The sequence below is a fragment of the Grus americana genome, chromosome 13 (assembly GCF_028858705.1).
Source record: "Grus americana isolate bGruAme1 chromosome 13, bGruAme1.mat, whole genome shotgun sequence".
NCBI classification, from domain to species: domain Eukaryota; kingdom Metazoa; phylum Chordata; class Aves; order Gruiformes; family Gruidae; genus Grus; species Grus americana.
The window spans coordinates 18,641,139-18,713,227 of NC_072864.1; the positions used below are offsets into that span (position 1 = coordinate 18,641,139).

A 72,089-nucleotide genomic window follows, 5' to 3' on the forward strand; every position below is an offset into this window, starting at 1 on the left:
CCGGGTACTGTTAGTCTGCTACATATTTTCATGGTACAACTTGCAATTACATCATATCTTGACCCACAAAATCAGTATAAACTCAGATTAGATCTATCCAGTATTTCCCCAGGATGCTGCAGATGCCCAAAGTCTTCAGATACGTTCAGAAAAGCAACGCAAAAATTGCAGGACCAGCTCAACTCCTCAGAACTGGGCCCAGTTCAGCTCCTGCAACCCAACACAGATCCTGGAGAGTGAGGTCTCCCTGGCCTGTGACATACAATAGTAATGTTGTAGCTGTGACAGAGTAAGGTTATGAGTAAATAAAAGCTCGTAGGAAGAAGTATTGGCTTTTACTAATTAACTGATGTAGCAAGCTTTGAGTTGGCAAGCTCCTGGTCACAGAAGTCCTCCAGCTCTGGATCCGAAACATCAAGCTGAAGACAGTGAGGAACGACTACTCTGAAGGAAAAGCTTCATGAAGAATCAAGGACAAAGGGCTGGGTTGCTACCAAAAGGTTACCATCTTTCCTCACTCTCAAGTAAAACAAATAAAATTTCACAGCAGAGAAAGAGAAAGGGGTGGGGAGGGGGGAAGACACCTTATGCCAGTTAGTGAAAAGCTGTCTCTGCTGAACACCCCCCATGGCCTGATCAGCAGCAAATAGCTGCTTGAGTGGAGCCCTTGGCTTAGCTGTCTGCGCCCGGGCGGCCCCGGAGCACCGCGGTGCACGGCACCTCACCACAGCATCACTCACTCACAGGCAGTAACCAGTGCAAGCCAGAGAAAAAGTAGCGGTTTCCTCTCTAATTAGAGACAAACTACGTACATCAGGTTTAAAGGAGCGTGATGCCTGACAGACATTCTGCTTGCAGACGGTAACAACGGACATCTGCCCAAAAATCTCCCTTTGCACAGGGAGACAAAGGAAAATATTGATTAAAACCATGCTACATTTGGATCTTTTATCTTTAAAGAAATGTCTTGGCCTCACCACAGACAATCAGGCAAGAGCTACATCTTTACATCTGACTGGAACTTTAGAACAAGCCAGAAAAAGCACCACTGGGGAGACTTTAGCAGATAACGCGCTAATTTTTCAAATGCCAAAGCACTAGACCATCTTTTTTCTGCGTATGGACTCGATGTCACACCAAACAACCTGCGACAAACAGCTTCTTATTTTTAATCATCCTGGACAGAAGTATCTTCAGACAGACAGTGCCCTTTTCTTAAAGGCCTATTCAAACATACCAGACAACGCCTTCCTAATTGAAAGCTGTTAATTCCGTAGTGGTTTGCACACGAATTTCTACTGAAAAGCCTCATGAAACCCAGCATTAGGCACCTTAGATACATGGAGAAGTGGAAACTAAATTCCAAGCTTGTGTAAATGTACTATTTACACCGATTCCAATCATGTAATCTGTTTTGATGGGCGAGTTCACTGTTAAACACTAGCAAATCATATGCCCTTACATCTCTGTGAACGATCCCATTTGCTGTCAGTTGTGTAATACGGGCAACTTTCTCACTAGTCAAGCGGAAAAGACGGGGAGGGGGCGAAAAATCCCGCGCACCCAGTGTGACACGGCACCAGAGGAGTGAGCATTAAATTAGAGTGAGAGGTTATAAGTCTGACAGAAACCTGATCTGTATTCCCTAATTATGGAGGCTCACTTCCACAAAACTGACACAAATGTTAAGCCAAATTAAATGTTGTCTAATTAACTATCATATACAAGACTTCAAAGTGGGATGCCTACATGTTATTTAGCGAAGTAACTGGAACACGAGGACTTGCGAATTATCAGTCAAGGCAGACCTGCCATCCCAGCTAACTGTTACAAGGTTAAGCCATTTCCTTCCCGCGGATCCCTCCCGTTAGCGCACCGCTTGTAATATTTACAGAAAAAGGCATGGCAGTAAACAGCGCCTCGCAACGAGGCGGGGGGGGGTGGCAGGGCACAATTCAATGGCACCCATCTCCCCGACGAGCTGCCAGAAGCCGTTAGGAATGGCCCGGCTGACGGGCTGATGACTGATAAAGAGAAAAAAACACCGATGCTGGTAATTCATGAAAAAACTACACACTGCCACGACAACTACAAGTGCCGAGTGACAGCTGTCAAGGTAAATGGAGTTTGGGAATCCTTCTTTCTTAAAGGATCATCTATGCATGCGCGTTATCTCAGGGGGAGGGAAGAATTTAGCATGCAGATTTTCAGATCTATTCTCTCCCTTGGGACTGAGGGGAAAAAAATAATTTATAATGCTCTTAATTTCAATTTACTTGTTTTGTATTTTGAATGGAATCATACTGCCATCGTGTCAGATCACTGTTCTTGTGCAGTGCTATGACCTTCACGTGGCATCAACGCGAGGAAGAGTCTCGAGCATGGGTGAGGTTGTCTAACTGGGGAAAAGGTGCTGAGGGCTCTGGATGGAGGAGCCCTGGGCACGGGAAGGAAGGGAGAGAGGTGGAGGCAAACCATGGTACGACGCAGCGTGGGAGAGCGGCAAGAGATGCCCTTAACATGGGCTGCATCATCTCTAAGAGTGACATCCATCCAGATTAGTCTCAGTCCTAATGGATCCTTACCGTAGTCTAGAACCGGGAGGAGCTGAGCAACAGACAAAGCAACATCTCAGCGTGGGTCAGCAGGCCTTGGCACGACCGCTTTCCCACCGGAGGGGGGAAAAGCTCGGCTGCACCTCTGCGTGGGTAGCAGGGCTCAGCCAACATGGATCCGATTGATTTGAAGGGGTTTTGTTCGTATCACAGAAGGAAACAGCTGCAGCAGTCCGAGCAAATCAGCCACCATTTCCCATACAAATCACTTCTTATCCTGTCTTAGCTTCCCAAAAACATGATTTTGTTTGTTTAGGAGCAGTCACATTAAAATGCAATAGCCAAAGCACTGGAAAATTGATTTGTGAAAATTTTAGAAGATCTACATCCAGCCATGGTTTAATGGATAACACTGACCATACACAATACAAACACACAGAGCTCTACTGTTTACATGCTCTCGAGCATGGTAGGAAAGGCATGTCACACACAAAAAAAAAAAAAGGAAGATTGGGCAAGGAAAGTGTGAACAAAGCCTGCTATTAACATAATTCTCCCTAATTGTTTTACAACTGTTAAATTGACAGTATAAAAGGCTCTACTATTATTACCAGCTGGAGTCTATCTCTCTCTATCCACCCTAAGCTTCCGAACACTCTAGTTACTCGAAAACAAATTGAGCTAAACATTCAAGCTAAAGTCAAACAAAAAAGGGGGAATCTTGAAAGTTTAACACCCACCTACCCCCAAGAAAAAATACAACCTTGCAAGGACCTATCTTTTACTGTTATCTCCAGCAACAAATCCATCCAGGCTGATTAAAGTTTGCATTGAGCATTTTCTTCAACTGCAAGTCATAAAATTCCTGGGGCCTCATTCGTAACACACTGCAGCCCGGGACAGCCTTTCCACATCACCGTCTCCATGAAGCTGCATGTTAGCAGCTTGTTCTCTTTTCACTGGCCATCCTGTGGCCTGATGAAAGCCAACACTGCTACAGGACCCGACTTTCAAGCTAAGGACTTGGACTTGCCCACTGGCCACTGCACTGTGGTCAGGTTAAGCTCAACATCAATGATAAATGAAAAGTGGTTGAGCACAAACTATTAATAGGGAGGAGCCCACTGGCAAAGCTCATCGCCCCTTCCCATCAAGGTTCAGAATAGCTTCAAATGTTTAAGGAAACCTGTCTGAATGGGACGCTGCTGACAGTATGTGGGTGAGACTGTGGCCTGGGAAGCAGCTGAAGGGGGTTTTCATTCTCTTATGCCCCCCGAAATGGCTATTTCCCTGTTGTTGGTAATATGGGGATACAGAAGTGGTGCAGGTCTGGACATTTTATATGCACTGCTGCAGCTTTCCGTTTCTCAACATGTCATGCTTACCAAAAACAAATAAATTAAAACCACTTTTGCTCTTAAATAGATATTCTAAGAACCAGTGTCTGACTGTGCAGAGTGGAGTGAGATGGGAATAAGGAGAAGACACTTATTTGGGGAAGTGGAAAACAATAGAGAAACAGAGAGCATCAAAAGTGAAACCAGGTTCATTTTTTTTAGCCAGGCTGTAGTTTGCCTCCACTCTCACAGCCCTGAGACTTCCAAGATCAACACAAACGCGCGAGCTTTTTACACCTAAGTATCCGCATACATGACCCGACTTGTCAAACAAAAGAAACATTAAAAAAATAAAAGCATTTTCTCAAGGGAATCAAACACGCCCTGTTTCCCCTTTCACCACAGCCATGTGCTCAACTTCAGAGCCTTGCCACAGGGACCTCTCCTTCCCCTTCTCACACGTGCACCTCCTCCTGCCCACCTCCACCGCCCCGTGAGACCAGCAGTCCTCTGCCCATCCCAGCTGCGTACACCCTCACCCTCCTCCCCCCAACATAAAGGGATCTGAAAACCTTCCTGTGTTTGCCAACCATGCCGATCACTTACACCCTATAAGGCAGGGACAGCAGACTCGCTCACCTGTTGTTCTCATCCCGACGCTCCAGATCCTACATCTACGTTGTGTTGGAATTACTCAGGAGAATGACAATTAATGCACAACTAATAATCACACAATCCGATAGCCAAAGTGCTGATCTGCAAGTTACAGTTGGGAATGATGAGAATAATATTTTCTGAATGGAGGTCCCAGAAAAGGTCCCTTCTCCATTTGTACCTAATATCTTCTGAATGATATCCCAGTTTAAAGTAGCCTTTCTATTTGGATTAGAGATTCAATGCAAAATTAGTAACAAGGTATTTGGAAGATATTGCATAACAACTCAAGTTGTGGTACAAGAAACTGTGGAAAAGAAAAGCAGGTCTTCTAATCATTAAAGAGTTTTTAAACAAAAACCTTTAGAAATATATAACTGGGAGTTTCTTCTTACCAAAGAGTATTAAAGAGGGGAAGCTGAACAATTCCCATGCATTTGACTACTTCATAAAGACACAACAACATACTGAAATGCTGAAACAACTTTACCAACTCAGTTTGCATACACGATACCACATACACACGCTTGTGAAGATCTAACACATGTAGCATAGCCGGTACAACAGAAGTCTGTTAATATCTGTACTATTAAGAAAGAAAGAAAAAAAAAAAAAGAGATAAAAAAATCAATGTTTGAAAGCTTTCCTGCAGTGAAAAACTGCTAAGGTCACCAGCCACCGGTATTCACTCTCTAGGAGACAGAGGGAAAACACACTGCGGCCAACAACCAGCCGTCCTTCTTTTCTCTTGAAGCAAGAAGCAAATAAAGGGCATCCCTTTTATCTGGTGCTTCATAGCATCACTGTCTTAGATTTTATGTCAAGACAGCAACGCCACTGTGAGATTTCCACAGCTGTGGGATGACATTACAAAGGAAGCCCAAGGCCAAGTTTAAGGAAGGCTGTGCAGTGAGCTCCTCTAAAAACATCCTTCCCAGCTTCAGCAGTTCTGCCAGTAGAGAGACTTTCATACCCTGAGAATGTATTTTCCTAGTAGCCATGTGATTGCCCCTCTTTCAGCCCCCTCCCTCCACCTTCTCCCTTTCTCCCCTAATCTAAGCTTTCGCAGTATTGCTCTGTGTGATTTTTTCCTCCTCTGAATGCTGCAAACAGCAGCCTCGGATTATTTTTTTTTTTTTTAATTTTAGAGAAACATACCTCAATGTTTAGAAATTAGTATTTTCAATTTCTAGATAGCAATTTCAGTCCTCTTTGGCTTGAACTCAGAATTTCTACAGAGAATAACCTGCTAATCCATGCATTTTTCATTCTTGTGCAAATGATGTGCCTCTCCTTTTCTACCTCAGAAAAGGATTTAATAGCAATCTCAGCCACCCAAAGAAGTTTGTAACATTTCTATTACAAACTTATTTCAACCTACAATTAGCAAATAACTTAATTATCATAATTATATCTGAAGCTTTACTGTAAATTAAGATTAAACTGGGTTGCTGAAATAAATGCTAATATATTTAATTGTAGGATGAATTATCTTGGCTTCACTGCTATTCCTCAACAGCAAGTCTTCCAAATAAGCATGACTGAACAATGTCTTTACGTTCAGTTACCCAAACTCCTCATGCAACAAACAAAAGCCATGGAGTGTTTCAAGCAGAGGGCACATTTTCCCCCCCATGTACCTTGACTTCTAGTGATTTCCACGGGAAGCTAAAGGTTCTTCATTTTTACTTTCAAAGTTTAAAATTAACCTGATAATGGTTGAAACCTATTCCCTTCCAATGCCGTACTGGTGACCTGAGGAGATGCTCCGAGAAGTGTGGATTGAAGTAGAGAGATTGGAAGAGGACAGGTCTGGCATACTTTGTGTTGCTAGAGATGAGAAGTTACAGCCCTGACAAAGCAAAAGGCAATGAGAGACAGTTATCAAATGTGCTTCTACCTCTGTTCCACCTTGTCCAAATCTGCAGCAGGCTGCCTGTTCCAGTATTTATCTGTCTTGAGCTGAAACTGAATTCTAATCAAAGTTAATAAAGGATATTACAATGTACGTGGGAAGAAGTAACTATCAGACTGCTTGTCCCTCATACCCTGTCTCAACATTTGAGCCCAGATCTCTGCCACTGCAGTAACACTCTGTATTAGCCAGTGCCTGATCTATGCTGTTAGCTCGTTTAGTATATGTTAAAGGTAGGTATGGTAAATTTGATTTGCAACCCGTCTCGTCTCATTTATGTGATGAAGCCATTGCAATAAAGTACTTCTGACATATTACAGTGGCCTATGACGTGATGCCAATGGAAAACGACATGCCCCACCATGCCGAATGTGATAACATTTATCTGAATAACTAATATCTCCTAATAATTCTAAATTCAGCCAGAAAACATAGGAAGATAAAACGTGGATTGAAAAAAAAAATACCTCTTTTCTCAGCATCTTCCTCAACCCCCTTCAAAGTCAGCACAGGGCTCAGCAGGTGGGGTCAAGACACTTTCAAAAGGCATTGGGAAGTTTTTATATATCTTTTTAAAGTAAACAGACACACACAATTCATCATCAAATAGAAACATTTCAATATTTATTTTCAATATTCTTTGGGAATTACTTGTCCGCAAGTCCTGGAATAGCACAGAGTACATTTAGGTCCATGATAAAAATGAACTTGTCAGCCACTTCTCAGCTCTGGGGAGCCCAGACCTCAGAAGTTGTTCATGAATCAACATTAAGACTTCACGGACACGCAGCATTTTCCTCTTAAAGACCTGAGAATACTTTATAAGCGCTAATGAATTAAGTGTCCAGCACTTCTGTGAGATAGGGAAACACCATCCTTCTTTTACGGACTGTGGGCAGAAAGAGGTTAAGTGATTTGTACAGGGTCACAAAATAAATCTGTGTAAGGCAGAGCAAAACTCATGTATTCTGTCTCCAAGTCACAAGCTTTGGTGCGAGACCATTCCTCATCTCCACCTCAGTCATGCAAGGACTGGTGCTAGAGTCACCAGGTGTTTGAGACACAGAACCTCTCACACACACAACCCCCATCTCCTCCTAATTACTCATATTTTAGAAATATTCACGTTTTTACATATTTTCTTCCATGACAAAGTTTTACTAGCCTTAGAATTTGCAGAAAGGTCAAAGTAATTATGTGTAAGTGTGTCATACATGTTATAACACCCTACAGAGACCAGTCAGGACTCTCGAAGGCCAAACTGATGAGCACTCCATAGGAAACTGGAGAAAGCTCCATCAGAACCATTATAACCTGGTTGTCCCCTGCACACATTTCCCTTGGAGACGCACACGTTTGCAGACCGCTTAGCGGATCCTGAGAAAGTGGCAAACCCCGATTCTGAAAAATCTTTTGGTTTTCATGCCAGCTCCAGGAATGAGATTAAATTAAAGAAAATTTTAAATCGAATACCCAGGGCAAGAAACCAACTTCCTGGTACTCCACTGTATTAAGCAACGTAATCTCCCAGAGGAAGCGGCAGAGCCCAGATTGCTCAGAGCGCTTAAAACCAGACAGGACCAAACAATTAGTTCCCTTGTCCTAACCGAGACAGACAATTTCTCACCTGCAAGTGGGCATGTTTCCAGCAGACAAGCTCAGCCTTTAGCAAGATAGGATTTTTTTTTTTCCTTCCCCTTTGTGCACTTACAAACATGACGAGGCAGGCACAGCCAGTGGAAGGGAGTCTGGAGTGCCGACAGGGATCCATCCTATCAGCTTCCCCAGCACACCCGCTCCAGCACCTTCCACGGGCAGATAGGGTCACGCTGGGCAGTGGGACGTGCTTGTCAGTAACAAAACTCATTGCAGAAGCAAAGGAAATCCACAGAACCTTCAGTGAAAAAGCTCATCCATTAGGTGCCTCTGCGATTGTGTGCACACAGTGAAGTGAGATTCTTTGTAACAATTTTTATTTACTATCTTGTCATATTTAATTGAAAACGTTTTCATTCCTCTCCTTTCATTAAACCATCCATTACCTAGGAAAGGCCAGTTTAGACTTACATTTCAGTTTCAAAGCACAGAACTCATGATATGCTAGCACAAGCAAACCAAAAGAAAAAGTGACAAAAATCAGAAGGAAAAAGCCAAAACCAATGCTGTTTATTCTCGCCCCTGGCAAGCCCAATATATTTAAAACACATGCAGAAATTCAGAACTACTTACAAAGTGGACTTGAGCTGATGCTGGTGAATATCAAATGAACTATGAATGGTTTTGCAGTGTGTAAAAGACATACTGGGAGACTGCTCCGATCCGCCAGACAAAACCAGCCGTAGTAAACTGATCCCGAGAATCTCAGGGACCCAGCTGCAGCACTAAACCCCACCGAGCGGTGTGGGTCCTGTTACACCCGGCTAAAAGGTTGCAGCTTTAGATGTTTGGTCTTGCACAAGATTTTAGAAACCTGGAAGAATTTCTCAGATGCTTTTTCCAACAAATGTTTTAGCTGGGAAGGAAAAGAAGGGAAAGCAATTTACATGATGCTACTTTTTTGTTAGGTTGGTTTTGGGGGGTTTTTTTAACCTTAAAAATGGTCACTGTGCGTTATTTACTGTGACCTTGGCATCATAAAGTTTTGTCACACCAATTGTTCTAAAGCCACAAGGACGCTTGCACCGAAGCAAATCTTTGCTGGGGAAACATGCATTGCCCGCGCTCCCACATGCACACCCCGCAAAGGTAATTCTCGTTTGGTGACTGAATTCTTGTTTGGGGACTCTCCACATGAGAGGAAACAGTGCAATAAGACCAACTGTCAGACTTACAATAACGGGAATTTTCTACCATGCTGTTCTTGCTCATTCTGCTGGTCACATTCCACAGATTATCTATTCAATCATCATTTTACTTTTAAAAAAAGAATTCACTCCTAGATGGCAAAAAAAAGTTCAGAAACAAAATCTAAGAACTGCAGAGCATCTTGCGCTGTTGGCATCCAACCCAACTGGAAGGTCTGCTGCCAGAAAACATCACCTTTTCTTCTGTCTAAACAACCCTGACTGTGTGAGGCCAAATAAAATGTGGGGCCAAAACCCATGACTCCAAACAACATTAGCCAGTCAGGGGAAGGTAACTGATTTGGCAACATCGGTTGTCAATTGGTCCCTTGCACGCGGGCTGTCTAAAACGGCAGGTTGCGCCGGCATGCTCAGTGGCATTAGAGACACCCAAGTGCAGCAAATAAATGAAAACAGAGCAGGCAGCACTGTTGAGGGAGGTCACCTGATTTCACACGTAAAATTGAAGCTGTAAACTGAATTTGGCAAAAACCAAAATGGGAGACAAAACTAAAATCCTTTCACATCCTTTATACCCAAGCTATTGAACTAGGAAGTGGGAAGGGCGGCTTCTTTCTGTGCATTTCCAGAACTGCTGAAACGTCGACCGAGGGCACTGCGCACACATGTGTTTTTAAATACCCCCCATAAACAGACCCCAGCCGCATCCTCCCACCTCTCAGCTTCAGAGGGGCCTCAAACTGCAGCTGTACCGAAGTCAGGGTACTCGGCTAGAATAGTTGTGAACTGCTCAGAGCTGAACACTGAGCTGGATGATCAGCCCAACAGATGGTCTCATTGTCTGCTCTCCCCCATGGGCACCAAAACCACTGCCAAATCCAGCAGACAGGGCTCTGAAACTCCTCCACATACTTGTGCATCTCCTTTGCTGACAGGCTACATCCGAGGCGGTTGCACAAAGTCCAGGGTGAGGAGGTGCAGGTCCTCCTGTAGCACCGCCCCACCTCAGCCATTGCCCTTCTCCATGGTGGCACCTGCGGCATCCCCAGCACAGGGCAGATCCACACCTGAGGCGTGGGTTCCTGCAGCAGCAGGGTCGCAACCACAACGCAGCCCAGCTGGAGGTATCTCACCCCAACCTCCCACTTCAGCCTTTCCTCTTTCAGAGAGCTCAGCACATCTGTACCCAGCTGCAGCAGGAGTCACGCTCACTCTGCCACAGAGCTCACCGTAGGGTTTGTACTACAAACACCTATCCAACAAGCCCTGGGTTAACACACGCACCTCCTTCCTTCCCCCCAAACCAAACCAACATCAGAAAGCGATTCTGCACGGCTTCAGCAGGTAACCCTGGGGCAAAAGCCCTGCCAAGCCCTCCTTTCAGTTCGCTGAGACTTCACCCATTTTGCTTCCATAATTCAGGGTGGTTGTATGATTTCAGCTATTTCAAAGTTCAGCAACAAATGTGTAACGTTTCTGTCTTTCAAGCATACTAAGTTCCCTTGCTATAACGCGTCTGATGGGTCAAACCCCCACTAAATCATGCTCATCGTAAAGCGATACTACCATCACATAAATTTAAGCTTTTTAGCGCAGGCCTTTCATCAACTCATAATGCTGTCCATGCAGCACAACCTAGACACTTCAGAAAGCCTAATTGTAAGTTCAGGCTATGAAATGCTCATTTTTCTCTTAAAACCTCTTTTTATCACCATTTCTTGTTGCCCTATGGTGTATATTGATTTTATGTATTATACTGCAAGAGAGATAATTGCGTGCAAAGAGCTGTGTGTCACTTAAGAAAAAGGAAAATAAATAAGTCTATTTGGCAAAACCACGAGATGAGATGAGCGGCTGGATGTCACTCATACTACACAAATACACGGCAGTTGCAGGCTCTACTGTTATCCAAACTGTAACAATTACAAAAGTAATCATTAAATTACAAAAACACATCAAACTCACAGACCTCCCCGGACCCTGTGCATTTGGCTGAACAGTAATCTAGCATTCGTCCATCCTCTGCAGTAAAGCGAAAGGTGGGTGTCCCCTTTGTCAGTATATCATGAAAACTGGACCAGGTGGCTAATCCTCCTCAGGGAACTTGAACCTTGGCAAAGCATCTACCAGAGGCTGAACAGATGCTTGGGCACTCATTAACCATTTCGTCGTCGCTCACACGATGGGGGTGTAACATTAAGTGCCTCACAACCCTGCTTCCACCCCCACAACTTGAGGAGCCGAGTCCAAAAACCTGCCCCTCACTTGTCCAACCTGGGCCAGGCTGGTAACGAGAGTTTAACCTTTCCAACTGTCTGGCAGCACGCAGGTCAGCAACACAACACAGCAGGAACCCAATTTTAGAGTTTTCTAAGCAGTTGGATGCAAGTTTTTGAATGTATTGTTGTGGTCCAGCTTCCCTATTTATAATAAAGCAGGAGGAAAGCCCCCGCTCCACGGGCCCAATCCTGCAGCCCAGTCAGGGGGGCTGCCACCCTCGTTGTGCTGGCAGGCTGACGGCTGTGAGCCCGATACCCGGCAGCAGCCGCAGAATTGGGCCCTAAAGGCTCCAGATAGCTTGACAAGGACAACTTGAAACTTCACATTACTCTTCAATGGCAGGGTGGCTCTAAGAACACTAGCAACTACCTGAGGATGAGGTTATTTAAAAAAAAAAAAAAAAAGACAAAGGAAAACACACACTATAATCCTTAGGAGATATAAAATACTGCAGGGGTGCGGGGGTGTATGTAAAATATAATTTCAATCCTATAAATACAACAGGGGATACAGGCAAGTCACAAAGAGCAAAGCTGATTTTTTTCCTTGCATAGTTTTAGGAGTTGAAGCCATTAAGAAAATAAGAGGCCGTATCTAAATGGGAGAGAGGGAAAAGAAATTAACCCTACCTCAACAAGCAGTTGAAAACAGAAAACCTCTCTTGTCAAGCTGCTTCCCTTTCATACTGGACAGTAAGTGAAAGAAGAGAGTCAGTACCAGCAGAAACCACAATTTAAGGAGAAATAAGAAGGAAGGGACTCCTGTACACAGCCATACTTTGCTTTCTTCTAACATAGCATCAAAAGAGAACTGCTCCAGTACCCATGGAGCTGAGGGGAACTGCATCACTGGAACGCCGTTCAGTACAATACCTTGGTAAATCCAACATGCGATTGGAGAATCATTCAGTCAGGGCTGCAGGAAAACTTCCAGCAGTGCCCAGGTACTTTTGCAGTTTAAGATTCATTTTTCAGACTGGTTTAAACAACAGAAACATCCATCAGTACAATGCTGTGATGTTCAGTTTGGTCAGTTAGGAACCTCAGAAAATCTTAGCTGTGACTGATACTATGCATTCACCTCTGGGATGCACATCTACTTTAAAAAGGGGAAGCAGTGTTAGTCCGAGTTCATACTGAAAAACATACTTTGAATATTTTAATCTATTTTTATTTTCTAAAAAAAAAATTTATCTTAATTGGTGAAACATAGTAAAGAGTGCTAAAACTAAATCCTGCCTGAGATATCAGGGGCTGTTAGACTTGACAAGGCTGGACAGGCAGCAGGTCCCAGGGAAAACTTTTGTTTCAGCTCTGCCTGCCTACCTGCCTCCTACCAGCCAGGGAGCTCACAGCATGCTGCCATACCCACCAGGCTGCAGCCAAGGTTATGGAGAGCCTCAGAAGTAACTTTGAAAGTCCTTTGGCTAGGACTACCCTTCTCTAAAGTTTGTATTTTTCAGTCTATGTTTTAAGGTAGAAATTGGTGATGGATTAGCTCATTACATGCTTCCAAAGAGATGATGCCGGTGGATTTTGAAGCAGAAAAGGCATTTTATCCTCAACTTACAGGATGAGAAATCAGCAAGGGTCAGAGACTGCCTCTGTGTGTTAAACAGCATTGGGCACAGCACGTACAGAGATTGGAAGACGAGATGCCAAAGAACAAAAACAAAGCAGAAGGGAAAAATGCCTTTACAGCTGCCAATCTCCAGGCAACTAAAGCCTGCAGCCCCCCTCCTTCCCCCATCCTCGAAGAGAGACCGACTGCTGCAGGACTTACAGGAATTGATCCTGCCAATGACAGACAAGATCCAAGCCTCAAAAACCTTAGGAGAAAACAGCTTTGTAGAAACGGACTTAAAAATAAATAAATAAATAAATAACTTGTCCCAGGCCAAAATAGAGACTTCTTAGATCCCAGATCACCGACGCAATAGTCAGCAATGGCACTGCTATCATGTCAGCACAGCTGCTCGCTCATCCACACGTGAGGCTCCTCACAGGTTTCAGGCACCAGGACAAAAAGCCCAGCCCAGGTGCAGCTCGTCCTGCAAGACTCCGGCAGCATTCCCATGCTGTCTGGATGCATCAAAGGAAATGGGAGCAGGGGAAATGCCATGATTTTATTTAAGAAATTAATAGCTGATGAGAATTATTTACACCCAGCAGTAGTTCACAGTTACATCAAACCCTTGGGTCCCCAGTTCTGTGCGCCGCACATGAATTGCGGAGCATGAGAGGATTCTAACTGCAAGTCTCTGGTAAGCAGGGAAAAGCCCAGAGAGCTGAGGAGAGCTGGGCCCTGGGATGCGAGCACCGGGGGAACCCCAGAGACACCCCACGGGGCTTCAGTGTGCACAAGGGGTGCTCCTTCCCACACTTTGAGCCCAAATTCATAAACCTGTTAGAGAAAAGCTGATTTTCTCAGAAGCACTACCTGCTCAGGTTGTGCTCAAACACACCAAACTGAAGCTCCTGATCCCTTGGGACCATTGCCATGCCCCAGCAAGTCCTCAACAAGAGAGACACATTTATTTGTAACCCTGACCTCGTTCATAACCACTTTGCACTTACCTGAACAACTCCCAGAGGTTTTGGTGGTGGCTGCAGCCGGGTACCCACCAGGTCACCACAGCTCCATCAGCAGCTGCTCATCTCTTCACTGAAGTTCAGCAACTTCAACCAGACACTGAGGAGAATCTCCAGCTAACAAGTCAAAACTATTTCTGAAAGCCAGCCCAAAGAAAGAGCATTGCATTTTTAAAACAACCAAGGAAAGCCCTTCCCCTGCAGACTTCCCTCACAGCAGCAGCAGAGGAGCAGGAGCCCGGGCCGTGCTGGCAGGCGCCATTTTGTCCCCCAGGTGTGGGGCAGTAGCAATGAGTGCCAAGTGCCTGCAGCTGGGGGCTGGGCTGGGGGCGGCAGCTTCGCCCCTGCCCCACTCGGCCCAGGGGCCGGTTCTTCTGAAATTATTGTTTGAAACATCTCAGGACAAAGAGCCTTTTAAATTTCAGACCCAGAGATACTCCTACAGGCTTTGACACTGTTTGCCAAGCTTTGGTGCAAAGTCTGTCTCTTTTTCTTTTTTTTTTCAGAATTAAAATAAATTTTTCTCTGCAGAGTGACCTGCAGCAGAAACAAGTGTTTGCAAAGCAGGAGAGTGGCAACTGGGGCACCTCTGCCTGCACTGGATGTGGTGCTGCACAGGCACGATGCTGGTTCTTACATGCTTCTGTCAAGAAACAGGTTGTCCTGGTCCTTGCTACGTGTCCCGCTTGAACACAAACCCTATCCCGTGAGCAGGTGCCAACTGGAACAAAAGCATCTTCAGAAACAAGTATTCCACCTCTCCTGCCTGATTGCCCTACTTCTAGAAAACAAATCGGTGTTTTAAAAAGGCAAAGGCATGCCTCGCCCAAATGCAGCTTTTTTTTATTCAAAAGATACACAACTGGCTTCAAGCTCTTCTCTTCTTCTGCCATCCCAGAAAAAAAACATACAGAAGAGAAATGAAGTCAAATATGCTTTATTACTTATTAGCTGGTAATGTAATACCTTCTGACAAGCTGAACAGTTGTAGCGGGCGGCTGCGGCAGTGGCTACACAGCCTGTTTAGGAGGAAAACAGGAATGAGAGACAGCTCTGCAAGGGAGTTTTTGAGCACAGCTCAGCCATCCTACCGTGCCCAAACCAAGTACTTTTATCCAGTTAATTTAGTGAATGAATCCCTCAGGGTCTCCAGCCATCTACCACTACAGCTCATTAGAGCCCAATATCCGACTTTTCATGTTATATCACTGAAAGCACTTATGCTTAAAACGTAATTAAACTTAAACCAAACAAGATCTCTTTTCCTCCCTCCGCAGCCCCGGGACCTGCCCCCCCAGCCCCAGCCTGCGCTGCCAAAGGCACGCACCTCCGTGGCGTTATTTGGGAAAACACCGCACGCTTCCCCCACTGACAGCGTGACATTTGCCCGACCGTTCATCCTGTGAGCAATTAGAAATCTAAATACTGGGTGTAATGCCTGGCTATTGGGATTTAAACTCGCAGATCTCTTACAAACGAGTAATGTGGTAAGACTTGCTGTCCGACGAGGTGTCTTATTGAAATATCCCAGGCCGGTTCGCTTGTCACAGCTGTCGTTTCAGCCATTTGCACTTACACTGTATTGCTTTCATTACAAAAATAGAAATTTGTGTCCTAAGTGCTGTTACATTACTAATGCTAAATATTTAATTCCCTGGGGTTCTAATTATGGTTGAGCAGTGGCAACACTGATTCTAGTTTTTAATAACAACTGTAAAAGCAATTTGAGCATTTTTCAATTAATTAAATACACAGTGTACGAGTAACCTCTTGTCATTTTGCCCTCCAGGACCTGAGCTAATTTGTGTGGAATAAAATGTTTTGAAAATTAACTGATATACTAGTCTGATCATTGTTGTTCTATTGAATTACAGTCTGCCAAAGGAGCGTGTATAATGGTTACATACCATACTATTTCCTTATTTATGACGGCATGGTGGTTTTCTGAAAAAAACTTCTCCGGCGCGTTTCTAGAGAGCACATTGGAGAGGCCTAATTAGCAGGCAGGAGATGGTCCACGTACAGGAGCATCAGCAGACTCACAGTGGGGTGAGTCTTCAGCAATGAAAAACAAAGCCTCTCTCCATTCTTCAGCCCTCATTTTCACCCTCTTTCACAGCTGAAATTAAAAGTGTTAATTAAATGACTTTCTCCTGCATAAACTCCTATGGATTAGTTAGTAGTTTACACTTTCACACACGGGAATTGACTCGCAATATTAAAACGCACAAGTAGTTTAGAAACCAATTTTTCGTCTTCAACTTGCAGACCTCAATACGAAGAGATCTGCCCGTAAGATGAGTTTGTTGGAATACATGGACAGTTAAAAATACCTAGCCTGCTCATGCAGACATCCAGGCATAAAACTAACTTCTACTGCATACCTAACACGATGCTAAAATTAAAAAGTACATTTTCCCTTTATACAGTCCTAGAAGTTTAGAACACCGACACACAACAGCACCTTTTGTTCCCTGGTAAGAGAAACTAACCTCTTCTTTTCCACATCCCGCATTAAAAATAATGCAGAATTAACTGGGAAGAATTAGCAAAAACCCTAAAATTCTGAAAATATTTTTTCCACATTTTTATTCTTAGCCGATGAATAATGTTCTTTCAGCATGTATTTTAATAGTGTATTTTATTTTATAGCGTGCGATAATAGTAAGTCAAACATATTGCTTGAAAAGTGCTTAGGGTTTAAACATCCCAAAATATACAGGTGAAAGTTCGATGGTTTTAACCAAATAATTCAACAGTAAGGGCAACGTTCTACTCCAAAATCATACAAAATATGGATGATAAACAGCCAGAGTGCACTCCTAAGACTTTAACATTGACAAAGCATTTCAGGAAGCAAAAATATCTTACTAACGTACAGTGGTACCACAGGCTTTCCCGGTGAAAGTTGCCTGTGGCTTAATTATTGCTATTTAAAAAGATTTTAGAAAAGGCATCTGTACTGAGACGTTCTCTCTTAGCAGGGTAATGGGGATGGCAGCAGTGCCAACTGGAAGCACTCCCGAAAGAACCGGCAGAACCTCGCCTGGTTCCTGCACCTCGGTCATCCTCGGGCTGCCCCTCCGCACCGTCGCCGCTCCCCGCAGGGCCACGCGCTGGCTCAACCTCCCCGTGCTTGGCACCGCTCGGGTTGAAAGAGGCGAGCTGCTTCCGATAGCGCTGGTCAGGCTCTGGGGTCGCTCAAAAGAAGAATCTGTCCCTCTGATCTTTCCCAAGGCTGCCCCCTCTTTCAGGGAAGTTCTTTGTGCCTGTATCTACACGGAGCACGGGCACCGACAACGCAGCGTGCTAAGCAAAGCGGGGTGCAGCTCCGAGCGCTCAGTTCTCACTGAAACCCACGGGAGCGGAGCGTACTTGGCAGAGTTCTCCCCACCACGGGCTGTGTAAACTAAATACGTGCAAAGGGAGGATAAAAAATGTTGTGATCTTGAATCCCGCACATTCGTTAACTCTGCCTGAAACGCGTCATTATAACTTTGCAAAAGGAATAGCAAAGGTGCTTTAAAGACAGGAACTGTTAACAGGAAGGGCAGACTAACTGAACGTGCTCAAATGGACATAAAATTGTTCTAATACACTGGAAAAAGAAAGGAAAAGAAAAAGATCCTATCACTAAAAATTACAACATTGGCAATTTTATCTGTTCAATAGACTTTTTGAGGACATACATTTATAACGTGTTTGGTCACCACGTGTTGTATTTACAAGTCTATTTTCTCACAACTTGCAAACCATTATGCATGCAAAACGTTGCGCTCGTCATACTAGTTAAAATGAAACCAAGCCTCAGCTTACGTTAAGTCAGATTCCTTACTTGCTACACCAAGACACTCACACACTAAGAGCTACAACTCAAAGTAAGCAGGATTGCATTCTGGTTAAAAAAAAATAATTTAAAAAAAAGAAAAATCAATGAACTGCAGATTTCTTTTGGCACCAAGCAAATTAAGATTCTCAGTCAGCACTACAACACTATTTTTTTCCAAATAAATACTAAACAGAATACACAATCACTGTCAAATAAAAGTGCTTGGATCTTAAACATTTGTGTGTAAGGGTGTGTGTGCATGTTCATAAAACATACACGCGCACAGAATATGAAGAACACGAGCAATGTATCGCAATAATAGCTCTCTTCTTAAAGACAGATTTATGTAACAGTGTAAAACTTGAAGTTATCTTTACTACTATTAAAAGCTCCCCAGTATCTCTAGGTGTCTGACTTCAATAAATCCTGGCAACATTCTGCTCACGTCTTGATTTTTAAGGAGTGTGCAGCAAGTGTCAACTTCAATAAAAGCAGTACAGTTCTTTAATTACTCCATTCACCTAGCAGCTGCTTTAATGAAGTATTTTTCTGAACATGTAAAAATGTGAAATACCCCAAAAAATCAGTCATCTGTGTGCACTGACTACTCAGCATCTAACAGTAATGGATCTACTGAAGAACAAAAACGTGAGTCATGCCAAGCCCGTAATTCTCAGTGACTGACTGTAAAGCACTTCTAGTCAGCATTAAGCTTTTAAAACTCTAACCCTAATCAATCGTAAACAAAGAAATAAAGACCTCATGGTTATTTTTAAAATCTAAAAGACTAGCACACGACTTTCTTTCTTTCTGCCTTTTCTGATTTACGCAGCATTCTTCCCAGGTAAAATATGTACTTCTGCATGAAAACAGGCTAGTACATACAAGTTAAAAAATAACACCACCTACTTAAACACATGAGCTAACGATACCTGGCATTTTGGACTTCAGTGGTAACACACTGCTTGCCATAGAGCAGAAAATATCCCTGTTAGCCAAAACCAAAGGTGCACAAGATTCAGAAATCTAAGTGCAGACAGCCTCTCCTCTTCTCCAAACGTTTATGCCCCCAAGTCTTTTCACGGTACGGGAGAGCCAACATCATCTCCCCAGGCTGTAGAGAAGTTGGAAACGTGCGAGTTGCACGCATTTATTTCAACCTTGGTGACAGCACAGCAACAAAAAGCCCATTAAAAAGAAAAAAGGCAGATAACCGGATGCGATCAACTTGCGATCATTTTTTTATAATGTGCTAGTGAATGGGTGCCAGCTAACTAATCGTAGTAGAGAACAAACCTAATTTATACACAGCAGGATGCTGTCAGATTATTTTAAACCTAATAATTATTTCTAGCAGCAAGACAACACTACACTTTGTGGAAGTATACACTTTGTAGAAGACATTTGCTCTGGAAAAAAAAAATATTCATGTGCTGTTTGATGAATTTGGCGGTGGGGGGAGGATGGATGAGCGAAAGAAACCCACCTAAAGCCAAGGAAATGTAAAACCCTGCAGAACCAAGCAGGCAGGTGAAAGAGGATCTTTGAAAAAGGCTCGACGTTAGGAGACGGGAACCTTGCCAAAGTAGTTGTTAAGTGATGCCCCCACCCCCCAAATCTTTTTTTAAAGAGAAGCGTAAGTAACTTTGAGTAACTTTTCAGTGGAAGCTGCTGTGCTGTGAAGAGATTTGTTACACCGAGATGCCTCCCTCCCTGCCAAGCCAAAAGGACATCTAAGATGACCCACTCTGACCCCAGGTGTAGCGAGAGCCACGGAAGCCAGTGAGAAATTCCTCTACCCCACCCAGCCATTTGTTCAAGCACATACCTCTATAAAACATTTCATCTTCATGCAAAAGACAGAAAATCTACTATTCCCTTTCTAATAATTTCTAATGATTCACTGCCTTTATTAAAAGTTTGCACCTTAGAGTTTGTCATTAACTGATTCTTATCTCTGTATGTTGTCAACACATATTGCCTTGAAAATGTTTTGCTATGTCTGGAGTATGAAAACAGTCCTATAAAATCACTGTTACATTACAGATGTAAAGATTATTTTCAGCAATGAACATTTTATTCAACCAAGTTTGAACTGAAGTTAAAGGCATTAGAAAGTAACCGTATAGTACCAGTTAAGAAGGTAAACTATGTTTTGTCCAACATATTTGTGGAGAACATACATAGAAATCATGTGTTTATAATAATAAACACATGATTGTGCATAGGATCCTGACAGATTCATACTGAACGCAGCAATCACCAAAGAGCCAGGAACTCGAGTTGAAACCAACCTATTATTTAGAGTATTTATAAGAAAAAAAAAAAATCTGTTCGCTCTGAAATTGTATTTTGTTTTCTTTCTAGCGCTACATAAACAGTATGACAGTCTTTACAGTATTTGATCATTTTAAGTGCTTGGACATAAAATTTTACTCATCAGCATACAATATCCATGATGGTGCTCTACAGAAGACGTGTTATTTTGCAATACTGGTTTAACTATGTATTACCGCTTAAGCAGGCAAGAAGATTATTAGGCAATCACAAACATTTCATTAAATATTTTAACCTCAGTACTAAAATAGTCCGTATTAAGATAGGAGACTTAATGAATTATGGGCTGTCTCAAAGAGCTGCGGAGACTCGTTTCCCCTTCAGTTCATGCTCAGAGGAAACGTTTGCCAGTCCTTTGGAGGAGGTACATCACTTCTGACCTCGGCACAGATGCCGAGAGCTCAGCGAGGCCTGACCCCAGGCTGCCGGCACCGGGCACAGCTCTTGCACCTGGAGCCGCACCCGCCTCCACCGTAGAGCTGCAGAGATGGATCGGGGCAAGGTGAGGATTTCGGAAACTATGTGGCTGGCACTTTGCCTACTTGAGCTATGCACACGCCAAGCACCACGCTGCAAGCACAGGCTAACAAGGGTAAGAAAGAGTTTGACTGAAGAGTCCAACATTTTCTCAACGTATAGCAGCACATAGCCAAGTTAACTCAAAATTTGGCAGAAAAGCAATAGGTTTCACACTCTGTCATATTGTATCTACTTCTTTTTTACATTAATATTTTAAAATATTAAAATGTGACTTCTACATCTGTACACATTCCCAAATCTCTCTGTAAGCCTTAAACCCAAGACCCACCATGCCTCATGGCTCTCAGTTCAGGGAACAGCAGATGTGGGCTCGGTGTGACGGCACTGTGATACGGTAGTGCTGCTGAGGAGAAGCCAGCCAGGGGAGGCGGTTCTTTGCCTGCAAAGCAGCACCTTCCCCTTATACACCAGTCCCTTTCCAGACTTAGTACATTATTTTCTTCCCTTACATATGGCACATAAGAGATGCTCAGTGCATACTTCCTTGTTCTTTAGCGTAGGGCCAGTTCAAAGACACTGGATGCAACACCAGCTGAGCTGGAGGTTCGGTCCTTTCTGTGACTGAACCGAGCTCTTTTCATCCAGCAGTGCCCCAGGAGGGGATGCAAGCAGCGTTGTTGCTCTCAGGTTTCTGACTGATCAGAAAGCCTCTCGTTCTTTGCCTGCGCAAGCTCTCTGTGGGACAGCACCTACGCTCCACAGCCTTCTCACAAGAAGAGTCAGGGTTGAAGAGCTGTTTAGTGCACTGTTGTTACTCAGTATCCCTTCCAGTACTAGGGATCATCCGTACTGTTCTAATTTTGGCACGAGGAACACCAAGAGCTTGGATGCCTCACAAGACTCCAGCATCTACTGCTCCAACAGTGGGCAGAGAAGCAGCAGTGGACAGAGCAGCCTCTCCTGCTGGAGGTGTTCTCCCCTCTTTGTTAAAGGCAGCTCAGGCCACGATGTGTCAAAAACAGTTCTCCTGAGGCATGCATGGGTTGAGGCAGCCTCTCCAATGAGTGAAGCACAACGTTGTTTTCTCTAGATAATGGAAACATTCATACCTTAACCAGATACGTTTTCCTGAAACAGGTGTTCTCTCATCTACACACACACACGCACTATCTCTCTCCACTCACACTGGCATGCATAAGGAGAAAGTCAAAGAGCACAGGTTTATTTTATATTATCCAGCATGTCCCTCAAATGTGAATATTATACATGACAGAACTGCATGGCTTTCTAACATGTCCAATTTTTACCACATCTTAAAGATGTAACTGCACCTGCTGAAAAGACTACACCACCACCAGCTCCTCAACAACCCTCCCAAATGTGCCATCTGTGCAGCTGGTCTGTGCAGTTCCTGCCCTTTCATCAAAATGACCCAGGGTGCTAGTTCGCTACTATTTGATAACACGATTAACTTTGGCCAAAATAGGTCCAGGTGTGCTCAGGGAAACAGTTCAGTTTGCTTCTATAGCAGGGGCAATAACCTCCGGGAGAGAGCGAGCAAGGAAGCGTGCATGAAGCCTCCTCCTCTAACCAGCACAGCTGCTGACAAAGGAGGCTGTATCTCTCACCTTCTCTGAAGTTAATCCCAGCAGTTTAAAGCAGACATGTGAAAAAAAAGAAAAACCATGACTCTGAAGTTACTCTAAAAACGCTACTCCAAGGACACATTAGTTCCACTAGAGTCAAAGTATAAGCCAGACGCAATAGGTCGAGTTCTAGTTGAAGAGATTGCAGAGAAAGTAAGAGCTAATAATTCTTAATTTGGCATAACATGACATTCCAACAGCTTCTGTCTCTCCTTCCAGTAATTGCATCTTGGCAGTGTACATATTAAAAAAAAAAATCATTGCACAAAAGACAGTTTCTGTTGGGAAAAAAAGCAAAAATAAAAAAAGCACCTTTCTTTGTAATAGTGTCATTCTGAAAACTGAAGATGCTTTCACTGAAAGGAAAAATACGCCGAACAAAACATGAAGGGGACAAAACCTCATTCATTCCTTATTTGTTTAAGAATTACTAAAAAGAAACATTTTTGCAGGAGGCTAAGGCAACAGTAATTTATACAATAATAAATTGAGCATTGTAAGAATAATTATTCCGTTGAATAAAAGAACTCTGGCAAGAAACTTTTCACATGGCATTCAACAGACATTCAAATTAATGAATAAAGTATGCAACTTAAATTACTTCAAAAATAAAGACTTTCCAGCGGTTTACCATAATGACAACATTGTATAGAAAGATACAATCGCTCTTTGTAGCCTAAAAATTGTCAGTTTTATTTTACAAAGATGACTTCCAAAAGCATCTTGTCATGACAATCGAGTTTTGAGGAAAAAACAACCTGTCATTTGATAAATAGATGAAATTAACTGTCATTAAAACCACTTAAGCACTCCTCCTTCCTGTTATCCTTCTCATCTCGGCAGTAACTGCTAAGAAGATTTCAGGGAGGCTCAGTCATTGATGGCAGGACCTAGAAAAGAAACAATTTTGCATACAGTTATCATTCGCATTTACAGCTTCTAGTTACTGTATTTCACTAACCTGCACTTAATTGGCTTCCTTCTGCCACTGGCATGAGCACAATGGATCATCTACTTCATACAAATCACCGCTCACTGCTGCAATCACACCTTATACCATGAAAACATTGTAGTGGTTGCATCCTATCACATTAACAGTGACACAAAGGTAAGATTAACAAAGTCCTGTTATCCACCAACTACGAATTGCTAATACCAGCCAGTGCATTAGCCAGCAGGAATCACACATTACTCATTATCATGCAGTTCATTACTTATGGGACATGGTTGAACCTGAAACTGGTAGATTTCTCTGTAACTTCTGGAAAATAAACCACTTGTCCACAGAAACATACCACCAATATAAGTGAAGGACCAGATGCAACAGTTAGAATTAGTGAAGAAGAAAACTACAACTGCATGTTTTCCAAAAGAACATGATCCAAAATGTTGTTTGACTAAGCAGGCAGCTTCTTTAAGAGGAAAGGAGGGCATGGGTTGGCCAAAGAAAAAGACCTGAGCCTTGCATAACCAGACTAACTCCCGTGCATCCCCAGAAGGCTGTGTGCATGGCAACCCCACTTCCAACACACAAAGTAATTAATTACATTCCCACATTAAAGCTACCATGGCACACCTCCACCTTGGCAGATTTCTAACTGGCTTTGATCTTTTCCATCTTCCTCATGCCAGGTTCCTCACACCAACTGGCCCTCAGTGACAGCTGAGTTTTTAATACCATACAACACCTTGATGCACACGGGTTTTGCTGTTTTTTCCACCTTTTGCTAGACTACACTGCCATTTAGTCACTGCACTGACATAACAACTACACTTTCTTCCACTGCACTGCAGCTGTACACCTACAGACGTGGCAACGGGAAATGAGGGTCTTCATGCCTACAGGAATGTAGCTGCCTTTTTGGATAGCAACTTGCATCCTTTTTCATGCCGAGGACAGAGCATATGGTCCTTCGAAGGGACATCAAAATAAATATGACAGGTCAGTGCAATCATCACACCGAATGAATTCAAATGATGCCATATCTAAAATGAAATGTGTGCACATAATAAAGATTCAAATGACAAAAAAATCTCCTACCCTTTATCCCTCTCTGAATTATTTATGAATTCTGCAACTCCAGCTGTTGCCACCAGCCCAAGGACATTACTTCATTTTGGGAATGACACTTCATATTAAAAGCTAAGTTAACAAAACCGAACAAAAAAGGACACTGTGGACCCTCCTTAAAGGCCACAGAAAAGCATCTTTTCCCAGCATTTACAAAGGAAAATAATCAACAATCAATTCAGTTCATGTTTCTCAACTTGTTTCTGTAATTCCAGACATAGATTTCAACACTCATGCATTGTCAGCCATGCCTTTTTAACCATTGCAGTTAGGCAAGACTGTCAAAGCGTCGCGGATCCTCCTCCTATTTTTTTAGGGTTATCTCCCTCTAACAGTTCACCATAAACCATATGCCACCATATCAAAGACTCTGTGATACTACTGGCACTCAAGTTAGTGAAAGCTTTTAGTATGTAATATGGTTTTTCCAAGAAAATGTGAATATTCTGCATATATGGAATTGCTTTTGATAAAAAACAATTATTGTTTCCTTTTAATTTATGAACAACAATTTCAACATGTATAATTTAGGCACAAAGAATTGGTTTCAACTAGCCATGACATTTAGATTAGCAAATTCTACATAGTACTATCCACCCACTTATGGGCTGCTCTGATTCACGTTCCATCGCATATTAGTTCTTAGATTTGAAGCAAATAAATTGAGGACGGGGAAGGCTTAACCAGTAAGCACGATTTCCATCGCTTACATTTACATGCCCCCCCCCATCCCTTCCATCAATTAAAACAACTTCATAGTTTATCTGTAGAGCAGAGAACACAGAGGTAGAATAAATAGGAAAAAAATTTAAAAAATAAAAATTAAGAAGAATCAACCATTGGTTTTGGTTGCTACCTTATTCATAGTGGAACGTGATAATTAAATAGGTATAGAGATCTGAACTGTTACACAAGAACACCCACACCATTAACCATCTTCCTACTACAAGAACATACTGAGACACTGCCTTCATGTCAGGCCTGAAATGACTCAAAATTTGCAAGTCTCCAAGTGTCGAGGAATATACAACCCCAAATATTAGCCTTCATGGTTTACCAACAGCCACAAAGGAGATTACTCTGTTCTTACCTGTGATCTTCATTTCACAGTGTTTTCTGCTTTTACTTTTACCTAACTGAACAGCAGTTAGGTTTATGTTCTAGGAGATCCCAAAGGCCTAAGAACTTTTAACTGATTAATGATTTGGGGTTGTTGTTTGTTTGGGTTTTTTTTTTTTCTCCTCCATAGTCATCTGAAAGCAGACTAGCAATTGTAGCAGTTCTACACTAAAAGGAGATGTGTGAATGAACTTAAAAGCTTCCCAGATACCATGACCAGAAACCTCCAGTATCACCCACAAAGCTTGCAAGCCATTTGTCAGCCTCCTGCAGCTGAGAACACACCATTTGCCATCAGTGCCAAGCACACAGTTCAGGCCTGAACCAGAATGCCAGGCAGGCAGGTATTTCACAAGCAAACTCGTCTTTGGGAAAGGCAGCAAAGCACGAGATGTTACCTGTCTTTGCAAGTGAAATAAGCCAATGGCTTGCAAGCAGAGCCCGCTTTGGTTTAGCTGTCGGCAGCACCTCCAGCAGTGCCTGCTTTTGTTCAGTGTGGTACCACTGAGCTCATGCAGTGTTATTCAAGAAAAGGAGATGTAGTTCAAACAAACATGTATTTGACCTTCAGTCTGCATCAGAACTGGCACCCAGCCCTGAACAGTCTCCTTCCTCGCTACTGTGGGAAACCTACTGAAAGAGGACCTTCCCTTCCCATCTCCTGCTGCTGGCCAAAAACCCAAAAGGTACAGAAACAATGAGAACAGGCAGAGAACTTGGGATGTGCAAAATACCACTGAGCAGTTAAACGTTATCAGTTGAACCTTAATCTCCAAGAGCCCCAAATTCTCCTGTTGTCACTGCTATATATTTGAGGTTATTACTCCCTCACCATTAACAATTCTCCAATATTTTGCAAATACCAGGTGTTACATATGCACAAACCCTCTCAAAACTACAATTATTTACAGTTGTAACCCGCTCAAATGTACATCACATTTTTTCTGAAAACTAACAAATTAAAACCAGGAACATCTCTCGTATTCCAGGGCTGCCATTTAACTCTCAATGCCACAGGTTCTCAAGTGCCTCCTGAAATACTTTCTAGCTGTGCTAAAGGAATGACATTTGGAAAAATCACCTGTGTGCTGACCGGAAAACATCCTTCTGAACATTTTTCACAAGCTAGTTGGATGCAATTGAAGTCAGTCCTCAGAAAATAAGGAAAGTCGTCTTCCTGCCCAAACAAGCTCACTAAAATGCTTCCGGCTATGACATTATTTCATAATTGACACATTATACACAAACATCTTAAGAAAATATCTTTTTGCGTATGACTGGATTACACAGCTATTTATACCCAGTGCTTTCGCAGAGCCTTCCCAATGTTGCACAATGCTCTCAAATACAAATGACAAATTGACCCTTTCAGATTATTTTTTTTTAGCGTTCAATATTTTTAATGTTAAAAAAATTGTACCTCAACATGGTCTTTAATCTAATCCTTACCCTGAACAACTGAAGTACATCTGTATTAATCTATTAGATGCTTTTCCAAACCACACCTATGGCACTGCATAAATTACTGTAATTTAAATGAATTACCGTTTGAAAATTCTCATTTGGTAAGAAACATGCAGTGTTACAAGGCGCTGGAAAGAAAAATGTGCACTACGGTAACTAAGTTTTATAACACAGTATATCTAGGTTCTCATAAACCAGCTATTCTAAATTGTTAAAGGACAAGAATATTAGACCGATCACATAGAACACACATCAATATGTCCAAGAAGTCAATAATATGAAATTAAATCTACAGTTTATTTAGATACATTTCCATGCCCATATATGCAGAATCCACTTTAAAAATGCCATTAGGCTAGCTGAAGAATATTACTGCAAAAGACATTAACACCAATAGTAATTCTATCTCTGCCCTGAATAACTTGCATTTTTCTCTTTCAACATCTGATCTGCTGAAACGCATTGAAGAAAAAGAACTTGAGGAAAAAAAAAAGGAAAAAAACCAAACAGAAAAAAACCCCAAGTTCTTTTGTTACATTATTCTGCATATTCCTACTGTTTAAGGATGACTTGTTTAAGACTGCACATTTCAACTACCTAACAGTAAAGAATGAAAAGCTTCTTGCTACAAGCTAAAAAGAAAGTCTTTACCATGCTCCTTGAAGAGCTCATTTTCACATTACTCAGGCTTCATTATGCTGAATCAATATTCGTTTAGTCGCTGGGGTTATTGACATATTTTAAAATAAAAGTATACCCTTCAGCTACTGCACTCATTACGGGTAATTTGTCTTGTCAGAGAGCAGGGAATATTATCCCAGTCTTTCAGGGGCTGACAGCCCATGGAAATACCTCCCCTTGGTTACAACTGTAAATAATTTTAAGGTAAAATATTGAAAAATCAATGACTGTTTCCTGCAATCTGTCACAAACAAATCAATCATAATCTGCACAGCCAGAGAGTATGATTTGAAGGAGATGAGAGCAGATGTAATTCTTGGCTGGAATCTCTCATTTCAAAATCACTTCACATAATGGTGTCATCATTTAAACACTTAGCAGTCACTGCAACTGCCACTCATAACATCTAGTTGGACAAAACCGCAAGGAAGAGGAGGAGAAATGCCATTGCTGTTATGTAAACAAACACTTTATTTAAATGGTTGCAACATTTAGCAAATTTCACAGATATAACAGCTAGGCTCATCTCTCCATGAAAGTCCAAGATGCTTTTCTTTCTCAATGGAAGACTGTCTATAAATTAGCCCCTCAAAAGAGCGTTTTAAAACAAAACTGGGCTTCACAAACTGTGCGCAATAATATCTGGTACTAATGCTATTTCTAAAAATATTTCAATTTCATTCACTCCAAATTGCTCATAACAGAATTACGCATGAAATTCTCAAGAGATTAAGAAAGCAGAATTGTCTGAGGTACCTTTGTCTTTTTAAGAGCAATAAGGATTTCAATGCTTCTTTGTCCTCTACATATTACATTTCACATCTAATTTTCATTAAGCGCACACCGTCTCAACTTTAGTGCAGGTAACCACTGCAGAGTACAAGGGAAAGAAAGTCATAACCTACATAAATTAATTGATAATATATTTTCAACTTGCACTCAAAGAGATTAACTGTTGTATATGGAATTACATTTGTATAAAGGATCAATTTATACATAAAGAATTAACTACTGTGCAGTCAAAATGCTATAAACTGATCTTTGTAAATGTGAATCATTTGTGTAAAACTAATCTATTTTTATAGAGTAACACTAATGCTTGGACTGAAATTATTTCCTCATTTGCCCCCCCACCTCACCCCAGACTACATTTTCACCCTGACACCACAGTGTTTGAGAGACTTCTGTGCAGATCAGTCAAGACAAAAAAGCAGCAGACGGGCTGAAATCGTTGTGCAACTGCAACTGTGGGCCTAAGCCTGCATTCCTTGCACAAACAAAATTTGCAAATGCTCATGGGGTGTTTCATTCTGGAGTCTATAATTTGAGCTCTTAATCTTTAATGTGCAGAGCCTGTTATCACATAGTCATTTTAATCACATTAACCTTACCAACTCGTATTTCTGAATATTTATCTCACAATTGTGAGACTAAGAAAAAAATGCAATCAAAAAGATGAAATTATTTTCTCTTTTCTTGAAAAAAAAGAAAAAAACCAAAAAAACCCTTAATACTTTTTTTTTTAAAATGAAAGAATAGGGCATATTGTACATCTAAGTAAACCTCTCCAAGATTTTCCTTCTTTAAAGCAGACTTTAAGTCTCTTTATCTTCTACATGGAAAACACACATCTCTAACTCTTTATTGATACACATCAAAACTGCTATTGTTTGTAGCAGCTGGACAGATTCTCTTTCTTAGCAAAATAAACTATTAAAAAACCCAAAACCAAAGTCTTAGCCCAGAAGAAACAGTTACTGCCTTAGAGGCTAACTAAGTGTAGGAAAACTGCAAACACCAGCCGTGAAGTGAATCAGCTTATCCTGGGGAAAGGCCACTCTATTGTGAAAGGAAGCGGGAGGAGGCAGAGGGTTAGTAATCGCTAAAAACAAGGGTAGCTCCTAGAAATGAGTTGCAGCACCTCACTTTTTCCCTGGATGAGATCTATAATGAAGCTATCTGCTAGAGAGACAGCCTCAGGCTCATCAGCTCATGGCCAACCGACACTCACAGAGGGAAGACCCTGCTTACTACAGGAAGCCATTCTGGGAGGGAGAAGCAATGTGCCATACTGAACATGCCGGCATCTTTCCCCAGTGCCATTCCCCTGAGCCAGGTTGTTATTTCTCATGACAATCACCTAATTAGATGGGTCAAGAATCACAGAAGACAGAAGAGATCCATTCTTCCTACATGCCAGTTCTCTTATTTGTAAAAACGAAGGCAATGACTCTTCCCCTCCACTGCAAGGCACTTAATAAATGTTAATAATAATAAAGTCAGTCACATCTCCCAGACAACACTGTCGGATCTTTTCTTGCAATATTTGAGAACTATTGGGCTCAGGAGAGAGCTCCCACAAGATCCACACAGAAAAAGACTCACAAATTCTGTCCTCGGATGCAAGAGGTCACAGAGGGCTGTACCACAGCAGACACTTTGCAACCGCTCCCTGACAAGGGAAGTCTTAAGAAGAAAGAGCAACACGTGCTGTGGCACTACAGATGTTTATGGAGAGCTCATGGGTCAGCACTAGGAGTACTATTTTCTGCTGGACAAAGCATTAAGATGCTGTAACAGCTAAGAGGACTGTGAAGTCTTTCTGGTTAAAACATTGAACTAACTTCAATTTCTTGAATGAAAAGGTATTGTTCTTCATTCCACCTTTCTCAAGAAACAAAAGAACTACAGGCTATGGAAAGAACTGAAAAAAGGCAAGACACTGGATTAAAAAAGAAAAAAGAAAGAGTAGTATTTCCTCTAGTACCCATCTTCTTGATTTAAATGAACATTATGAGCAAGAGCAGCAAGTCACTAGTATATAATGCAGCTCCATGTGATCACTGAACAATAAAGCAGTGCAAATATTAGATCATGCACTATTACTGATATTACACTATTATCAATACTTTACCTAATGAAGTTTATAAAGTCTTTGTGTTTGGGTGTTACGGAAAGAAGAAGAATCCTGCTTTGAAAGAGTTCCTGCCTTCCAACTCTGTTCTTCCCTACTTCAGCACTGCTTAGGCCAGTCTCACTGAGCTCATCTGGAGAGGACAAGAAGAAAAGAAAAAAAGAGCGTACTTACTACAATATTCATCATCTGCACTACGTGATGTTCTTAACAGAAACAGGACTAAAGCTGATGTATCTGGAAACTAATTCTGCATTTTGTTAGAGACAGAACCCAGTACCACAAAGGAAAGTGCCACTACTGTAACGCCTTACTTAATGAATCATAACATACACAAAACAAATTACTTACTATTAACTCTGAATAGGACTTAATACGGTGAAAAAGAGCTGCAAGCCCAGATGCATTCTGTCTTTGTACAAGGTCTCTTCCTGTACTCAGGCAGGTACCAGCTATGACGGACTGCTGGATTCATTTTCCCCATCACGGACCTCGCTGTTTCTGCTCCCGGGTGTATTCTATAAAGGCAAAAAATGGACATTTGGAGAACAGGGAAATGCAACAAAAAGATAGTGTTTGTCACTAATTTAAGACAGCAGGTTTCTCTTACAAACAAGGATTACAGACTGAGCTATACAAGGGGTTCTTCACCCTTGCACATTTGTTAAATCCCACAGACACTGCGTTAGTACCACATCCCACTGGACAGCGTTCAATTCTGTGTTTTCTAAGAGGCGCACCATAAACAGGTGCATATGGAAATCAAAGATCTGTGGAACATGGAAATTTAATGGCATTTAGTTAACAATTCAGTAATAGTATTAATAAGTTGCTGTTGCTCTAAAGCTCAACAGTCTAATAAGTTATGTGAGTATGGACACCAATTTAAATCTGAACATTTCTGAGAAAAGCAGAGGGTTCCGCTTAGGTAAACAGAGGCACAGAGGTTACATGACCAAATCTGGGTCAAAGGATGTGCCAGAAACTGAACGAGAAAATAAGCCCAGGATTCCAGACTCCTAGTCCCTTCCCTACTACCAAGTCTTATACTGGCTGAGGTGGTGATGGGAAAAGTCTCTCGGCCATTCCACAGCCTCCTCTCAGACAACTATCTGGGTGACCTGGGTTTCAGTTTTACTTAGGGACACAGTAGCACAGTTTATACCACAGAGAATATCAGCTGAATTTTAACTGCAGCAAGAAATTAAATACTGAAACAAACTTAAGAAAAAGCAATGAGCAAAAAATGCCTTAAAAATAACTTTTGAAACCTAGGCTCTACAGAGCTGTCCCCTTCCCAAGGGACATTCATGGAACCTAATGCCTACAGAAGCTGGAAGAGGGTAAGGTCCTCCTCCCTAGACAACAGCCAGGAAGTCAGTACAAACAGAGTAATTCTTGCACCATCAATATCATAAAGAAGTTGTAGGCACCTTTTTATAATGACAGAGTATTCTTAATAAAAGCTTCAAGCAGGTTTTATAGCTGCATATTATCCAATGAGACCAGTAATAAACAGCACTGTAGCATTATTTAGTGCAACTCCAATACGCCAAGAGTCACAACCTCGGTTTTATTTATCACACAGGCTAAAATGTTAGCTCTTGGCTTTACAGTAGCAGCCAAGCCTGTAGCTATTTCATCCCAGCACACTGCCATCTGGATATTGATACTTTGCTACGGGATATGAAAGAAGAGCATAGTTACCTAATACAGCTTAATTGAAAACAGAGGACCTACATATCATACCATGCATTATTCTATACAAAATTAAATCTGAAGGGCATGAAAAGTTCCATAGATGTCAGCAGAGAATATTTCAGAGGTAAATGCTACGTTCTTGATCTGCAATAGAAATGCTAAGAAGTACTGTGAAAAAGATAGGCTTATGAAAAGAAAAAGCTAGTTTTCGCTCTGTTGAAAAAAAAAAAAGCTTAGGAAGATGCATCTCCTTCGGGAAGAATAGGAGAGCGATCAGTCAGAAGTTTATTAGTATAGTAAAGTCTCTGTTACAATGATCCACATTTACCTTGAAAGGTCCGACTGGCTTGTTTTTTTCCTCAAACAATGATTTATATTAAAAAAAAATTCTGGCTCTACAAATACATTCACTTCAAATCTGCAGAAAACAGTTTCAAGAATCATTCGCATCTGCATTATCCACTTTAAGGAACAGAAACTAAAAAGCTCTAATATTAAGAAAAATTAGAAATTATGAACCAGTAAAAACAATTCTTTGGGTGTAAGGCTAGAAAGGCTACCTGGCTTTACGTTTCTCCTGAGAGAGGTAATGCTGAGCTCTCATACCAGTCATAAGGTATGTAAGTAAAGCAGATAAAACACAAACCCTTTGGAACACGACACTGCTATTAGAAGTCACCCACCTCTAATACCCACACTGGAGGCCAGATTCCAGCTACGGGAGCTCCCACCACGCTGCAGTGCCTGGGAATTTGCCACCGTACGGAAAGCTACGGGTACATGCACGTCCCATAAAATGGCACAGCCGTCCTTCCCGCTGAGGTGCTTCTCTTTCACAATAAGGAGCCAACTAACAGTAGATGTGGCTGGCTAAGTGAAAAACTTGTTTAGACATGAAAGAGAGCATTTTTCATTTTTTCCACTAAAGTCAACCATTAGGAGAGTCTATTTTCTGTATATGCCCGTGGAACCGTAAGCAAAATAAACCCTAAAGACATTCTTAACTTAGTCCATATTATGCCAACAAATTCAAGCAAATTGTGCTAGTTAAGTTAATTACAGGAAACTTCAAGGAAACTGAAATACAGTTTCAGGTTCTCCCCTGATACTGTCAAGATCTTTGGAGTTACATGTTCAATACAATAAGTACGTGCTTAAAAGGCTTGCCAGCTGCACTTCTGTGTATGGTTTTATTCCACATACTAAACAGGTTTGCTGGTGCAATTTAAAAAAGGACTGAGACTGAAAATCAGGTTTCTTTTAGCAGACAAAAAGTGATTTTATATAGAAAGGCTTGCTGAGAAAAACAAAAGTCTCTCTAAGCTACCTAATACCTAATTGCTAGACACAGAAGAGTTATTCTAGGTGTTCATGAGTTTACAGCTCAGTCTCAGACCGCACACACGGAGAATGTTAACAAGTAGAGTCTCAGGCAAAGTACGTGCAGGCAGAAGAAAGAGCAGAGAAGTGAAGGTGTCTTGCAGAGCTCTCCTGCAACCATTCACCTAGGCTAAGAGCCACCAAACACCAGCACGTCCACTGCAAGTACTGACCCTGTAACTCCCAGCACTTCATCCTGGGGAAGCCAGCGGCAACACGCACACGAGTATCTGCAGGAAAGCGCCCCTAAGTTTTACTGCCGATGCTTCAGCCAATATTTTAGATGCGCTGTTTTAGCTCTTGCTCAGCTAATAATGTATTGATTTAACGTAGAAAAACACAAGCCCCTCCCTCCTCTTTGCACACTAATTAGGTTTACTTCCACAGTAGTGCAAAGGTGAGAAAAGGAATTTTTTTTTCTCTTCATGCTTAATTAACAAGATAAATATTCACTCATACTAATAACAGAGCAAAATAGATATGAATTGTTAATACTTTTAAATACACTATATGAAACATCTCTTAGCAGATGTTTCCAGCAGCAGTTTCCACTACCATCCAAATATTTTGTTTATAGGGACAGCTTTAAACAGAACAGAGTATCTGGGAGGGAGGATTATATTATTATTAATATTATTATTTTTTTTTTTTTTTTTTTTTTAAGGATTCCCTTTAACATCACATACAGATCTCTTGGTAATATATTCACAAATTGAAGTGGAGAAACAAATTATTCAGTAAGTGTCTAAGGTCAGGTATTCTGAGAAAGAAATATCAAAAAGGTTTTCTCAAAACAGCCTCCTTCTCATCTACCCCTGTAAAAAAAAAAAAAAGTTGAAATGATCTCCTAATGCATCTCCCTTCATAATTCATGCCGAAAGATGACATTTTTCTCAGGATCTTAATTAAGATAATGATGAACACCTGTGTCGGCATTCTTTGGCAAGACAGCATTATCCATCATAATCTTTTAAGTACTCTCAAAAAAACCCAACAAAATTGTGTGACGGAACCAATCTGCTGCCTCTCCTTGCACTAAGTTTTATATCTCAGACACACACAAGAACAATTAGATCTTTAAAGACTGCAATAAAAGCGGGATCGTTAGATTTTAAAGTTTCAACAGAAAGTAGCTATTAAAGTAATTAAATTAAGTTGTATCATATCCAAGATACCTAAGTTTAACTCCATCCCCTACAAGCCACCTGCAACGAAACCACTTACAGTTAGAGCCTACCAACGGCTGTACTTTTAAAATACAGTTTGCTGTTATTTTCAAGATCACCCTGCCTCTTCTTCCCCTCCTGGAAAGAAAATATTCACAGCTGATCCCTATTATATGTTCATGCACTAATTTATTAAGCTATTTTATGCTGTATCACATATGCTTGCACACCCTGAATGAAATTATGCAAATGAAGCCAGTGTAGAAAAACAAATATGCAAGTTCAAGTATTGCTACATTTCAGGTCTGCACATTTTGTGCAGTCATCTCAAATCCAAGTTCCCCTCATGTCAAAAACCCTACTGGAGTCCGACTACTAAAGTAAGCAAAGACCATTTTAAACAGCTTTGCAGGACCAGCCCATCAGACTGAAGGCTACATAAATAATGACTTTATTTATTTATACAAGCTGAATTGAAAGTCACAAGCCTTAATTTAAATAAAGCGAAGAGTGCACAGCCAGCCTGTAAATCCTACCCATCGTTAAGAACTGAATGGCAAATGTTTCTTTTATTGCATTAACAGTTCAGCTTCCAAGAAATTATGACAAAAATATATGACATACAGAATTTTAATATCAACTTGCACTTAGATCGTTTCACTGGCAGCTGTAAAGCAAACAAACACCTGGTACCAGGAACCTATCCGTACCTTCAAATGTACATACCTTCAGTAAAATTGAAGAGAAGCAGCAAATGTATCCTCAAGCCCCACATTTGTTAATGGAACTGGTAGAACTACAGAAACAGGAGTCTTGAAACAAACTTATTTCCCTTTAATCAAAGAGTTGAAAAGTCCTGCAAAGCAGATTAGTCTTAGGCTTTCACATTTTAATATGCTTCTATCGGAGGAAAAAGTTGCTGTGACCAGCCATTCAGTAGAGCTACCAATGAGCAAATAAAGCAGAAAATAGAGACATCCTTAAGAAATGAGTCTCAAATTTGATATAAAGTGAAGGTGACAACCACAGCAATAGAACTATAAACTAAACTAAATGTTTCAATATCTTGAAGAATTATCTACAGTTCTTTCAAATCTGCAAAGAATATAATAGTGGCATAATGTAGGGAGAATGTCGGTTTGATAGACACTTACAATCCTGGTGGCATAAGAGTCCTACCGCTACCGTTTATTAATCAGCTCTGGTATTATGTTGCAATGCATGAAAGTATGCATGAACTTGCCACGGTTTCCAAAATGTACGCCTACAGAAGCAAGATTAGTAGAACATCAGAAATAAAGAGGGTAATTTTACATGACATTAAGCTTACCTCCTCCTCAAAAAAGTCAGATGTCATGGGAAGATGGTTAAAACTTCTGCTTCTCTCTACAAAGAAATGGGCAAGGAAAAGCAGTTACTCATTCCACTCACATATAAAATGAACGTTAAACGTATCAAACTTTACCAGATGATATCTCACTCCTCGAACAAGGGGTATTGTCAGAGGGCTATGACAGAAGCGCTTTTGAGCTGAAAAAGAAATGCGGCGCTTTAGAGCAATAGCTAAAATTAACCCAGGGACAAGTATCAGTGACACCGTGCAGCTGAAAACTGATGAAAGTGCACACCTGTGTGGATTGAGCATGTAAGAGTGTGCGATCCGGTGGCAGACCCTTCCCGGTTACCGGAGACAGAACCCACATGGATTTTTAAAGAGAGGAAACACCGTACGCTTCCACGTAAAGATAAATAACATAAAATGAAAGGGGGAGAGAAAAGAACAGAGGAGAAAGGGGGGAAACGCCAGACAAAGCGCTGCTCGGCAGCGGCACCGAGGAGGGTGCCGAGACCCACCCCGCCTCGCCGGGCTTCTGTACGCCGCTCCCGCGATCGCCGCCTCGCCGCGGGGCCCGGCGCGAACGGCGCGCCAGCGCCCTCCGGTAGGGCGCGGGGGGACACCGGCGCCGGGACCGCGGCCGGCAGCGGCTCCGGCGCCGCCGCCTCCCTGGGAGCGCCCGCTTGCCCGCCCCTTGTCCGCCCCTTGTCCGCCAGGTACGGGGCCCGGCAGCCGGCACGGCCGCCCCCGCGCGCAGGGCAACGGCGATACCCGCCCGGCAGAGGGCGCCTCAGCGCGGCGGGGCAGCGCCGCCACAGGACCCTGAAGCCCCGCCGTCCGGCCGCGCGGCGGGAGACGCTGCCGCCCCGCTTCCTCACCTCGGCGGCCGGGGCGGGGCGGCCCGCAACCGCCACGGGCTGGGCTGAGCCCGACCGAGCTGGGCCGGGAAGCGGCCGCCTCGGCCGGCAGCGCCTCCGCGCGCCGTCCTGTCAGCGCCGCTTCCGGACTCCCCAGCAACGGCGCCGCGTGCCACCACCGCCCCTCCACACCCCCTCCTCCGCGTGCTGAGGGACAGTTCCGCAGGCCAATGGAAGAAGAGGAGGACCCACCGCCCGCAGGAGGGCAGCCAATCATGCGCCGGGAGGGGCGGGGGCGGGACTGGCAGGGCCACGGCCTGCTGGGTAGTGTAGTGCGAGCCGCGCCCGCCCCACCGCCCCCGGCCCTGCCGTGCTCTCCCCCGAAGACACCGAGGAGAGCGCTCTCTGCCCGCCCCGTCCCTCCCCACCGAGGCGCCGCCGCCCCCCCCTCCCTCCCTCGGACCCGCAGCGAGGCTGACCGGGCAGGCTCAGCCTGTGCCCCACCGTTTGGCTGGGGGGCTGTGGCCGCTGCCGCCGGGCAAAAACCCCAGAGGGACGGAGCGGGGCGGTGGCGGTGTCGCCTCCCCGGCGTCCCGGAGAGCTCCTGCCCCGCCCCGCCCGTTTTAAAGCACACACCACCTCCCCGTCTCCGCGTCCTGCCCGCTGGGGCCAGCGGCGAGAGGAATTAGGGCTGGGAGATGCAAAAGTTACAAGATTAAAAATATATATGTATATATATAAAAAAATCTAATTATATCGTCTCCCCCCGGAAATGGCCCGTCGGGTCCCGGGTGGCCGGGGCTGCGACGGCGGGAGCAGCGCCTTGCCTCAGCCGCGAGGGAAAAAAAGCGAGGAGGGTATAAATCGGGATATGTTCCTGTTGGGAAATGTATCTGGTGGAATCAAAGGAGATTACATCTCCTGATCGGGGCGGATTTACCCCGGTTCATGTGGTTTTAATCTGCTTTCGCCTCGACCCTGTTATGAATCGGGGAGGGGGAGGATACCCGGGGTACTGCTTCGATCCGCGGGCAGACCCGCATTCGGAACCATTTCTGCCGCCCCGTCTCCGCCCCCGCCGCTCCCCTCCGGCTCCCCCTTCTCCCGGTACCGGCGCCCCGCTCACGGCCCCCCGAGCCCTCCGCGAAGCCAAGCCCCCACTCCTCGCCGCGCCCCGGGGACCCGCCGCCGCAGCTCCTCTCGCACAGCCGCCGCAACAGGTCCTGCGGCGGGGCGGCCCCGGCGCGTCCCCCCGTCCCGACGGCGCGACCGGCCGCGCATCCCGGTGCTGCGGGACCGGACCGGACTGGGCGCGCCGCTTCCCCGCCGAAAATCACTTTTTTTTGTTTCGAAAAGAAAAACTAACGCCATCGCCCCCCCACCCCCGTATATTCCACCTCCAGTGATTTAGTGGAGGGAGGGGCAGGGGGCAGAGAGCAAGAGGAGGGGTGGCTGCGCAGAGGGGGAGCCGGGCGGCTAATAAATCTTATTAAATATCTATTTTTTTTTCATATACTGATTGGCTTGCATTCCGGCGCAGCGCTGCTCCGCACGGTATTTAGCACATGCAGAAAGTTGGAGCTGATCTTAAATGGCTCGGAGGTGACTGCAATCCAGGAGCCGGCGCACTCGAGCCTCTGAGCGCTGGGGAGGGCCGAGAGAAGCGCGGAGCCCTCCCGCTGGTTGGGCCCGGCCGCGGCAGCCCAGCGGGGTCCTGCCAGTCCTTCCACTGACAACACCCCGCGAAGGAGGAGCCTCGCCGGGCCGCGCAGAAGGCGTCAGGAGCTGCAATTTCCAACTTAGCATCTTGGCAGGACCCTTCGGAAAGCGAGAGCGAGGAGGAAGGGAAAAAAAAAAAGCCCCCCAGTGCAAGGGGGAGAGAGCGAGAGAGGGTAAAAAAAAAAAAAAAAGAGAGAGAGAGAGGGAAGCGAGGGGGGGAGAAAAAGGAGGAAGCGGTGCCAGGCTGCAGGCGAGCGCGGAGCAGCAGCCCCGGCACAGAGCAAGGTGCCGCCGCTGCCCAGCTGGCGAGGGCGGAGAGGCGCCCGCGAAGCCCCGGCCGCAGCGGCCCCAGCCCGGCAGCGCGGCGGCTCCCTCCCGGCGCCTTGGGCTCCCGGGTATATGTGTGCGCCTGGCCATGTCGTATCCTCAGGGTTACTTGTACCAGCCGTCAGCGTCCTTGGCTCTCTACTCCTGCCCGGCGTACAGCACCAGCGTGATCTCCGGACCCAGGACCGATGAACTTGGGAGATCTTCTTCGGGCTCCGCTTTTTCCCCTTATGCCGGATCTACAGCCTTTACCGCCCCTTCCCCGGGTTACAACTCCCACCTCCAGTACGGCACCGACCCGGCCGCCGCCGCCGCCGCCGCCTTCACTTCCTACGTGGTAAGAGCAGCCCCGGGCAGCCGGCACCGCGTCGGGCACGGCGGCATCCCGCGGCCGCCTGCCCCCCCTCCCGGGCCTGCTTTTTGTTCCGATTTTATTTTTGAGATATCGGGAACAAAAGGGAGCGCGGGTCCCCGCATCGCCGCCCAACTTTCCCGCATCGCCGCCCTGTGCTGCCGCACACTGTTGCTGGCGGCAGCGGCGGGCAGGGCCGGGCGCGGGGGGAGCCGCCGGCACGGCACGGCACGGGCGAGACAGGGCTGGGGCGGGCGGGGACCAATTCCATTCCCTCAAAAAAAAATTTTTTTTTAAATATAAAACAGCAATCGTAATTCCGCAACAATTAGCTTGTTGTGATTGAAAAGGGAACGAACCCAGCAGCGGCCGGCGACGGGGAGAAATCCGGGCGATAAACCCAGGGAACTTTCCCCTGCACGGCGATAATTAGGCTGCTTAAATATTGCAGAGCTCTAATCCCATGGCCCCGAGCCGCTCCGCGGGCGCTGCGCGGGGAAGGGAAGGGGAAGGCAGCGGACTGCGCCGCCGTGCGCGCCTGCGGAGCACCGCGGGGCCGGCCCGGGGAGCGGGGCATCCCCGCCGCAGAGCCGCGGCCGCCGCCAGGGCCCCGCAGTTCCCCCAAAAACCCGGGGAGTTTTGCTCAGCTTCTCCCCTCTGTTTAGGGACTAGGCAGAGTTTTCACAGTTTCTATTTTTCTTTTTTCTCTCTTTTCTTTTTTTCTTTTTTCTTTTCCTTTTATTTTTCTTTCTTTTCTCTTTTCCTTTTCTTTTCCTTGTCTTTTTTTTTTCTTTATTCTTTCTCTATTCTTCTCTTTTCTTTTCTTCCCTTTATTTTTTTCCTCCTCCCGCCCCTGGCGTGGCAAAGGAGCGGCCCGGCCCAGCCCGGGCGCCTGGGCCCGGCAGGTTGCCCGCCGCGATCGCAGCCCGGGGGGAAGGGAAGGGTGCCCCCGCCGTTGTCCGCCCCCTCGCCGCGCTGTGTACTTGCTTTTCCGAGCCTGCTTTTGGGGGAGAGGCGTTGGATTGCTGCAGGCGGCCGGTGGCCTCCTGGGGCCGGAGCCTCCCAGCCCCGGCGAGCCCCCAGGCCCTTCCGCCCGTTCTCCCGGGAAGGAGCCAACGGAGAAGCCGGGCAGGGCCCGGCGCCGGGGGAGAGGCGGCGGGGCGCGGGCAGGGGCCGCGGGCAGGCCCTTGCGCTGCCCTTGCCGTGTCATTGCCGCCCCGCGGCCGCCTGACCTCGCCCCGCCGGGCCCCTCTTCCCTCTTTCCCCAGGGCTCGCCATACGACCACACGCCGGGCATGGCCGGCTCCCTGGGGTACCACCCGTATGCGGCGCCGCTCGGCTCCTACCCCTACGGGGACCCCGCGTACCGCAAGAACGCGACGCGGGACGCCACGGCCACCCTCAAGGCCTGGCTCAACGAGCACCGGAAAAACCCCTACCCCACCAAGGGCGAGAAGATCATGCTGGCCATCATCACCAAAATGACCCTCACCCAGGTCTCCACCTGGTTCGCCAACGCGCGGCGGCGGCTCAAAAAGGAGAATAAAATGACCTGGACCCCGCGGAACCGCAGCGAGGACGAGGAGGAAGAGGAGAACATCGACCTGGAGAAAAACGACGAGGACGAGCCGCAGAAACTGGAGGAGAAGGGGGACCCCGGGACGCCGGACACAGGTAGGGCAGCGGGCTCGGCCGGGTCACCGCAGCCGCGCCCTCGGGGCTTCCCCGGGCCCGGTGCGGGGCGGCCTGTCCCCCCCGAGCGAGCAGCCGGGGCAGGGGGAGACGGAGGGCAGCACTGCGGGCCTGGCGACGGCGGGGCCGGGGGGGGGGGGGGGGGGGGCGGCGAAGTGGGTGGGCGGGTTTGGGGGCGCAGGGCGAGCCCGAGAGCTGCCCGCATCCTCTCCTTTCTCCCCCCAGGAGCGGCGGATCCCAAGGCAGCGCCGGGCTGCGAGCGCCTCCAGGAGTCCCCCGGCCCCCGGGAGGCCGAGGGCGGCCTCAGCGACTCGGATTGCAAAGAGCCGGCGGAGGAGCGGCTCGACGGGCCGCCCGCCCCCCCCAAGGCGCCCGGCTCTTCCCCGCTGGGGTCGTGCCCGGCGGGCCGCGGGCTGCCGCCGGTGGGCGGCGAGGAGCCCCCGCCGTACCGCCCGCCCTCGGCCGCCGCCGGGCCGCCGCACGCCGGCGACCTGCACCCGCTGCTGCCCGCCGCCACCGGCGCCTCCGTCATCCACTCGCCGCAGCAGGCGGCCCTCGCCAAGCCCAAGCTCTGGTCGCTGGCCGAGATCGCCACCTCGGCGGACAAGGCGAAGGAGGCCGGCGGCGAGGCGGCGCCCCCCGGCCCCGCCGTGCTGGGCGGCGGCGGCCCGTCGCGCTCGCCACCGCGGCCGCGCTCGCCGGCGGCACAGTGCCCCTTCCCCAACGGGGCGGTCCTGCCGCGGCCGCTCTACTACACGGCGCCCTTCTACCCCGGTTACACGAACTACGGCTCCTTCGGGGCCCTGCACGGGCACCCCGCCGGCGGCCCCGCCGCCGCCGCCCCCGGCGCCCACTTCAATGGATTAAACCAGACTGTCCTCAGCAGAGCCGAGAGCCTGGCTAAAGACACTAAAATGATCAGGAGCCAGTCCCAAGTAGACCTTTGCAAAGACTCACCTTACGAACTGAAGAAAGGTATGTCCAACATTTAATATCGGCTTCTCCTCCTTACCCCCTCCTGGGACTGTGGTTTTGTTCTTTTATTATTATTTTTTTTTAATTTATTGAGAGAAATAATAAATTGCTTTGGCAGTTATTTTTCCACTACCAAAAGAAATACAAAACAAACAGAAAAAGACCAGCTCCCCCCTCCCTCCCAGCACCCCCTTCAAAAGTTTATAGAGTCTATTGGAAATGGCTGGGTGGAAACCACCCAGAAATGTCTTAACCAAGTGAAAAGCAAACGAGTGACATGCTCTCTCACACACACACAAAGAAGAAAGATTTGTATGAAATCTTATTCTGTATATTTAATGTAGCTTTTTGTATTTAAATTGATAATACAGTATCTTTGAAGTAAATTATGAAATCAAGACACCTGTACAGGCATTAATGTTGTTTTCGTAATATAAATATATACATTTCTGTGTCTTTTCCGGAATTGTTTCATAGTTTTAAAATATATATATACAAGTTTAATTTAATTTTTTATGCCTATTGTTTTTTTTTCTTGGGTGTGAGCTAAGCTATAATACAAAAAAAAAGTTATACTTATTAGATACAAAAACCTGCAGCCGCCTTTGTAAAATGCAATTATTTAATTAAAAGAGATTTTTAACAGAATCAAAACCACTCTTTTTTTGCAACGGGCAGATACGTGCGTAGCTGCGGAAAAAAAATACAGGTTTTGAAAGAGACGCGGGGCTCCGTTTAGGACTTTACAGTAGCACCTGAAGCCTTTTTCAAAGTGACTGACGGTTTCTAAAAGGTCGGGCTCCGGCGGCGAGAGCCGCCCGCGGGGCCGAGGAGAGGCGAGTGGCGGCGGCACCGGGACGGGGTCGGGGACGGGCGCGGGAGGGACTCTGTTTCCGGAGGTAAAGGCTTAAATCAGGCTATGCACAAAAGCACTTGTTAGAAGCACCAAATCGAAACGCAGTCCCATCTTTTAACCTAATTACTTCCAATCAGTGTCGTGTTTTATGCAAAGCAATCAGCTGGTGAACTTTGCTAATGAGTTCGATTTTCTGCCAGATTTAGCCCGCGTCGCGGCTGCAGAGGTGCTGCGGCGGTGTCCAGGGATGGGGACTGCACAGGCAAAGGCACTCGGTACGGCAGAGGACGCCTCGGCCCCGGCCCCTTCCCCCACTGCCCCCCCCTACCCCCAGGCGTTTTGCACCGCTGCGCTCGGCCTACGGGACGGCGCGGGCTGAGCGGCCGTCCGCGACCGCGCAGCCCCGCGCAGGGCCGGCCGCGGGCGCGGTGCTTCCCGGCGCTGGCAGGTAGGTGTCACACTCGGCCCGAGTTTGGCTCCCGCCGCCCGCTCGGCTGTGCGGGAGCCCCGCGGGGCCGCCGCGCTCCGCTCCGCGCAGCGCCCGCCACGGGCGGCGGACTGCGGCGGCCGCTGGGGCTGGGGACGGGCCACCGGGGCGCTCCCGGCCACCAGCCGTCCCTTGTGTAGGGAGACCGAGAGCGCCCTTTCAGCGCAGCGGGTCCCCGGGCGAGTTAGGTGCTCCCCAGCGGCACCCGGCGCGGAACTTCAAACCACCTCCCAAAGTCAGTCCCCGTGATCCCCACAGCCCGGGTCCCCTCCGAACACATAACGGCGAGGAACTGTTTCATCACCCGGCTCCGGGGACGGGTTTTTCCCTGTTCAAAGCGGATTTTGTGGGTGTCAGTTGTACGCGAGCACATCGCCGCTGTTAATGCGACGGGAATATCGCTGGGACCGCGGGAGCTGGTGCCCAGACACCCCTCTGTTTTGTTGGGGTTTTTTTTCTTGACGAGGCAGATAATTATTTTGTAATCTCTTCAACTTCATCAGAGCAATTTATTAGCTGTAACAGGTTTATTCATGCATATTTACATTTTACGGAATTTTAAATAGTAGTTTGTATTTTAAAGATGCACGTTCACGTTCACTTGGTTATATGATCTTCGTAGATAATCTGGTTTAAAATCAAAATTGTTTCAAGCTGAATGTGTAAAGAATCAAATATTCCTGGTATAATAGTATGTCATTTTGTCACTTTATAAATTATAAATGATTTTTTAAAAAAACGCTCGAATTCCTCGGTTGGATCTTTTATTTCCAGTCGGGGAGACCTGCAGGAAGGCGTATTTTTCGCGTAGCAGTGAGCTTTATTGGACTCACCTGCCTTGTTCAAAACGGGAGAAAGTTCGCGCGGTGAGGGGCAGGGGCAGACTAGTCCGGGCAGGAGCAGCCCCGATGTGCGGGGCTGAAGGCAAACCGCCGCGGTTCCCTTCCAGCCCAGGCTCTTCCCGCCACCTTTACTCCCGGCGGACATCGCCTCTGGCTGAACTCGGGTGAAACTCCCGAGCGCCCTTCGCTATAGGGAGACGGCAAAACCCCTCCGGACCGAGCTCCGGAGACAACACGTCCCGGAGGGGAACGACTGTCTCAAAATAAATAGGTTGTAATTATTCATCTAGCTATGGATTTATTTTTTTTTAATTGTCGCTCTACCTATCCCCAGCTGATCTTCCTATCTCTGAAAAAGCTATTTTGCAAAGCAGCTTAGGAGCTTCGCTCGTTCAAAAGCCCTATTCCTTATAATCGGGGCTATTTTGAATGGCTCTATCAGCGATCTCAATACGGTTTTCGTTTGATGTATAAATTCCTAAGGGAATTAACCGTTTCCTTTAGGTTGCAGCATGTCGCCTATTTAAAACCATAACTATTATTGTAGCCCCATCGATTTCATACAGCAATTTTATTCTTCACCCTTTTCCCCTGCCACGAGAGATGTACTGCACAGCCTGTCTTTAACATAAGCATGATTTTCCCAGTTTCTTTTCTATAACAGAGCAGGGGGGAGGGGGCAGCGTCCGCCTTTTTTGACTCTGGCATGTAAATTTGTTGTTAAAAAAATTTTTTAAGGCTATCTTAAAATAAAAATAACGTCTGCTGCCAATTAAAGCTGCCGTAGGTTACTCGGGAGCAGCCTCCGGAGGGGCCCCGAGCGACGCTTCACGCTGGGAGGGGACCCCTGCCTGGGCGCCGGGCAGGGCCGCCGTCCGCCCCGCGGGGCTGCCGCTTCCGCGGAGGTTTGGGAGCAGGAGGGTTTCATCGCCGCGGCTGAGTGGTTTTGGGTCTGGCGAGAGGGAAGAGCGGAGCTGGCCGCGGGGCCTTGCGGGGCTGGGCTCCCACCAGCGCGCCTGGGAGCAGGTGCTCGCCCACGGGCGCAGGTGGGAACGGCCCAGCCTCCGCAGGGCGCCGCTCCGCCCCCGCGGGAAACAGCTCGCCCCTTTCTGCCCCCCTCGCCCCGGGCGCAGGGCAGCAGCCCCCGCCGCGGCCCTCGATGGCGCGGGGGGGGAGCCGCGACCCACTCCGCCGCCCGGCCCGACGGCGCGGTCTGAGCGGCGCAGGTGGCAGCGGGGTGCGGCTCACGGGCCGCCCCTCCCGCAGGTGACAGTCTAACATCGCCCCCAAAGCCCCCACCGCGGCCGAGAAGCGTGTTGGCCCGGCTGTCCCGGCGGAGCCCACGCGTGGGGCCGCAGGAGCAGCTCAGTCTCCAGGCCGCGCCGGCCGCGGATCGGGACCTTGGAGGGGGCATGCGGAGGCTCCTGGCGGAAAGCTGCATCCCGTCGGGCAGAGAGCGCAGCTCCCGTCGGGGAGCCAGAGCGACGCCCCCTCCATGCCCGGCCGAGCCAGGCGCACTCTCCTCGGGAAGAGGCTTCCTGGGGGACACCTCCCCGAAGTGCCCCGGGGCCGGATGTTCCCGTCCCGGTGGGCCCATCGCCTCCCTGGCGCGCCCGGGAGGACGAGATCCCAGGCGGGGCCGGGAGCCCGGGGCTGCAGCCAGCGGTCCCATCCAGGGGAAATTCACCCCAGTCCTGAAGGAAAACGAACAGAGCTGGGGGTGCGGTTGGCAGCCAGCACAGCCCCCGAGCTCCGGCGGAGACGTCGGGACCTCACTGTACCTCCAGCCCCGCTTCTCAATCGCGAAGACGGAGGGCGGGAGAGGCGGGGAGCCTGGCGCAGCCCGCAGCCCTGCTGTTTCCTCTTTCACGCTTAAAAACAAAACAAATCCTAATTTAGACCCTCAGCACCCCGGACCGTGTTTACATCCCCCCCGCTGCTCTCCCCGCGAGTGTTGCTTTTCCAATTGTCCCGATTAACCTACGGGGCTCCCGCGCGGCGCGGAGCCTCCGCGGCGGCCGGGACGGCGCGGTCGCGTCTAATTGGCTTATTGGGCTTCTCCCCCCACACGCCCGGTAAGAGGATCTGAACAGCATCTTTTCTTGTCGTGCCTAGGAACTACTTGAAAGCCCCTCCGCCAAGAGAACATGGGAAATCACACGGTCAGCAAGTTTAAAGGAGGCGACTAAAAAATATCACAGGATTTTGCAGTAAAGTACAGGAACTTCAGCCCAAACACCCTCTTCTGCCAAACTCCGGAGGGGGCACGTGGATGAATTAAAAAAAAAAAGGGGGGGGGGGGAGGGAAAGGAAAACTCGTCCCCACGGGCCTCCGCACAGCTCCGGTCCTCAGCCGCGGGTATTCCGCAGCCGGCGGGGCGGTGCGCCCAGCTCCGCGGCTGCCGCCCCAGCAGCCGCCGTGCCCGGGGCTCGGGGCAGCCTGGGAGCGGCTCGGGAGTGCCAGGGGAGCCCGCCCCCCGCTCTCCTCTTTCTGTGACCTGCCTAGATTATTAGTAAGGACATCTGTGGCTGGCAAAGGAACAAGTGTTACCAAAACCAGAACCGGCTGTTTTTCCAAATGAGCAATATGTTAATTCCTCATCCCCCCTCTGGTTTCTTTAAAACCTGGCACAAATACATCAATAGCGGAGAATAAGGAGCCTTTGCAGAGAACAAGTGGCAGTTTTGAATTTACCTTTTGTGTGCGCCTCAGATGCAATCTTGAGGCATTTTTCCCCCTCTCTCCCACAGAAAAAGAGTGTTAATCTGCCCTATCTTGGGACCCAAAAGGACTGGAGTGGAGTAGATATTCACTGGAATCACATAGGGGAATAAGGGTCTTGCTTTATTGAATCATCAAATCCCAGGAATGAAGCTCTTAATTAATTATGGGTGCTAAAAATTCAGGCCAGCTGTTTCTTTTTACTTGGCTCTGACAGAGAAAGACAAAGTCTACATCGAGATCTTCTAAGGCGCATTCAGCATAAATCAGCGCCCTCGGCGGCGCTCCCGGCCGCGGCGCGGCCCGGCGGTGACAGATGGCGCATTGTCCCCACATTCCTCCACCGCGCCTCCGCGGGCGCGGAAGCGGCCGCCCGACGGCGCGGCCCGGCCCAGGGACCTTTCTCTGCCGGGGAAAGGGCTTGGCCGAGGCCGGCGAAGGACAGGCCGCACCTGGCCGAGGTGCCAGCCTTGCCCGACGGGGCGGCCGCGGGAGAGGGCTCCTGCGCGGATGCTGCGTTTTCTTGCCCGACAGCCTCCGCAGGGCGCCTCCTTCCCCGCCGGCAGCCCCTCAGCGCCGCTTCCAGCTCCTGCCTCCGCTCCCAGGCTAAGGCCGGAGCCCCCGGGCCTAATGCCCCCTCGGGTCCCCCGACGTGGTCCCCGCTGCAGCCAGCACCCTCGGCGCTACCTCCGCAGGAGGGCCTAACGCTGACCCGAGGGGACATGGGTCCCCCCAACATGGGCGCTTCTGCTTCTCCCTCAAAGGCAGAAGCGTTCCCCTGCGCGGCCGTGGAGTCCCCCGGGCGGGCTGCGCCGGGCTCCGGGGCTGCTTCCCGCAAGGCGGTGGAGGCAGTGGGTGTCGCAAGGGCACGGAGAGGCGCGCAGGAGGTGCGGCTCCATGGCCCGGCTAGGTCACCCGCTGCCCGAGCCCCGGCCCCTCTCTCTGGGGCGGCTGCGTTTGTTTAATACCCGTTGCTCAACGGGAGCGCCCCGCATTATTTCCACGGCTGCTTTGCAGGCGCAGGGGCGGCCCGCGGAGGGGAGGCGGCCGGGGGCTGCCCGAACCCTTCTCGCCTCCCTTTGCACGTTTGTCGGCAGGGAAATCTTTGCCGGTTCAGCCCGGCAGGGCCAAACGCGGCGGGAGGCCGGAGCAGGGGCGCCTGGCATCCCCCCAGGGTCCTGCCCCGCCGGGCCGGCCGGAGAGGCTCCGCGCCCGAGGCTCCACCGCCGGGCGCTGCCAGCCTCCTCGGCCGGGAATCTCTTCACTTCCAACTACCAGAAAATAAATGTCCTCCGCACGGCGTTACTCATCTGTTATAATTAGAGCATGTGCAAACTCGCAGCGTGCCGGGAGCCCGGCTCGGGCTGATGCAGGCACTTGTGCAATAACCACCTCTTTCTGCCGTGGCGGTGCTGCGCGTCCAGCCCGGCAAGGGGCCCGGCAAGGGGCCGCATCCTGCCCGCGGCTGGCGGGCACCGCTGCCCTGCGCCTGCCTGCCGGACCCGCCGGGCTAGGCTCGCCCCTGCGGCCGGGACGGGGGGGATCTTGGTCCAGACACCTCTTTTCCTGCGAAATTGGCTTTTATTTGCTTAAAGCAAACCACAGAGCTCTCCACGCTCATGCCTGATGGATGCAAATGTAAATGTGCACTTATTTAATTGGATCAGGTCCCAAGATAAAAGAGATAAACGGCTCCCAGTTTGCCAAGTTATTTTCAGAGGCATGCAGTGATGTGTGGAGGGAAAGTTAATGAAGAGGAGAAGAGACACACTGTACTTAAAATACCTCGGGTCTGGACTCGGGGAGGGGGAAGCCTCGGACTCCGCCGCGGCGAGCGGCGCTGGGCTCCCGCCCCGGCACTGTGCGGGTCCCCGGCACTACGCGGGTCCCCGGCTCGGCGGAGCCGCAGGTAACCGCCGGTAACCGCCTCACCTGAGCAGCGGCGGGGCGGGGGGAGGCTGCGCCGTACGAGGCAATTAATGCTCTTCCCCCCCTTCCCTCCACCAAATTGTTCTCCGTTACTGCTGTCTCCCCTTGTTCCACCCCGTGTTCTACATCCGTATGCATGAGACATTAACAGACGGTTATTGATACAAACATAGTTTTTGTTGCTAAAGGCCTTCCAAAACAAATTCTCCGGCTGAATGCCAATGAATGCATGTTGGCTGGTGACAGCTGATTAGTGAAATGATTTACGGCCAAGTTAAAAAAAATGATACTGTCAAAGGCAGCAATTTGAAAAAAAGATAAGACAGCACAGCCTCAAGGCTTCCCACTGTAAAGCTACCCAACAAATCTAAACCTACACTACAAATACCTGAAACACTCAAGGAATCAATTGGTCGCAGATTAAATACAGTCTCTATTCTGACTCGCCCTGGTAATCCGCAGCTCTCCACAGGAGCAGCCCCCCAGTTTATGCCTCCAGCCTCACCTGCGGCAGGGCCCGCTCCTGCCCAGGCTGCCCTGCCACTCCGCCGGCCTCCCGGCATCCCTGCAATCAGAGACTTAGGCCTCCTTTTTGTTTCAAGATTTTTTTCTCTCATTAATTGATTAAAAAAATCCCTCCTTCCCTCATTTCTCTGTAGCTCTTCTTCATAAAGAAAGCTTTTGCTCTGCAATAAAGTAAGAGACTTTGATCCCAGATCATCCTCTTAGGCCTTCCAGCTGAAATCAGCGGAGAAACTATGTGGAGTTATTGTTCGCACTTGCTGCACTTCTGATTCAGAAAGGGCTGATTTATTAGCTTGTCAAGGGAAGCATTGTTCAGGAAGGCAATCAAAAAGCACTTACCTAGCTAAACTAAAATTACTGCCTTTTCAGTGGCTAATTTGTATAACTCCCATGGAGGAACTTGGGAAGTGTTTGATGAGGCATAAAATGATGATTAATGAATTTATTGGCCTGCTGCTCATCAAATAGGAGTAGTATATCTTTCCTCTATTGGGCGTTGGGTCTAATGCTACATGTCTGTGTAAAGCAAGTCCAATATGATCTCCTTTTTAGCCCCCTTTTAACCCCCATGACCTGAAGAATATCTCCGTGTAACAGAGGCAACATCAGGGGACTGCAGAGACAAAGAGCCTGTTTGATAAAACGGTAAATGAGAAACGCAAGGAAAGTTGCTGCAGGGACAGATCTGCTCAGTTTTCGGCTTTCAATCACTTTGACTACTGAAGTGGGAAGAATGTAGAAACTAGATAAGGTGTGAGAAGCGCAAGGAAAATGATAAACCAATTTTAACTTTCATAAAGGATCCAGCCAAACAACTTCATTGCTACTTGAAAGAACGAACAAGTGCGGCAAGTGCCGGGATTCCCGAGTGATCAGGCACCACCTGGCCACGCAGGGAGAGATGGGCAACCTTCTCCCAAATTGGCCATACCCAGGGCTAGCCTGTAACCTAATCGGTGGTCTGAGCAGATTTGATGCAATCATTTTGAAACCATAAATTTTATGTTCTTTTTCCTCCACTGAAATAGCTTGGGCTTTCTCCTCTGATCAGTGTTTAATGCTTGAACCACTGTTTTGGGGCTAAGGGCTTCTGAGAGAAATGACATACTTTTAAAAGCCCATACTAAATTACTTCTGATTCAGTGCCCACCTGCATACACATGTGACCAACAAGGTATCTTATGCTCTACACATTGCTGCTTTGAACAGGTTAAGACCCCCAGAACATCAGAAACGTTGACATTCTCAAAAACTTGTTAAAATAAATTTGCCTGAGCTTTGGAGTTAGAGATCTTCCCAGGATTGAATCAATTTAGCTCTTAGCTTCCATGAACCGTTCCCTGTTCCTGTAGCTCTGAAGCTTGTTGAGGGATCTGCAAGTCACACACCTCCCAGTGAAGGTGCACATGCCTTAGCTGGAGCCCGCTGCCAAAAAGGCAGCTTCTCTCATTACCTTTTGGGGCTTCGCAGAAGTACCCTCAGGCCTGCGTGTCAGCAGCCCACTGTGCTGAAGACTGAGAAGGTGCAACAAGAACATTTTGCAGAACTACCAATGTAGCGATCAACACTCGCTGAAATGATGTGATATTTCAGGCTCCAATAAAGCTCAGAGCAGCAGGAAATGGTAGCGCGGAGGTGCCTGGCAATCACAGCAGCCTGTCTTCCCTCTCTGCGCCTTCCCTTTGTGCCTCTGTATGCAAAGCCAGAGCGCGGCCTGCTCTGTGCTCCTTCAGAGGGGAGTCAAGAATTAAAAGCAGGCTCTAGGTGAAGCAGTGCGAAACTCCTTCCTTTTGCTGCCTCTTTGTGTTACAATATAGCCTTGTGTATTTTTTCCTTTCCATGACCTGTTCTGTTCTGGGCTGCATTAGATGATGTCTGTTTCTGGAGAGCTGCACGGGAACTGTCTGAGTCTGGCCAGAGCCTAACCCTGACCCCATCAGACCAATGGAGCACTTTCTAAAGCCGCTGTACCTATTTTGTGGTCTAGATCTCAGCCCTGGAAGCTAGGAGAAAAGACCTCATTAACTTTAAGGAACTTTAGCTCATATTCTCTGTGAACGGCAAATTTGGCTGTCCCATACTAGGTAATAATTATAATTTCAAACATTCTTTTTTGCAAAATACAAGGTATATAACATACTGAGAATGGTTCATTTTCCAGATCTGTTTAGAGATGGTTTCTGGAATGGCAGAAGTAATAAACTCCTGACCAATCTTTCAGTTCCCACAGGGGACGCTGCAGGAACAAACCGAAACAAAATTTTCCTGAGACTGCACATTGGCTTCCTTGACAAAAGGAAAAAGGCACCCACCTTATGTTTACAAGATCAGAAAACATTTATTTTAATGCTACCAAACTGGTATTTGTCTGAGACACTTTTAGCTGAAATGGTCCTCTGGAAAATAATGTTTATAAACATCCTCGAACAAATAGCACTCTCCTGACACAAGCCCACCATCAATGTACCGCTCAACAAGTTTTATCTGCAAGTCCTTGACCTGTGACTGCTTTTACAAAGGCTCTCTGTTCATTAGCAATTTCAGGTCACTTTAAGTACTTGTGTCATGAACACATAGCACAGCTGTAAAATAGATGTATTAAATACCAGCTGCATTAATATAGGGGCTTATTTTCCTCCACTTGGCTCCCAAAAGCAACACGATCTTATACATTGATGAAAAAAGACATAGTTTTATTTGCATAATTACAGCAATATTGTAGGTCTTTAGTGCAACAGACCTAAGAGGCTGATTTATGATTAAATATGTATGGCTAAAAGTTACCATGCTGGGTAGTGTGCATAGCATTAGACAATGACAGTTTTGGGGCATAATTGCTTTAATGTGGGCAATTAAGACTAAGTGCATGTGATTTTAGTGTCTGCCCTACATTCTTCTGAATGATTACAATGATCAATACACATGATTTGTAAGTTGCTTCCTATTGATCGAATGGTAAAATGTTTGACCTTCCTTTGAGGAAGTAATTTGCTAAATTATGACACCACGTAAAGTCTTTCTTGGTTCAGAGGTGAGGGGTAATGGTGCTCAGAATTAGTAAAAAAAAATAAAAATCATTTTTCCCCCTTTTCCTGAAAGTAACTCTCTGTAATGTCCCTGCCAATTTGCTGACTTCACCTGTGGAGGGAGGAGTCTGGCACTTTCATCTTTAAAATTAACAGAGGAAATAAAATTGAACTGCAAACTCAGTCCATCTCTACAAGAAATCCTCTTAATTAACTTTATCTGTTTATACCTCTATGCCAAAGCATCAGGAAGCTCTTGACCACAAGATCTCTGTTGTTTGCGAGCGGCTGGAGGGAAATGTACAGCAGCAAAGTTGGGGAAAGGGAGCACTCTGTGAGTGCTGCGAGCAGCTGGGACACGTGGCAGGGCTTCCTGGGCTGCCTGCCAGACTTAATTTTGCTTTGCATGCACAGTACCAAATAGCCTTCACTATATCACATTAGCAGGTACCAAAAGAAAAACAACAAAGTGTTCATGAAAACGTGTTAGACAATGAACAGTAACTTAGTTATGGCTGAGGCACCTCCTCCATGCTACAACTGCCATCCTAAATGTACACAGTAACAAATCAGATCAAAATTAATAGGTACCAACACACTGAGATGTGCCCTGCTCCAAGGGCTCTTCTGTGCTGCCCAGGGGGATGGTGATTCTCCCTGACCCCAGCAAACCACATGCACAGGGCAGAGCTACCACGCCAAAAATCTGTATTACCTAAGGTATCCCAGAAGGGCTGGGAAGACCCATACAGACCCCCCTTCTCCCTTTAGGAGCTACTTCACCAGCATGGTTTCACACAGCAGCAGCGCCTCCTAGTATGCCCTCCACCGAGTACATGTATGCTGGACCGAATTTAGTGTTATAGATGTCATAGTTCAATACCAGAAATTTCCACACTCCTTACCTTTTGTTTTTGAATTTTCTGGGCTTTCAGCTCATAGCACTTCACTCCATTGGGTTCTGGTGGCAGTGCAGCCATGCACGGCCCTCCTCAGCCCAGCTAGGCGAGGTGAAAAGGCCTAAAGTAGCCAGCTGGATCTTGACTCTTGGGGTCACTTGCAAAATTCCTCTTTTGATTAGTTTTGTACACCAATTCAATTGCACCACCCAAAGTCAACTGTTCAACTAACAACTGTCCAAAATCTACCTTCAAACTATTCAGATTTCATCTTTTCAAACTAAACCACAATGTATGTACAAACTTTTCCAGATTTCATCCTTTCACATTGAACTGCTCTCTCACTCTACTGTATCTCACTGACAAGCCTTTGCAAAGTTAGCTGCTCTTCCTGCGGTAATACTCCATCAGCAACAAACGCCCGCATGAAGGATTCCACAACAATACTCCAACGTCAGCCAGGCCCTGCATCAAAAATGTCATGTTCTCCAAAAAAGCCCACCTACAGTAACAATTGATGAATATACATTATGCTCACCAAAGCCAAACACAGCAACAACTGGTTGAAAGTTAAAATCCCATGCACGGTGTGATATTGTAGGTGTGAGCTAATGCAGAGATGGGCTTGGAAGTTGCAAAGTGCACACCCTATGGTTTAATATGGGATTGTATTGGGGAATGCGTGTTCTCCCTGGGAGAACTTGTATAAGTAGAAGCTGTTTAAGGGCAAGATAGGGACTGTTTTTCAGGTCTCTGACACTGAGAATAACAAGTGGTACCTGTGTTGTGATGTAGGATTTTGCTGTCCATTTCCTTCCCCATCAGGTCCTGCAGAAAAGAGAAATACTTAGGACAGGATTAACAACCTCAGTGTCCCTGTCCCCAAGCCCAGTTAACCCAAGCCTGCAGACATGCTGGGAGGCCACTTTCCTCCACTTTACTGGGATGTGTTACCTCAGCATTTTCTGCCCAAAACGCACTGCTGGCCCATGCAATGTGCTTCAGGGTTCCTACCCCACCGTCCCCTCCCTGAAGTACCTTGGTGTTTCCCGTTGAACCCCCCCGGTGCCGTCCCCTCTCTACGGTACCTCGGTGTTTCCCGCTGAACCCCCCCCCCCCGGTGCCGTCCCCTCCCTGCAGTACCTGAGCGTTTCCCGTTGAAGCCGCCCCGGCGCCGTTCCCGCCCTGAGCCGCCTCAGCGCTTCCCGCCGAAGCTCGGTGCCGCGCGGCCCTGAGGTAGGGCAGCCACCGCCCCTCGCGCTGCCCTCGCTCCGCGCCGCCTCAGCGCTGCCCGCCCGGAGCCGGCGCCGTCCCCGCAGCCCCCGGCTTGGCTGCCCTGCCCCGGCGTCGCCCTCGGCCCCACCGCCACCACCCGAGCCCTGCCCGTCCGTCGTGTCTCCTGCCTCATGCCCCGGCCCGGCCGGCAGCGTCTGGCACACACCAGGGGCTGCAGAGGCCCCTCTCCCGCCCGGGGTGCTCTGTCCTGGCTCCCCTCCGGCCGAAAGCAGCCAGCTGGATCGGGAGTCTCAAGGTCCCTTGCAGAAGCCCACTTCTGATTAGCTTTCTGCAATCCAACTGCACTGCACAGGCAAAGTCAACTTTGCCTCCATGCTGCAGCTAACAGGTACCTACAAACTGTCTAAAACCTACCTGCCCAGATTTCATCCATTCACATTAAACTGCTGTTTTACTCTCTGTGCTACATCGTGGACAAGCCTTCGCAAAGCAAGCCACTCTTCCTGCAGTAACACCCCAGCATCAACAAACCCCCGCCTGTAGACTCTCACGCTCTCCCCGAGGCAGATGGCCCCACACCGAATGGCAAAGACACGCTGTCCTCGCCACTGCCAGAACACTCCAGTGCCTGCTGCGAAGTCAAGGTTGCAAGTGTGGACCAGCCTGTTCGTTTCCACCTTCCCCAAACCCGAGGCATCCCCAATCTCCCGCGCTGTGCTCAGCTTCCCCCTTCTCCCCAGCTTCTGCACTCCCAGTGCCCTGTGTCCTGGCCACAGGTGAGGAAAGCAGCTGGAACACACGTGATCCTTGTACAATGTGCTCGCTTACACGCTGCTGGTGAAGGTAGTGTAATGGACAAGAAGGACAGAGGCACTGGAATAATTACAATAGGGAAGACTGAAGATGAAATGTACCACAAATCATGTAGCTAGCGAAAAACATCCTATTTACGGGTTGCTGTGCCAAGTGTACGTACCATTACACAATGTCCCACTCTTAAATCCTTTTTGTAAGGAGAAGAGAGCATCAAAGAGTTCATAAATTCCCAAAACAGCAGTATTGAACAATGAATTAAAACTACAAAGCAGTTAGAATTCATGGTTAGAAAAAAGTTCAGTCAAACAAAGGGCAGACACTTGTTGAGAAACTGAAGGTAAATCTGCTTGCCAGACCCGAGAGGACAGCCTCTCCTGGAGCTCACCAGCCACTGCTGAAGCATCCCTTGGTGGAACTTCTTTTTTTCTAGCCTGAGATGATGCTGGGACACCAGTTACAGACAGACTGTCTGGGCTGAAGAGTTCTACTCTGGAAACTCAGCTCTGAAAGTCCTCACTTCCCCAGCCCTAACCCCACCCCAGTCCTACACCTGAGCACCAGGACTGAGGTGTCCAGCTCTACACCATCACCAGCTTGTATCTGGATTTCGAACATTCCTTTTAGTTTTCTTCCAGGGGCTTAATGATCATCAGAGAGGCTTAAGGTTCCCCAGATGTCTCATTCTGGAGAAACCTTACAGAACAAAGGTGTAACACTACACAGTATACTATAGCCACTCTTAGCTGCAACCAATTAAAAAAAAAAAAAGACAAAAAAAAGACACAGCCATGGATAAACAGTAAATAAATAATACTACACCAAAGTTCCCATTTTCTTCTCCATGGTACTCCCTGGCAGTAATCCATTCTCAGCAGGTTCCCATGCAACTGGCATACCAGCACTTGGGTCCCATTTCTGGATGACCTGAGTTGAGCTAAGGCTGGTGCTTATCACCGGGGATTGCATCAAGACAGAAGGATGGGAAACTAGTGGTGGCAGTATTAATCAACTGTTAAACATGAGAAGAAAAAGCTAGAGTCCCAGACAGGGTACTTTGGTGCTGAGAAAGCTGTTTATGCTCCATTTTGAAAATTTTCCCAGCACAATATTTTCAGGTATATGCGTTTTCATGACTTCTCATTTAAACTAACTCTTCTTTGGCTACATCCTTTTTTTTTTTTTTTTTGCCACATCAAACGAGTGGATCTACTCTGCATTTGAATTACATGTTACCATTCTTATTTTAAGAATGTGCAGAGACTGAGTTACCCATCATCTCACAAGGGACTCGTTGAGGAACCGACACACGAGAAGGTGAAAGCTGCTATCTGCAGACCAAGATGCAGGAACTGTGTCAGTAAGCACCCCTATATGTCTGCAACCCATCAAGATAAATCTAGTGGAGGAGGAGTAGAATATGGAGAGGGATAGAAGTGCATCTTAGACAAGCACAAAGTGAAATTGGCTCTGAGGCTGCAGAAGGCCCAAGGGTGATGCCAAAGCTGTGGCACAGCCCAGCACTCTGGGCACCGGTAACTGGGAATGAAAAGCAGAGGCCAAGGGGACTTATGGGGGCACTCTGGCCACCAGCACAAGGCTAGTGACCCCTGGCACTGGCCAGGCCCTGGATTGCAGGGGGAACCACAACCCACAAAGCAGCTTACACCACCATTGCTTAATAGATAAATCTGTGGATAATTGCACAAATTGTACTAACCTGATGGCTGGCTGCTGGCACGTCAGCACACACAAGAAATAGAGAGATCCCGGTCTCTCATGGTTCACTGAGGGACGCCTCGTTCTCCGCCACTGAATCGCTGCCAGTGAAGATGCCAGGAAGTCTCAGCAGAGCAGGGACAACAATGGAACAGCAAGAAACCTTCACATTGCAGTATCGCCCTGCAAGGGGAGTCAGGAGGAGAACACAGACTAATTAGTCTCACTCTGCCTTTTCTCGTTGCTTCTCTATGGGCAAAACTGCACATCAGGGCCTCACCTGCCTTAGTAACACAGTTTTCTCTATTTTTAAAAAAATTTTTAAACCTACTGTGCAGTGGAAGTCCTGACCTTGAACTGAGAATCAAGCCATTGGATAGTCTTTGCTTAAACTCTCCAGCTGCTGAGGTCTGATGTCAAGTTTTTCAATTTAAAAGATAAGAGCTGCTGCCATAGCTTTCTCTGAATCTTTTTCCTGGAGAACAGGTTCCCAGGTTTTGTTCAGTCAAAACCTTCCAGGCTCTGAATATGCTCCATTTTCTCAGGAGCCCGCTACACAGGCTCCACCTGACCTGGATGTAGCACCTGCGTCTGTGTTGGCATCAGGCAGGGATTCAGTCACCGAAAAAGAGGCATTTCTGGCATCTTAGACCCCTCTGGGGCATCCGAGCTCTGCCCATGGGACACAGGATCTTGGAGAGACCTGCACTGGGGTAGCAGCTGGTGGCCAGGGAGGTACTGTAGGGTACCTCAAATAAAAGAAAAAGGCGTGAGTGAATCTCAGCCCTAAACACTTTTATAGTCAATAGCAAGAAAAGGCACTTCACAACATGATTCATTTCCTCCTAAAATCAATGTCTAAAAATAATCAGAGGATTGACGCACTGAAAGTGCTGATCTTGCTCTACTGACTGTGAGGAGAGCCCGGGGGACTAAATCAGGTGTCTGCCTTGGAAACGTCTAAAGCTAGGTGAGATGACTTCACCCAAAGCTACGTACAGATGGGCCCCTCCCTGCTAGTCACTTGTCTTCAAAATTATAAAATAAACTTCAGTGATCTGAATCTAACAAAAACCAGATCTACTGTAAAATAGATATAGCATGAATTCTCTAGAAATCATGTTAATGAGTATTTATAAATCATCACTTGTGAAAATCTTTACAGTCCAAATATCTCTATTACATAAATATAAGTACCATTATAGTACACAATAAAATTGGATAGTGGTTGCTGTAATAAATGGATAAGATCTCAAAACTCTTATTTAACATTGGAGCTTTACTCATGAACACTTCCATTGGTTTTCTATTGAAATATTTATGGAATAAGATTAAACTCCACGACCCTTACTCAGGAATGCCCACAATCACGTACTTAGTTTTAAACACAGAGCCACTGAAGTTCACAAGACTTCAACACGCAATTAAACTGCATTGCTGAATCAGGACAGGTTCCTCACACTGGATGGGACGTAGGAGATCTGGCCCAAAAATGTAACCGTTTTCTTAAGGCGTGAAATAACATAAAATATTTCATGACTCAAATGACACATGAAAACTAACATTTGCATAACTAAGTTACTAGTTATGATGAGAACAAAAAAGGGAACTACTAAAAGGTGTCAATATAGGAATGAGAAAAGAGAAGCTTTGTATGCAAAACTAGTAGCAGGATTCCTGGGATTTTGCAAGTTCAAACTGTAACTGACACATTTCTTTGTTGCTGTTAATTTTGTTTTGCCTTTGTATTAGCTGCATCACTTTGATGAGTATTTTTAAAAATAAAATAATGGCTATCACTCAGGCTGCTTTGAAGTATTTCTGAGTTGAATGACTGGTAGCATTTATTGATTTCATAGTGTGACACTAGAAGTTTTGATATGGGATTTTAAAAAATGATATTTGAAGTTAAAAGAAGACATCTTGATTAAAGCCAGAACAAATTGTTTGGCTGAGATTCAAACTCTGGTTCACATGCCTTTCCAAGCTTGTAGACTCGCTTGCTAGGAAAAGCCCATATGCTTTCAATGGATGAGTTAAAAATTCATGCCATGGAAGAGCAGGAAACTGCCTCGAAGTTGAGAACCAGAACAGCAGCTTAAACCGTAAGGGGAAAATATATTCATAGACATTAGACGTAAGAACGAGGTAGAAAGGTCTTGTGTTTAAGGGGTTCAACTCTGAGCCACAGACAGCGTGACCTTGAAACAAATCCTATAGTCTTCTGTGCATCCGTTGCCCACATGCAAATTACTGATAATACCGTTCTCATCTTCTACTTTGCAGGAAGCTGTGGAGATGAATAGCAGCTATATGATGCTGTAAGTCATATGGCTGGCTACAGAGATGGTCTGTTGGGTTATCAGTTTAAATCTTAGAGACTGCAATGAATGCTACTGATCTGGTGGGTGCAATCACTCATCGCCAACAGTCTTCTGGGTAATTCTAGTTCAAAAGGTGCTGCAGAGACCCCACCACACAGGGAACCGACTCTCTGTGCTCGCCGCTTCTACTGAAATGCCTGATGATAGTACTCACGGCTTCTCAAGGCAAGGGGGGACATCTAGAGAAGGACTGACCCATATCTGGGAGGGCTCAGTACTTCAGGATCCAGCAAAGCCCTACAGTTGCCTCCTCCTCTCTAGTCCAGTAAACCAGGACAGTGTCCCATGTGGCCCAAAAAAATGGAAGTGGGAGTTCTTCAGAATGAACTAGTACCACCAAATCTTCACAGAGATCATCTGCTTAAGCCACTTGAGTCCTTATGAACAGGCACTCATTCTTTAAATAACTGACCTAAAGCACCTGCTCATGGGGCAGCTGCTGCATCTCGGGAGAAGACCATCACTTCTTTTCTCGACCTCCTTCCATTGCTGGTGTCACTGGGGATGAGACTGACTTTTAAAAGAAACATTCACTAGTGCCATTTGGGAGGGTCACGAAGAAAAAATACCTTGTCAGTTTTGCAATGGAAAATGCAGTAACTCACCAGCAGGCTATTGACCGAGTTGTTAAACTCTGGGGGGAAAAAAACCCTGTTAGGTGAGCTGGTTAATATCAAGGCTCACCACTCACTCCTGCATACTACAGCCCATGTCAAAAGCTTTCCAGTAATCAGTAGAGCTTAAGAAAAGTCTCTGATTAACTTTTCTTTCATCTTTCTCTTTTCCATCTGGTGTTAAAGATCAAACCTTCAGTTCCTCTACTCTTTTAAGCCTTGCCTGTTTGACAGCAAACTTCTCATCCATCTTAAATCTAGTGTGGGCTAGAATGTCTTTCAGCAGTGGCTAGGGGGTAGATATATTATCAGATACTAACCATATTGCTCCTTTTCTTTTTACTTTAGCTCTGTATTTGTTATTACAGGATATATCTGGGTTTTCTGAGTGTTCAGCTTCTATCCCTCTACTGCAGGATAGCGCTGTGCTGCTAATGCTTTGCAAATCACTGCATCATCCCTTTCCAGTTTTGGAATGTCCTAACTGTGCTTTGCATAGCTTCTTCCAACTTCACCAGCAGCCCAGGATACCTGTTCTCCTGGGACTTTCAGCATCTGTGCTCTTAAAGGCACTATGATGTGGCAATGATGGTGGGTTTGACAGTGCTGGGGCAATAAAGCTTTAAACTGCACTGCTACGGATTGTCTGTTGGGTACAGACAGCACCATCCCCTTCGACAGAGGCTGCAGTAGGACAGGGATGCTCAGCCACCCTTTAGAAATCCTTGTCATCTTGGCAGGATATGGGTAAAGACAGCTGGAACCACTGGGATTGACCTAGACCTGGCCCTGATCCTCCTCCCATGGCACTCTTACAGCTTATTTCTTAGTAGCAGCAGGAGAAAAGCAGCTGTAATTATTTGCTATGTGGCTTACACAGAACAGAAAAAGAGATAACACCTCCCCAGCACACTGGGGGCCATTGAGGGCCACCAGTTAATGACACAGAGTATGTAGATATTGGCAAATGGAAGACCATCAAGATAATTACATGTCTAATTATTTCAAAATCGGGCGTTTTTTCAGGAGGAGAAATTCCAGTTTCTTCCTGGCTCTACCACATCATTTGTGAGCTATTACTTCATAGTCCGTCTGAGTTATCAAATCTATTTCAAGCACATTTATCAGACTAGCTATTGTACCAGAGATTCATAAAATGTCTCCATTGCTTTGACAGGGGAGGCAAAATGTTTGAAACAGAAAGATGCCAAAAGATGCAGGAGGAAGAGGAAAGCGGCCTTAGGCAACTCACACCAGAGTGGCAAGGACCACCTCGTCCAACAGCAAGCCTGTGAAGGCCAGGTCTTTATTAGTCAACAGTGCAGCCCAGCAGCAGCAGATCTGCAGACACCTGATGTGCACGCTATGTTCACCTCGGGGGATTTACTTCAGACTGGCTCTAGGCTGGTCCTGTGAACCAAATGAGTATATTAGGTGTAGTCCTGGAGGGCATTTTCTCATGTAGTTTAAACAAAAGGAATAAATACAGCTTGTGTGCCCTCAGACAACTCCGAGGTGTGAACCACAGAGCAGCAACTAGCAATAATCATGAATTCGCTTCAGTGGCAGTCTCCTGACCCAAAGTTACATGCTAATTACAAACGCTTTCTGTAATACCTATCATAGGATGTATTTATTAAGCATCTGTGCTCGGCAGGCATGACACTGTATCGGGACAAAAGTTTTCTCATGCAATCCATTATCTCCTTCAAAAATGTTGGCCTGTAACTCCGTGTCTACATAAAGCAGGGGGATGTAAGCATGCTTTGCAAACCAGTTTCAAATCTTAAATTTACTAAAGAAGTAATCAGACTGAAGTTGAATACAGCCTGTCAGTGAGGAGTGTTAAATGGGGTCTTTGGGGGAAGAATGGTATGATGCCATACCATTATCGTATGTTTGCAGACCTTTCTGCCTTGTTCTGAGCCTGGACTAAAGAACTTGGGTGCTATTGCAGCGTGAGCAACATCCTCCTGCGAGGCAGAGTGTAAGAAAGCACCTTTGGAAACGGTCGGTTCTGTGTCAGAACCAAAGCAGCTATTGTCTGATGCTGATCAGTACCTAATATGTCAGGAAAAATGCAAAAGCACATTATTGGGCAGATGTGAACAGCCTGCTTTCGTATCCTGCTCTGTAGGAGTCAGAGACTGATTTACATCCTAGAACACAAGGTCCAATACCCTTTTCACTATTTGTTGTACTCATTATAACATTAGGTATTTCAGATTTCCATATAAGCATCTAAATCTGAATCCTTCTAAACCTCAGTCTGCTGTGGCAGACAGGCCCATGGTTAAATCATGTGTTGTGTAAAAAAAGCATTTCCATTTATCAATGCTGAATTTCACCCATTTAACTATCAATTTAGCTGACACTGAAATTCACTTAAAACATTTCTTCACAATGTAATAGATCCTATATGTGTACGTTCATGCTTATATGGTGAAACGACAATCAATTGTATTTACAGTTATAAACACAATTACTCTGCAGCATCACTGCTACAGTTCCTGCAGCTCGTGTTAGTGTGGACACAAGGATTAATATCAATGAGGACTGAGAGATGGGTGAAAATAATAATAAATGCAAACATTTTGATTGAACAGGAGGAGGTTGTGAAACACTAAACCAACTTGGGAAAGGGGCAACTCCTTGCAGTTTTCGTTGGCTCATATCACTAAACTAGGGATGTGAATCATCCATCACTACGTTATTTGAGTTTTAAAGCAGCAGAGCTTTGATTGCGGGACAATTCTGCTGATAGAAAAGCCTGAGGGATGTAATTGTGGGTCAGACTTCCCATTTGTAAAAATGTGTTGGTTGTATGTTACATACAGATTACAGACATGTTGGGTGTTACGCAGTTTGCCAAACTGTGTTTTGTTTGCTGAAGGGAAATCAGCTATGAAAATAAATGAGCTATTTTAAAGTTAATGATGTGCACAGGCCCCTGTTGAAATACTTGGAGAATACACTACCTTTCCATACTAAATTTAATTCTGCAGATAATACTTGCTTGGCAATCATGTCTTTTAAATCTGTATTTATCGTCTCAGGAAGTTTAAATGATGGCACATAGCTCCTTTTTTGGTTGCAGGGTAAGTACTCATTTTGATAAATCTAAGTTTCTTGTAACTTAGTTAGCATAGTAGCCAATTTATTTGCATCAGAGAAGTGTTTTCAAGATTAATTGGTTAATAGTTTTCACTGCTTTGATGTGTACAGTCCACATAGTTATTATGATTTATTTCACATGTTTGGTAAAAGTTTAGAATACTCTTTCCCCCAACAATACAAACTTTGATCTCCCCTCCCTTATTTTTCTTTTTTAATTTCTAAACTATAATTTCAGTTTAGGGAAAAAACAGTTCCTTCCTGGTTCTCTAAAAGCATGGAGAGATGTCAAGTTTTTCAGAGCTGCTGCTGTAGCAGGAAAACCAACACACTCTGGGCAGAATCAGCATCATCATAAATAAAAGAGTAATGTTTTGATTTTGCATTATAAATAATGAAAGAAGCACCTGATTTTTATCCAAAAAATTAAGAGGCATAATTAATTCAGACATGCTTCAGGGCAGCTCTAACATGCACTCTTTGTTCTCGTGTTTTTTCTTCTATTTGACACAGTTGCTAGGATGCTACTGCAAAATAATACATATCGGGATCGTTATTACCGGGTTACGTGGGTATGACGCAGTATCACTTTGTGAACTTCTTTTCTCTTTCAGAACCTGATAATTCTGCCAAGCTGGGTGTGATCCCAGCCTCCCACACCAACATATTTTTACTAGGTGGAATGAATGAATCAATGAATGAATGGGAGCCTCCTGGGTGCCCGGAGGGAGAGCAGAAGCTCCGGAGGCTCCGCTATCCCCGGCACGGCACGCAGCGCAGCACGGCTGTCCCGAGCTCAGAGCAGAGACACATCTCTGGGAGAGATATCAGCAGGAGGCAAATGCTGCCTGGACCTCTTGCTGCATACAGAAGGAAAAGCAGCTAGTTCTGTGGCTGAAGGACCAGAGACATTTCCCTGACACCTTTAAGCTTCTTTGGAGAAGATGCTAGAAGCACGGCCAGGAGCAGACCGTACAGCCCGGGCTGGGAATGTTGCTTAACCAACTTCAGTCCTTTCTGAAATATAAGTGCTTCACTGTCCTCCTGGAAGATGGCGGTTCTGCTCCAAGTCTTCTCTGTTTCCCAAAAGCTTCATATTCCCTCCATCCTATGGATGCCATCTTTAGGTCTGTAAGAGTAGGTGAAACTCCAATTCCAGCCAATGAATCTCAGTCTTTCCCTTTGCTGTTTGCCAAGTGAAGATTTATTATTTTATCAGCTTTTACTTATTTTGTAGCATTCACAAAGCTGATGAATTGGTTGCATTCTACTTTTTCTCCTGCTTATTGGCAACTGCAGACCAAGTCTTGAGGAGCAGGAGGGACATGAGGCCTCCTACAGTCTCCACAATTAAGGATCTCATAACTGATGAGTTAGGGGGAAAAATCTGCCACTCATAGGCAACTATTTTGTAGCTCTCACAACTAATTGTGCCAAGTCAGATTGATACAGATGAAGACAGACTATAAAAGTGGCTGATTTTAACTATGCATCAAGGAAATTACCCTTAATGTAATATTCTAACTTCCAAAGCCCACATGTAGCAAACTAAGTGCAGGATTTCAGAGAATCTACATAACTGATTATATGAGCTGGTTTATTGCAGTCTCAAACTGCATCAGATAGGAACCAGACACAATTTGTGCGATACAATTAACAGTAAAATGGAGTCTCTCATACAGACACACACGTACGTGCATGCTAGAATGGTAGGTCTGCACCAGAGCACACAAAAGCAGCCAGGGACTATGGGGCAAAGGTTTCGCCATCAGCCGTAGCTGCATCCTGTTAGGTTCCTGAGAGAAAGCACAAGCTCTCAGATGGCACTCTCCTGCGGCCGCGTTGCTTTCAGCTGAATAACACAGGTTAGAGCCCTGCAGTTCAGTCCACTGTCCGCAGTTACTGCAAATATGATCACATGACACTGTCAAAACAGTTACTGAGTCTACTCACTTCAGAACGATCCCTTCGGACCGGGTACGGCACTCCCACAAGTCATGTCATAGAAAGACCATGCAAAGAACTCCGATTTCATGCTCAAAATGCACGCGCAGCATCTTGCCATTCTGAGCCAGTCTCTTTACCTTACCTTTACCTCATCATCTTTACTTTTAGAGTAACTTTCAGAGCCAGAGAAAGTTGAAAGCAGTGCCTTGCACTAGGTGGCCATTCTCAGTTTTCTCTCGTAGCTTTGCCCCTGCAGAGCAGCTGAACTGATGGAGCAGCTCCATCACGCACCTCTGTGTGGTGGGAATTAAATGGTAAATAGGCCTCGTGTCAAAAACTTGATATATTCCTTCTGAGCGTACAGTGGCTCTGTTCCTCTTTAACTTACTGGATCTATTTTCCTTACTGAGCTCAAGCCAATTGCAGAGTCCAATCTTAAAGTTTAACCATTCATTCCTGTGTCTGAAAAAGATGTGCTTTCCTTTGACTGCTCCAGTTCAATCTCATCTCTCATTTACTCTTTCTGGTTCCCCCTTTGACCCGTGTTTTATCTGCCATTCCAGTTTCTCTCTGCGTACAGAAAATATCCTGACACAGAGGCTCTGCTCCTCAGGCATGCCTGACTATAGAGCTGGGCTGGCTCGGGCAGGGTACGTTATCCTCCAGCCTCCTGTGAGCATCCCACCTTTGCAGCTCTGGGAGCCAAACCCCCATAAATGTGCTACTGGCTCTCAATTTCTCTCTCTGGCATTGCTCTGAACTCAGTCTCCCAGTCTTAGGATAAAACTTCTCACCCAAAGCAATGCTTCTTTACTATTTCAACCTAACTTTTCCTTGATTGGGTTGAAAGGTTAAGTGGAAACTGAGCAGGAATTTAATCTGAGAGACTTATTATGTACTGAAAGGTACCTATTATATTTCTTTTTAAATATCGTGTAAGACACACTTTGCGTTTGCTGAAGCCACCTCCTTCGTTCTCTCTGCCAGCCAATATTTTGAGCAGTCCAGCAAGGGTTTAGCCAATACACAGTCTTTAGCATCGCTTTTTAAATTGCAAGACATATTTTTATGCACACACTATTTTCCATTCTGAAATGACAATATAAACCTCTGTCAGGCAGCTGAAACATACCCTCTCGTCTCTATACTTAACTCATCCAAATTATACCTGAACGCTTGCAAAGAAGTTTAGGAAGGATATTGGGCTATTCTAAGACCTGCAGGAAATAAATATTGTGAAATATGCTTTTCATTCCCTTTGTTCTGAAGTTTTATGACTAAATGTTGTGCTGGTAACACAGGTTTATCAGGAATGCTTGACTTGTCCAGATCTTGAACTCTAATAAAATCGTTCAACAGAGTAAGAAAAGGGGGAAAAGGGGGAGAAAATGAAAAAAAAAAGAGAGAGGAAGAAAAAAAAGAGAAAGACAACTACAATATGAAAAGTCTAATTGTTATTTGTAACATAAGGTCAGTGTTTCTATCACAGCTGTACTATAAAAAAGGTTGATGTTGAGGTGGTAACATCTGCTATGTGTCCTGTGATTTCAATATTCCTGTTCACACTAGCTAAGGCTCTGGCCTTAATTATTTCGGCTTGGATCCTACTGGTTTTCGGTTTTTTCTCTGACGACTGATCCTCTGATTGAAAAATACATTTTGCAGAGTTGACTGTCATGGACAAATAAGGCCCCTAATATTGCTGCTACAGAACATGGTCCTTGTCTCCCAATTGACAAAATACGCAGAAAGAGAGAATCTGCAGTTGCAAATCAGTAAGTAGAATATATTTCTGATAAGATGATAGCGACTCATTAATTAGAACAGTTTGCAACAAAATCTAGGATGATGGAAGCCTACTGCAGCCTGGAGCTTTATCTGAAGAACACTCTGTTAGTGGCCAAGCATGTCGAAGCCCTCCCTGTATGCTCTGCTGGCAGGAGCATTCCTGAAGGACATGGTATTCACCTCTGAAATCTCAACATAAGAAACACAGTCACAATTTTAAAGCAGCTTGGAAAAGAATACTGGAAGCAATTAGGCTGAATGTACATAAATAAATATTTAGCATAAGCAGGTTCAATTGGAGTAATGACAAAATTAACTGAAGGAGTGAACTCCTGAGATCTTGTATGTGGATAAAAAACACGCCATGCCGTGAACGCCTAATTCGCCCCCTTCTTTTCTTGGTTGACATGAGGTAAGTTAACAATTAAGACTGTGCTTATAAAGCCTGTCTGGTTACAGCTATCATACCTGAAGAGGTGCCTGCCCCATCCTCCGTTTGCCCGCCACTTCCCTCTGCTGCAAGTTGTTATCCCCTCTCATCTGCTTGCTTGGCTGCTTGTATAATTGCTCCTTAACTCATTTCAGCCACAAGGAACCACACTAATAAGGACCTAGTGCTGGCACTGTTACAGTAACCTGCCTTGCTCCAACTGAAAGGGGTCGGAGCGGAAGACAAAAAGTCACAGGCGACAAGAAGTTATGGGAGAGGGTAAGGGAGCAAGCACGGGACAGCGGCTGAAGATGATGTGTGCACACACTCTAATTAGAAGGAAAAAGATATATGGCTTTGTGCACGTAAATAATTTTCTCTCATTGGCCTCAGCCTACCAGAAATGAAAGAGTGAATATATGGGTCACCAAACACTACGTAAGATTGTTTACATAGGGGAATTTGGAAAATGTATCAAGCCTAGGTACGTATCTCAAACTGAAATGAAACAGTATCTTCACCATCCCTAACTGATCTGGTTTAGTTATATGATCGACTGCTACTAGAACAATGTTTTTTGACGCACCCATTCTGCAAGTAATCCTGCATCCCCCTCTGAATTTCTAAATTGGTTGAACTGATTGCCAGAGGAATACCAGCCAAGAGCGATACACGTCACAAGATCACTATATCATAAAAATAACATTCAGTGGGGATAGATTGTGAAACCTAAATTAACAGCTGGGGCACGTTTCAGTTAATACAACACTCCTAAATCTGCAAAACTGCTAAAATATAAACAATATGGATTTTTGTTTTATTCCAAGTGTAAGAGTTCAGTTGGTGAGGAAGCCAACCTGAATAACTCCAAGTAATAAGAGCACACTCTTCTGAGATGCTACTGATGTATCACAAATTGCTTTAGAAACCTGCTGCCTCTTTATTGTATGAGACATCCAGAGCATTTTATGAACACACCTCAGAGAAACTTGGCAGAAGCTTTGAGAAGCAAACAGAACGTTACTTGGAAAACATTAATGACCTTTATAACACCTGGTGTTTGATCCCAAGATAAACTTACGGCAGCATCCGCCCCTCAAGGCGCTGAGCACTGCCAGCAGAAGGTAGCAGAGAATGGGAGGGTTTTCTCAGGTGGGGGTGCCAGGTGTGCCCCCGGCTGTGCTGGGGGGGGAGGAGGAGGAGGAGGGCTGGCCTGCACCCACCATGCTCCCAGTGCTAAACCTTCGCCAGGTAAGCAGGCTGGTGCCGGGCTGCACCAGGGAGGGCTGGTGGGACCGTGCTGTTACGGCTGCTGCAGCCGAGCTGCCTCTTCTGCGACGTGGCTGCAAGTTCTGCCGAGTCTGACCTGGTGCAGGTCTAAACCCCAGGAAAGAAATGACCGTGTTTCATTTTTGCCTGAAGCTGTCATATTTCATGGGACTCTACCTTAAAGACCCCATTTTACACAGTCCATCAGACTCAGGCATGGAAACAAGAACTCCAGATGCATAGGAAAGGCTAGAGAGCCTCTGGGAGAACCCAAAACTTGGGAGACCACCCTGTGCCTGCCCCCAGCAGTACTGGAGCTAGACTGGTACTTGGAGAGGAAAAAGGTTGACAGCAGCCCTGCAGCTTCCCTTATCCCCCCCCCCGCCATCCAGAGCCCAAGTGCAAACAAAAAATCTGCAATAATAAACATAAATAAATCTTACATGGAAAAGCCCCTGGCAGGGTTTGGGCTGGCTGTCCATCCTGCTAGGCCAATGATCTGGTACTACGCCACACAAGTGCTGTTCCAACTCCTCAGTCTAGTGAACTTTCTTACTACTAGCTACAGTTCCACCATGCAATACCTTGTCATTACTGTCTTACGCAAAGAGGGGGAAATGCTAGGCAAATTGGGTGGAAGCCACATGTTCGATTGCTTTTGCAACTTCTGTATTAGGACTTCAGTTCTCACTGTGGAGGAATCTTCTACGTGCAATCAAATGTACTGTTCACGCTGGATAATTGTCTCCTCAGCTCATTACTCAAAGGCCCATATGCTGCATCACACGCCTGATGCTCTTCAGCTCAGGAGCTGCTTCCCATACCATGTGCTATCTCCTATAGCTTTAGGCAAGACATACTCCAGGAAAATCCATCTAAAGTAACAGTAGAAACCACCCCAGAAATACGTATACGTTTGACTTCCAAAATGATCTTACTGCTTTACAACATGTTTTGTCTCTGCAAAGCTCACCAATGGATAGTAAGTCACTGCATTTCCATTGCCACTTGGTGTCCTCAAACCTATTAACAGCGCATGCCACTCGTGCAAGCTTGGCAGGGCAGGGGCAAGCTGAATGCGTAAATGTGGTCTGATGCTCATATTTTATTTTGCCAAAGGACTGTGCTGACACTGGCTAACCTCACGACGTGCGCCAGGGTGCTGAGCCCTATTCCTGCTCAGCCTACAGCCTCCCGCTGCGGTGGCTAGCTGCAAGAGGAGTACATGTTACGCAGTGCCTTGGCATTGTGCAGCCTGTTCCCAGGTCCACCAGGCCCCCAGAGAGGAAATCCCTAAATGCCAGGAATGCCTGGGCTCTTCTGTTACAGGCCCAAAAAGAAAGCGCAGCCTTTGAGCACTCCTTCCTCCTTGTCCATCTAGACTGCGGACCTAGTCAGAGCAGTTTTATCATCTCTGGGAGTAATCCTTAGGAGATGGATGCATTTTACGACAGGGATCACTGCTAATCAAAATCCCATAGCTTTTCCCTTTCTACCATTTCCCAGGATCTGCACTTTCTCTCTGCACAGCTTCAAAACATCATAGTGTCGGAGTCCTTGACGGCCTGAACACCAGGGAGGCGTGCAGTGGGACCAGCGCTCTGGTACTTAACAAGCATTTGGGCTCCAAATTCCACGACGAGTCTCACGTATCACACTTCCCTCAAGAATGTGAGCAGGCAAGTTGGCCAGACAGCTCTGGCATTTGGACATGGGTATGGCCTGATCGACAGCTGAACGGAGTCAGAGAGACTCCTTCTGTTCACTACAACCAGTTGTAGGATCGGAGCCTGCACTGCACAAAAAGACTTAATACCATCCTTGCAGCGATCACCCCCACTTGCGTTAGTATTCATCTCCACATACTCTCAGTGACTAATTATCAATTCTTAAAACCGCCGTTATCTCATCCAAGGGAACTGCTGAAGCCCCTCCGCCCCATGCTCTCCCACCCCAAAACCACCGAACCCGCTGGAGCTCCCTGGTGGCTGGGACAGGGAGGCACCAGCCAGCCCCTCGGGCCACCCCTCCTCCTCGGAGTTTCTAAAGGGCCACGCTCTGCCTCCCATTTCTCATGAGACACACGCACCTCCATGTGTAAAGGGAAGCACTAAGCAGCAGCCATTAAGGGAAAGAGCATGGGGAGGGAGGATTTCCTTTTCTTTCCTTCTGTTGGATTATTTTGTGCAACTGGCAGCTTCACTCTGTATTTTCAGTCTGTTTTCACTTTGGTTCTAGCACTTCTCTCTCTCCCACTCCTCCCCTATACACAGTGACAGAAAAGACTTAAAGAAACAGTAATTTGTGACTGTAAATTATCAGGAAGCCTACAGGTAACACGCTTTTGAAACTGCCTAGATTGCAAGTTGAATGTGCCCTTTTAGTACAGTAAACTGCAAAACAAAATCACAGCTGCCGTAAGAGCCTATAGATTGTTTTCTATAAGCTATATTAATATTTTATATCACTGTCATCCCTGAGCGTTCTTAGCTGACTTGTTATCTTGCACAGTCTGGAAGGAGCAGTCTGGCAATAAGACGTATCAGTGGGGGCAATGTGGAATAGTACTTCAGCAAGAGGTGTTGCACTGGCGATGCAAATGAGTCTCTTGACCTTGAGCTTCCCTAAGTGCGCGGTGTCACCACACGGGTTCATTACACTGTAACACTACGGACACAGCAGGGCCGTGGAGGTGGCTGAACAAAAATAATCCATCCCGTATATTCTTTATGCACAGAAGCCTATCTTATAATTACTAAGCATGCAGCATTTTTAAGGCAGCCCTGGCTCCAAAATATGTTATTCTGAGATAACACAATATGACTCAACACAGCAGCGTGAGACAGAGGTGACATGAGCAGGTAAGCTGTCAAAATAGGTGACAGATGGAGTTGTGCTAAAAAACATTCAAGATATTTGCTTCTTAGTTTTTCTCCAACATGCATGTCCCACAGTTTTAAAAATTTACCTTGAAGTGCCTCTACATAATCTAATGTGATGAAAGAGAGAGAACAAGAGTGAAAGAACGAATTGCAGAGTTGTTACAGATAATATGCGACATATAGCAGATACCAGCACACAGCAAATAGCCCTGTTTGCTGACAACCTATATTGCTTTGGAATAGTTTGGCACAAATTGCCTATACATGCATGATGTGTATTTCCTCTGTTTTCTTACAGCTCTAGTGGTTTGAAAGGTAAACTCCTCAGTGATCAAGCTAAATGAAATAAATCAGTTCGTTACAACGGTATGAGATTTGGCACAAACCAGCTATGTCTGTTTTCTTGTAGGACACGCTGTCCTTCC

At 46.2% G+C, this 72,089-nt stretch overlaps 1 protein-coding gene and 1 long non-coding RNA gene across 2 annotated transcripts; one reads left to right on the forward strand and one right to left on the reverse strand.

Annotated features, from left to right (window-relative positions):
* Positions 1 to 23,102: 23,102 nt before the first annotated feature.
* On the reverse strand, positions 23,103 to 37,283 carry LOC129212192 (uncharacterized). Its single transcript, XR_008579095.1, has 5 exons — positions 37,139 to 37,283; positions 36,255 to 36,310; positions 31,029 to 31,195; positions 30,678 to 30,810; positions 23,103 to 23,318 (listed from the first exon to the last, which is right to left on the reverse strand). It is a non-coding gene; the product is annotated as an uncharacterized LOC129212192 (long non-coding RNA).
* Positions 37,284 to 38,729: 1,446 nt separating this feature from the next.
* Positions 38,730 to 42,820, forward strand: IRX5 (iroquois homeobox 5). The gene is made up of 3 exons (XM_054840435.1): positions 38,730 to 39,500; positions 40,784 to 41,189; positions 41,433 to 42,820. Exons 1-3 carry the CDS (start codon positions 39,252 to 39,254, stop codon positions 42,197 to 42,199), a joined length of 1,422 nt encoding a protein of 473 aa, XP_054696410.1. The 5' UTR covers positions 38,730 to 39,251; the 3' UTR covers positions 42,200 to 42,820.
* Positions 42,821 to 72,089: the final 29,269 nt, after the last annotated feature.

Excerpts from the sequence above, each read along its gene's own strand:
- IRX5 (XM_054840435.1), top strand. The coding sequence starts at position 39,252 with ATGTCGTATCCTCAGGGTTACTTGTACCAGCCGTCAGCGTCCTTGGCT. Across the intron at positions 39,501-40,783 it reads CCGCCTTCACTTCCTACGTG|GGCTCGCCATACGACCACAC; the intron begins GTAAGAGCAGCC and ends CTCTTTCCCCAG. Across the intron at positions 41,190-41,432 it reads CCCCGGGACGCCGGACACAG|GAGCGGCGGATCCCAAGGCA; the intron begins GTAGGGCAGCGG and ends TTCTCCCCCCAG.